The sequence below is a fragment of the Oncorhynchus tshawytscha genome, linkage group LG24, assembly GCF_018296145.1.
Source record: "Oncorhynchus tshawytscha isolate Ot180627B linkage group LG24, Otsh_v2.0, whole genome shotgun sequence".
Classification (NCBI taxonomy): Eukaryota; Metazoa; Chordata; class Actinopteri; order Salmoniformes; family Salmonidae; genus Oncorhynchus; species Oncorhynchus tshawytscha.
This window is the reverse complement of record NC_056452.1, coordinates 10,241,922-10,302,869: the sequence shown is the minus strand read 5'-3', so window position 1 is coordinate 10,302,869 and position 60,948 is coordinate 10,241,922. Positions and strand designations below refer to the sequence as shown.

At 41.4% G+C, this 60,948-nt stretch overlaps 1 protein-coding gene across 1 annotated transcript; it reads right to left on the bottom strand.

The window, feature by feature from the left end:
- Nucleotides 1-535: 535 nt before the first annotated feature.
- Nucleotides 536-56,255, bottom strand: LOC112256414 (G protein-coupled receptor 137Ba). Its single transcript, XM_024429668.2, is given in 8 exon segments — nucleotides 536-3,455; nucleotides 3,458-3,567; nucleotides 5,522-5,646; nucleotides 12,951-13,076; nucleotides 15,937-16,086; nucleotides 25,491-25,731; nucleotides 27,662-27,711; nucleotides 55,553-56,255. Coding segments are annotated over 8 exon segments (1,305 nt in total). The 5' UTR covers nucleotides 55,940-56,255; the 3' UTR covers nucleotides 536-3,339.
- Between the last annotated feature and the right edge of the window lie 4,693 nt (nucleotides 56,256-60,948).

Sequence of the window (60,948 nt, the reverse complement as noted above, 5' to 3'; positions counted from 1 at the left end):
CCTGGTGGTAAAAAGTATTTGTGGAGAGAATCATGACATTTGCTGCTGCAGGGCTTTTTAAATGTCAAAAACATATCTTAGATATATGTGAAGACAGCTCTCATTACACTGAATGCCATTCACTCAGATCCTCAATACATAGACCAATAACCGAGAAGACAAGGATCAAGTACTATGACCCCTTCACCTCTATCAAATCCTTTAACTGTTCGATTGGGGGTGGATTAACCAAGGTTGACCATCAAATCCTTTAACCGTTTGATTGGGGGTGGATTAACCAAGGTTGACCTTCACCTCTATCAAATCCTTTAACTGTTCGATTGGGGGTGGATTAACCAAGGTTGACCATCAAATCCTTTAACCGTTTGATTGGGGGTGGATTAACCAAGGTTGACCTTCACCTCTATAAAATCCTTTAACTGTTCGATTGGGGGTGGATTAACCAAGGTTGACCTTCACTTCTATCAAATCCTTTAACTGTTCGATTGGGGGTGGATTAACCAAGGTTGACCTGAACATACACATACACACATAGTTATTTTTTTTAAACAGTGCAGTAAAACTTTATTTTAACATGGTAGTGCTTGCATATACATCTTTAGTGATCTATGAAAGATGGGTAAACGAGTTATATTCATTGGCCACCAACAAATTATAATTATTATAAAAGGCTAAACATGCTCTTTGCGAGACAAGAACTGAGACGGCAATAGATTTCACAAACAAAATAAGATCAATAAAAATACAATACTTTCAACTCCAACATTTGAATGCAGTATCTCCCCAATTGTTGCTATTAAAGGATCATTTGCATTCATGCTGGATAAAATGCTTTATGCTCTTGGATATGAGGGTGAAAATAAACGTTTTCAGAGAACCTCTGTCAGTATTTTCCCATTGATTATAGCTGCCTGCTATCCTCTGCTTACTAACAGATTTGCTGCAACAATCACACACTGTATGCTACACATAAGCTAACAGCAACAATAAAATAACTTAGTTTGAGACTACAAAGCAGGTTAAGGGAAAGATTATTTATACCATGACCCTAAGGAATCCACCTCTAAAATTATTATTTATTTTAATTTAAAAAAAGAGCCTACTGGAATTGGCTTGTGGCCCTAGGAGAGTGAGAGAAAGCTCAACCTGAGGTTACACTTTCTCACTTTCAGTCCCACTGAACACTTCCTGTATGAACTCCACAGCACCAAAGGTCAAAGGTGACAGCCCCAAACACAGATGGGTGGGAAAATAAAATATAATGTACTGATATGATTGTATTCGCCCACTGATTGTGTTTGTCAGCTGATATTCATGGAAGGTAAGAAATCAAGAAAATAAAAGGCAAAACAAATATAAAAATCACATTTTTAGACTGCAATTCCTCTTTTCCCTCTCTGAACAAGTTCTTGCAAACAACACAAAACTCTGTTCAACAGTGAAAAACAACCAAGAGATGTCTTACCTCCTACCTATACCCTTAATGTGCATATAAGCAAGTTTAGCAAACACATACTCACACAGAGACGAACACACAAACTTGCCCTGTACACCTGGGCAGTACTAGTAGCCATGGAGTATAACAAAAACAAACATGGAATGCAGTTAAAATGGAAATAAGTAGGGTATAAAGCTTAATCACTTTCGTTATATATAGCATTTTGTGCTAGATGTTTTCCACAAGGAAAAAAATGAACAGTAACATTTAATGGCACATTTTCATGTGTCCCTGTATGATAGTGTAGCCTGGCCATAGATCTGTCTGTGCTGTCTCACTTATGGCCAATGGCTTGAATATGACCAGAGGATTTGGCAAGACAGCACAAATAGATCAGGGACTAATGATGGTGAGCTTGATGCCGTAAACTAGCACATGGATACAGCTACTGTATACTATTATAGTCAGGATAGAGAGGGTATATTTAAGCCTGTTTGTGCTGTCTAGTGACAATGGCAAGACAGCACAACAGATCTGGACTCTGGCTAGGGCTTCGCAAGGAGTACTGTACTATAAAACATCCCTCCGCCGATCCACACTTGGTCCATACATTCATTTTACTGGGTCCAGAGCAGAACATTCATTAAGAAACATATTGTTCCCCCAAAGTCTATGCTCCATCAGGGGCCCGTCGCCAAAATGGAGGCCCCCAGGAGCAGGTGTACCATCCTGGGATTGTCCCGCTAGGCAAGCTGGAGGCTCGAGACTCATTTTTAGGCCCAGCTCTCAATCTGTGCGCGCTTTGGCAAAAGTAGCCTTCCTCTTTCATACGGTCTTTGACAGCAGTGAAAGATTCAAATGCAGTGTTAACACTTCCCATGGTGTCCCAGTGCATGTTAGGTTTGAATACCGAGGGCATTGCACATGATTATAGCCTCGGTGTTGGTTTGGAAGGGCATCGTCATGGATGGCTCATTGCACAGGTATCAACTAGTGTTCTACAGGGAAGTGAGACAGGGTCTAGGGAACACACAGGAACACCCTGATAGTCAGATTTGATTAGGAGCCAAGTCTACATTCAAGCCAGGATCTTGTCCTCAGAATGTGATATTAGGGGATTTTTTAAAGTGCAAATGTCACCTCCCGACTCATGGAGGGGAGTCTATGTGCAAAGGTGTGGTGGGGAGAACTGCCCACTGGACTGAACCAAAATAGGCAAGGGATGAGGGGGACATACGTGCTGGTCCACGCACTTGTCTGGTCACTGACAGTGATAGAGGACTTACTAGTCTGATGTCCGACAAACATACAGTATGTGTGTGTGTGTGGAAAAGCTGAGATGCACAATCCTTTCCCATACAGACACTTCCTTATTTTCCTCTGCAGACTCTCCCCAGTTTTCAGGAATAGTAGAATGGTCCAGGACTATTGAACTAGAAACATTGGAAAACTTTTTAAATAACTGGAATATCACTGAGCAGACTACTCCCTAACCACCGCTGACCTCAAATGACCTCCCCTCTTCTGGTCCCGTCTGACCCTGGAAAACCCAACAAGCTGTGCAGGTAAGTAGCGTTGGTGGGGGAGGGGACAGGTCGATAGCTGGAATGAGGAAGTCACGCAGTGTCAGTCACAGGGTCACATCCTGTATGAACTCCACAGCACCAAAGGTCAAAGGTGAGCCCCAAACACAGATGGGTGGGAAAATAAAATAGAATGTATTTCAAATATGATTGCATTCACCCACTGATTGTGTTTGTCAGCTGATATTCATGAGGGGTAAGAAATCAAGAAAATAAAAGCTTTCCCAGGGTCATAGCCATGTAGCTGAAGGTCAGGACCGGCCCTTTCCTGAGTTAAATATTGTTTTCAGGGGTATCTACTGGGGCCGGTGGGGGTGGTTAGATCTGAGGAGTGCAGTAGTGATTTTGGGGTGTGAAATAGTAGTTCTGGGGGGTGGAGTAGTAGTTATGGTGTTGGTCGGGCTGGATGTTTCCATAGGCTAAGAGGAGGGGGCAGTGGAGGTTTGGGGGCCGTTGGGGAGTTGGGGGAACCCCGTCAGGCTGCCGTTCCTCTGGGTGGAGCCGTACCAGCTGGGGCCCAACTGGGGCGTCGTGGACAAGACACTACTGTGGGATGGAAGAGAAGGTTAACTCAGCATTGTATCACATCTGTATGGGAGATGTAGGATGTAACCGGTGTCTGTACAGGGGGGATATACTGCTGGAATGTAGAATGTTATGTTTGTGTATGTGGGATATAGGATGTTAGGTGACTGTATGGGGATATAGGATGTTACAGGTTACTGTACAGGCGATATAGAATGGTTTTAGGTGACTGTATGCAGACAATATAGGATGCAATATAAATGACTGCGTACAGGGGATATATACATAACAAAAATATGAACGCAAAATCAAGTTTGCAGACACAACACAACAGTAGTAGGACTGATTACCAACAATGACGAGACAGGCTACAAGGAGGAGGTGAGGACCCTGGCTGAGTTGTGCCAGGAAAATAACCTCTCCCTCAATGTCAACAAAACGAAGGAGCTGATCGTGGACTTCAGGAGACAGCAGACGGAGCCCGTCCCCCACCATCCACATCGATGGGCCGCAGTGGAGAAGGTGAAAAGCTTCAAGTTCCTCAGCGTACACATCACTGACAATCTGAAATGGTCCACTCACACGGACAATGTGGTGAAGAAAGCGCAACAGCGCCTCTTCAACCTCAGGGGGCCGAATAAATTTGTCTTGGCCCCTAAGACCCTCCAAAACTTTTACAGATGCACAATTGGGCACACGACCTGCCCTCCAGGACACCTACAGCACCCGATGTCACAGGAATGCCAAAAAGATCACAGAGACATGGCCTGGTTACCCTGCTATCATCCAGAAGGGTGAGGTCAGTACAGGTGCATCAAAGCTGTGACGAGACTGAAAAACTGCTTCTATCTCAAAGCCATCAAACTGTTAAATAGCCATCACTAGCCGGCTTCCACCCGGTTACTCAACACTGCACCTTAGAGGCTACTGTCCCATGTACATAGACATGGAACAGTAGTCAATTTAATACTGTTTCACTAATTTCATTATATATATATATATATACATATATATATATATTCTAGTCATTGCCACTCTGACATTGCTCGTCCTAATATTTATATATTTCTGAATTGTATTATTTTACTTTTAGATGTGTGTATTATGTGATACTACTGCACTGTCGGCGCTACGAACACAAGAATTTAGCTACACCCACAATAACATCTGTTAAATGTGTGTATGTGACCAATACAACTTTATTTGTAATGTGTTGGTGCCATGTTTCATGCGCTGGAATAAAAATTCCCTGAAATTTACAATATGCACAAAAATCTAATTTCTCTCACATTTTGTGCACAAATGTGTTTACATCCCTGTTAATGAGCATGATATCCTTTGTCAAGATAATCCATCCACCTGACAGGTGTGGCATATCAAGAAGCTGATTAAACAGCATGTTCATTACAGAGATGCACCTTGTGCTGGGGATAATACAAGACCACTCTAAAATGTGCAGTTTTGTCACACAACACAATGCCACAGATGTCTCAAGTTCAGGGCTCATGCAATAGGCATGCTGACCGCATGATTGTTCAACAGAGATTTAATTTTCAATTCTGTATCATAAGCCGTCTCTAACGTCATTTTAGAGAACTTGGCAGTACGTCAAACTGGCCTCACAACCGCAGACCACACAAGCCCAGGACCTCCACATCTGGCTTCTTCACCTGCGGGATCGTCTGAGACCAGCCACCCAGACAGCTGATGAAACTGAGGCGTATTTCTGTCTGTCATAAAACCCTTTTGTGGGGAAAAACAAATTCTGATTGGCTAGGCCTGGTTCCTCAGTGGGTGGGACAGGCCCGCCCATGGCTGCACCCCTGCCCAGTAATGTGAAATCCATAAATGGGTCTAATTTATATATTTAAATTGACTGATTTCCTTATATGAACTGTAACTCAACAAAATCTTTCAACATTATAATTTTGTTCAGTATAAGATGTTATAGGTGACTGAATTGAATGTTACCCACCTCGGTCGATCTGCTCTGGAGTTGATGCTCCTGGACAGGTCGTCATCGCTGTCGTACCTCCGGGGGTTGTCAAAGAAATAGGCCCTGGAACTGAAGCTGTGGCTGTTGATCATTCCTCCTGGTGCCTGGGGAAAAGGACACTCTCACAGTTTAATAGGTACTTTCAGACAAGAAAAACATGCCTTTATATGTACTTACACTGGAAATATCCTTGTAAGTACATCATATATGGGCCCAAATCGTTTCCTACTTCCACCGGTGATAAATTAATGTTTTCAAACTAGATGAGATAAGCTGATAACAACTTTAAAATAAAGGCCCCTTAAAAGCTCATGCTGTTTTAAGATACCCTGTACCGAGGTAGGCAAACATTTGACTAATGTGCATTCAAACGCATATATGATTCATGTCAGCTCCTTGATTGGCTAGTTTACACAAAGTAAATGGCCCTACTTCACTTTTACAACATAAACACCACGTTGCACTCTGGGATCAGTAGGGATGTAAATTTGAAACGTCTGCACCCGAGGTAAACCCAGGTGAAACGCAGGGTCCGGAACCGACACAACAGTATGTCCGAAGTAAACTGCTGTGTACCATACTGCCAGTGTTGTGTCGAAAAGCTCCCCCCTGCCAGAATCCCTCCTCTTTCGCGTGAACGCGCACACACTCAGTTCTTCATTGCTTTGCCTTGAAAGTAAGTATGAGAGTATAAGTAATGTCCAATTAACCTACTAAAAGTATACTGACGAAAAGGCAAAACAGAACTGTCGAATTATATTATAGCTGTGTTGTTGTATACTCGCGAATTAGAATCTTAAATGTAACAATTTTGTTGGGGAAAACTGAAATGCACATCAATTTTTTTTACCCAATTTGCTAAACGTGTGCAGGAGGAGTCAATTGTCTTTTCAAATACGGACAAAGATGTTAACATCATGTGAGAGGAAATAGCAGTCACTCTCCTCCAAAACACTGGTATGGTCAATTTCTTATTTAATATAATTGAAGATTTAAAAAAAAAAACATTTATATGATGACCTGAGCCTACTGTGCCACTTCTGTGGAGAGGTGGACAATAACGAGGAAGACACTAACTGGGTAATTGCTTGTTCACTTCTAAAAAGGCATATTTTTAAGAGTACGAATTTGAAAAACAGTAATATTTCTAGCGGTAGTATCATTCGCTTTGTCTGATAATGAAATAATTATAATTCAAGAAAAAGTATTTAATGTTTTAAATATATTAACATTTTTCCTCAAATTTCAGATTGGTTGTGACCGACGCCCACGATGGTTCCACCAGTCCTGTATGAAAACCATCCCATTATTGGAGGATTATGTCTGTCAGGACTAGGTTAGGCTTGAGTTCCAGGTGACAGTATCACCTGGAAAACTTTCCATAAAAAGTGGACAAAATGTTCAGTCGAGCTGTTGCAGCTTTCCAATATTTGTTTATGCTATGTCTTTTTATATTCGATTTATTGTCATTTTATATCTTATTACGCAAAGATCGAAAATTCTATTTGTTATTTAATGTTTGTTAACAAATTTAACTTCGTGATGTTTTTGTGTCATTTGTGTGATAATATTTGTGTATCATCATTATTTTCTTAAAACATTACAACATTTTATTAAAATAAATGTTTATGTTTCTTTATACTCTAATTTTGCATTCTCTGGCACAGACTACTGGTCAACATGAGCTACCAAAATTATTCTGAAGTGTGCCAGGCCTTGCAGTCCAAAGATAGATGGGGGGAAGAATTTCAGCCCCCCCCCCCCCTTCTAATTTCCTTAATTTTGTGGCTAGAGTCAAATACTTTCTGTGGCACACATCAGAGTCAAATAATTTCTATAGAACAAAAATTTATAATTAATGTATGTGTGTTATATTAAACATAGAGGAGGGAGTAAAATGTAGGCAAGCAATAAACATTTCAGAACAACTACTAGTCGAATAAGACATGGGAGAGATGACACATTTTGGCAAAGATATTTATTTATAGACTAATACACTGCAGACATTACTAGTGCATCCCCCGCGATCAAACCGGCATAAAAAATCAAATGAAAGGCAGCCTAACGTGGGGGGTTTCAGGGAGAATTGTGTCAGGGGGAGGCTTTTCAGCACAACACCTGCTAGACTCGACACAACGTTACATTTCACAGACTACCGACTGACCCAAAACAACAAGTAATCTGGAACGCTTTAATTCGGAATGACAGACAAAAAAGTAGTAACGTTAAGTAGACATCTGTAGCCTGTATTTTGAGCAGGGTGCCAGGTCCTACGACCAGAATACCCCAACAATATTTCCCTGGTCCAAAGAATGGCCTGACATAATAGAAACACCCAACCTAACCTATCCCAATGCACAAATGTCCCTGACTGAACACCAACTTGACCCATCGACTGTAAAAGACCTTCAGAAGAAAGCAGACAAAGAGGACGATCTGAGCTAGTTTAACTGCTTGCTAGCTAAGCTAGCTTGATGCATGTTGCTGTTATGTTAACTAGCTAGTTAACATATCTTGTGTTCCTAACCAGTTTGCTTAAGATGCTCCTTTTGCAGACAACAATATTATTAAAACACGTACCATGAAGCGGGTGTTTTTGCTTTATCCAACCCAGTACCTGAATGTGGATTGTGCCTGGCTTTATGATTGTGCTCTCTTACAACACACAGCTTAGCTAGATACAAATCAAACCTAAAAATGAAGAAAGCAGACACTGTTCAAAACCATATTTTCTTAATTTTTTCCACAAATGTTGAGTATTGACCAAGAACCGCGAGAGAATGATTAGGTAAATAGCTAGGTACTCTGAAAATAACAGGCTTACATTATGAATAACTAGGCTATTCTAGTCCATACGTTACAATATGGTGACTTACCCCACTTTAGAGTAGTTCATGAGTGAGGAGAGGCTGTCATAATAGTGCCGTAAAGAAAAACTGTTTAGGGCAGGGATGTGCAGCCCCCATTTTGAAGGCCCTCGGATCAGTCTAGGTCTCAACTTACTGTTTCAAGTAAGAAGAGTGCATAAGCCGTTTCTCTTGTTATATCAGTCATTGATAGTCAGTCAATGAACCCATGTCAGCTAACATGTTTTACAGTGTTAAGTTAGTTTAAATCTAAATCTAAATTTGTTATCATGGTTGAATTACTATCCGGGTGGCCCCCATTGACTTTGTTAGTCAGATATTATATTAAAAACTGCAAACATTTCTCTCCAGCCTATGGTCAAATTTGTAGAATTGCATGAAATGATCTGTAAAACAGCTAATATTCCTCTCCGCCCCAAGGCAAAATAAGAAAAACTGCAAAGACTTGACTTTAAAACTTTTTAAAAAATGTATCTCCGCTGTCAAGCAGGGGGCCACAAATGTTTTTCTACGCATTCATGAAGTCATGCTATCACACTTTTAAAAAAAACAGACTGGACAATGTGATGTGCAGGTCTCAGGTTTTATTCCAGTTTGGAGCAAGGATGAGAGTGTCTATTTCACATGCATTCATTCTTACCAAAGTCATTAAAAAGGGGAATAGGAAAAGCACCAAGCCTCGTAGGCCTAATAACTTACCTCTATAATAACACATTGTGGTGTAGGTCATTTGTGTGCACATGCATCTGTGTATATTATATTAATTGACCTAGTGTTATTGAGTCTGAGAGAAGCAAGAATAATATATCTCTGTCTCTTTCAGGCTCCTCCTGGGTCTTGTGACACCAAATTTTCTGCACCCCAGTGGGAAAAATGGGCATACCAAAGTTGGTAGAGTCGGTTGCCATTGCAAGGGTACGCAATCATGTCAAGAAGTTATTGGCGCAGGGTTAAGCTGTGGCATATACTTGGAAGGAAAGTCCCACTCACTTACTGGAAGCACATCAATAACATATTTCAACTGTGTGCTCTGCTAATACTATTCTGGCCTCCTCTTGTAGACTGAAGGTGTGGTGTGCATGATTTTACATCAATCAGTACTACGGTGTGTGGCATGTCTGGATATACCACTACCCAAGGTAGCTATAACCAAACACAATGATTTCACATCTCTACGGTCTCCCATACATAAAACAGAATCTTGTTAAACAATATTTTGCTGCAAACAGTTTAATTCATCATTGTTGTTGGAGAGACAGTAACCTGGTGGTGGATGAGGAGATCAAAACCTTCCTTAACCCGCAGGATCTCCCCGTCTTTCATAGGGCAGGTCACAAATGATACATGCGTTTATTCTGCTCAGAGATCTTTTAATGGGTTAACTGTTTTTAATCTGTACTGTGATATTTCTTGTGGAGATGTAACATTTGGATATTGACTGAAACATTCGTTACACTATATACATTTATAAATATATGAATTGTTATAGATAATATAATAAATAGTTTACAATACTTGTCTGGTTCTCATTTCATTTTGGACCAAGAGTGGACTTCCTAAGTACTTGGACAGTAAACTAATTCTAATCATCACTGCCGAATGCATTCAGGTTGGCATTTTGCCTAAAATTGTGCTCAATGTGGATGTTTAACAGTTTCTCTTTCAGTTTTTCCTCCAAAAGATGGGATAAAACATCACCCTGACCACTAGCAATCATCTACATTTGTGAACACTTCAAACTCACACCACCTTCTCTGGGTTACTGCTATCTGTATCTGTACTTGATAGTAGTAGGATGTGTAGAGTGGTTTTGTTTCATGCAAACAATGGTATCGACTTCATGCAGAGGAAATGACTGATTACTGCCATTGACCTGAACTGCCTGCACTGGGAACCAGTGATGCCAATTTAGCAATTTTGTTGCTAGATTTAGCAACTTCTTTTTTTTCCAAACAGCACCTAGCAACAAATTTAGTTACTTTTAAAAATGTATTTCGAACTTTTAGCAACTTTTGAAAAGTGACTCAAATGCTAAAATGCACGCATTTTCCCCTCTAAATGACACAAAACTTTTCTCTGTCATACACTGAGTCACAAAACACGTGCCTGGCTCCAAAAGTGCATAGTGAGTGACGTCAGCAGCAGGCGCTCAGCTCGTGCACAGGCAGCAGCAGGCCAGCAGCAATTTCAGCAAATTGTAAATCATTGTTGGCTGACTGCAGCAGTAGTACGGATTCGACGAGCCAAACCCAATGAATATAGTTGGTCACGAACATCAAATCAACATGTCTCAATCAAAATTGTACAGCCAGAAGTACAGAAAAGAGTGGGAGTCTGTACCTGAACAAAAGTCAAATCATATTTTTTTCCGAGATGGCCAGTCAATTTGAGTTATTGTACGTTATTATACGTTGTGTATTCTACGCAGTTTTACGTTATCACGCAATGACATCACAACGGAATTTAGCAACTTTTAGCAACAAATCAACCTGCCTCTAGCAACTTACCCAGAATATTTGTTGGCAACACTGCTGGGGACTCTGCAGGACTGGCTGCTAGATCAACAAACAAGCCGCATTCATAGTACACCCTTATTGCAGCTCCTTCCTCTTATTTCTGTCTAACATACTTCTCTACTGTCTCATGCTCCACTCCATACTTGATTGCTGGCACACTCTTTAACCGGGATGTCCTGATGTAAATGATGCTCCTGATTAACCCTTCTTAACTCTTCTCCTTTCCTGCACATCTCTTGGCTAAGCTTGTTGATATACTTCCTTTCTTGTTCTGAAACCAAAGCCTGTTTCTTGCCTGGCCAATGATGTCGTTTTGAATCTGATCCTTTTGAACCCCATTTTTTTTTTTTAAGGACACCACATGTCCATGGTACATAAAGGTATGACTTGCATGATCTACTACACAGCTCTACTGTGTCCCTAGCTAAATTCCCAACCTGCCCCAATTTCAAATCATGGCCACCTAATTATCCCTCACATCCCTAATTGGCAAATATCTCTCCACCTGATTGTTGATGTGTGGTGAGCATTCTGGCCCAAAATGGTTGCCATGCATTGCCCAGGTGGGTGGCACACATTGGTAGTGTCCCGTGAGAGCTCCTGATCGACATGTGTACATATGGTGCATCGAGTTGGTTGGTAATAAACAATGATTCATTTCAGATTTCCACGACAATCCCTTTAAATAAATTACATCTTAAACTTCACCAGGAAGCAATTTGATGGGACAGGGTGAGATAGTCTTACATAGAGTAGTCCGGTGTCATGGTGTTTTGTCTTAAAGATCCTCAAGGCCTCTCCTGTTTTGGTCATGTTAGGCCTTGGTCATTTACAGGCTTTGTACTGGCTGTACCCCACCAATGCCCTTTTCATGATCACTGTATGTCTTTCTCCTAAAATAATGGAAATTAAGAGGACATTCTGACAATATTTTTGTATGATTAGCCTATATGTAGTTTGCTGAGATTTGAGTCAGCCCAATCAATATAACCATATTTACTGTATAGGAAAATCACTGACACAGGTCAGGAGACTTACCTATTCTTACAAGTCTATGGCAGCAATGGCAGCTTGGGGGTGCTGTGTTGATGTCAGTGCTAATTGTATCCAGAAGACCAAACAGAAGTCTAGCCACATGATTGCATTTCTCACCTGGCCCAGCCACACAGGTACAGGGGGCCCTTGCCACTGGTCCTGTATTATGGATGACCAGTCCAGTTTGGTCGTTTTTTTTCTTTCTTTAAACGAGGCAAGGACTTTGCCCTGACATGAGCAGCATCCTGCACCTTGTTGAGTTCCACATCACTCACATGGCCTGAGCTAAATACATTGTACCCTTCTTGAGAGGCTTCTCCACCACAGGTAAAAACATTAACTCCTTCCCTCCCTGATTCCTATTGTTCTCTTTGTGAGGAAGTCCACTATTGAGCTGTAGGAGAATTCGTCTGGGATGTTCAACGTATTATCCCCCCCCCAATTCTCTGCCTTTGGAGGGGGTATACTGTCCTCACTCGGAAATACCAGATACAGAATACTTAGCTAGGTTATTTGCTATGGCTTGTGCTTAAGTGTATAACATTGGACCTGGGTATAACACAGAATTACATAATGTTCAATTTGCTAAATTGTGTTGGACAAAATGGTAGGTAGAGTGAGAAGATAACCGTTCATTGGTAATGTTAGCTGGCAACAGTGAACTCAGCTAGATAATGTTAGCTAGCTACGCTACCAGCATAATCAACAAGCTAACCTTGTTACTAAACGTTTATTAGACTTGCTTTTCGACAACAAAATCCCACTACATTGCAACGTATGAGACACTTGTCATCATTATCTTCTATAACTGCTGTTGAAAGGGTGGCTCCCTTCAAGTCTTTTTCTCAAAGTCAGCGCAGACATGTCAGCTACCTATTGAATTGCACTGTTCACCTTTTGAATTTGACGGAATTTACTCCCCTATCAATCCTAGAGTGCAATGCGTTGTTTACATTATGATGTAAAAGTGAAATAAGGCTATTGTCTTACTAGGTTCTGATTGGGCCTCTGTACCCTGAAGAAGACCACAACCAGACTGGTGGGCAGCAGCTCCCAGAAAAAGAGGATGATCCCAAAGATGATGTAGGCCTCTCCCCTGATCTTCTCGACGTCTGCCTGGAAGCACAACACACATCGATCAAGCATTCAGAGAAATGACACAGACAAACAGACACACCAGAAAGATTAAAGACACACAGGCAACACAACCCGAAAGAGGCAGATGTTGGGGGACAACAAGACAACAACACTGACAGAGATTGACAGCATGTGTACAGAGGGATTTCCATGATGACAGGAGATTTACACAGACAATGAGTAATTAGAGCATGGATAAAGACATGCAGACAAGTATGTTGACTGAGAACCAAATATACCTTAAGATTATCCCTCAGATAATCACAAATACACACATTTACGTAATGTTGTATACTACAGCCTACTACTTGTAATTATATGATAAATTCAATCGAACCAAGATGGATAGATTAGACAGACAGACACACAGACAGACCCCCCCCCCAGATGGCCTATGGGAAAAAGGGAAACCTCCAGTACAGGGCCGTCTATTTCAGGGGTTGAGCTCAGATCTAGGTCACTAGCACCAGGCAGCCCTTGGCTGTGCTCCCCCTCCTTGCCTTGCCTGACTGAGTTATTTATAGACAAACAAAGACCTTTCCCCCATAGAGCCCATATCCTCCCAAATCCCCTCAAATGGATTGTTGCTGCAGCAGCCACAGAGCTCTCAGCCACTCAGCAAACAAAACTGGATAGGATGGCTGTCATCAAAGCATCCTGGACTGAGTGTAATCAAGCCAAGTGTCAACTTAGAAGGGAGACTGGAGAACAGTTGTAAAAATGGGATATATATATATATATATATAGATTCACAGAGGGACCCATATACATACAGTGCCTTCAGAAAGTCTTCACACCTTGACTTGTTCCACACGTTGTTGTGTTACAGCCTGAATTTAGAATGGATTCAATTGAGATTGTGTCACTGCCTACACACAATACCGCATAATGTCCAAAAGTGGAATTATGTTTTTAGAAATGTTTACAAATGTATTAAAAATGAAAAGCTGAAATGTCTTGAGTCGATAAGTATTCAACCCCGTTGTTATGGCAAACCTAAAAAAAAAGTTCAGGAGTAAAAATGTGCTTAACAAGTCACATAATAAGTTGCATGGACTCACTCTGTGTGCAATAATAGTGCTTGATTTTTGAATTACTACCTCATCTCTGTACCGCACACATACAGAGTCGGTCCCTCAGTCGAGCAGGGAATTTCAAAAACAGATTCAACCACAAACACCAGAGAGGTTTTCCAATGCCTCGCAAAAAAGGGCACCTATTGGTAGATGAGTAAATGAAAGCTGAAAGTAAATATCCCTTTGAGCATGGTAAAGTTATTAATTACACTTCGGTTATTGCATCAATACACCAAGTCACTACAAAGATACAGGTGTCCTTCCTAACTCAGTTGCCGGAGACAAAGGAAACCACTCAGGGATTTCACCATGAGGCCAACGGTGACATTAAAATAGTTAAAATAGTTTAATGGCTGTGATAGGAGAAAACTGAGGATGGATCAACAACATGGTAGTTACTCCACAATACTAACCTAAATGACAGATTGAAAAGAAGGAAGCCTGTACAGCCTGTAAAAATATTCCAAAACATGCATCCTGTTTGCAATAAGGCACTAAAGTAAAACTGCAAAACATTTGGCAAAGAAATTAACTTTATGTTCTGAATACAAAGCGTTATGTTTGGTGCAAATAAAACACATCACTGAGTGCCACTCTTCATTTAATCAAGCATGGTGGTGGCTGCATCATGTTATGTGTATGCTTGTCATCGGCAAGGACTATTTTAGGATAAAAATAAATGGAATAGAGCCAAGCACAACAGCACATCAAAATCCTAGAAGAACGCTGGTTCAGTCTGCTTTCCAACAGACACTGAGCAGCAAATTCACCCTTCAGCAGGACAGGCCAAATATACACAGGAGTTGCTTGCCAAGATGACACCGAATGAAGTGGCTTTAGTTACAGTTTTGACTTAAATCAGCTTGAAGATCTATGGCAAGACTTGAAAATGGCTGTCTAGTCATGATCCACAACCAACTTGACAGAGCTTGACAAATTTAAAAAATAATAATGTGCAAATATAGTACAATCCAGGTGTTCAAAGTTCTTAGACACTTACCCAGAAAGAGTCACTGCTAAAGGTGCAAAGGTGTGAATACGTATTTAATTTTCAATAAATTGTGCAAAAATGTCTAAAAAAAACATGTTGTTTTCACTGTCATTATGGGGTATTCTGTGTAGATGGGTGAGAAATCTATTGAATCCAATTTGAATTCAGGCTTAAACCAAATGTGGAGAGGTATAAATACTTTGAGTCATAAGTGCTTACAGTGTTCAGACACAAAACACACACACGCAGACAAACACACACAGAGCCATGTAAAGCCAGACACATTATAAAAGCATGAACACACACAGACGAGCACACATATGCACATTGCACACACATGGACTCTTAAATTGGGCATACACGCGTGTACAATTGAGAAACAGCATGTGTGTTGACACATGGAGATGTATGTAAAAAAAAAAAAAATCAACCACGCAACTAATGAAGAATGGCTGTGACTGCCAGTTAGTTACATACATAGCCTAATCACACACACAGGGTGTTTGCAGACTAATCAGCAATATTATAGATGATTAATTATGTCAGACAGCAGTTGTATGTGTGTCTGTATGCGTGTGTTTGGCTGGCAGCACAGCACTGTGAGCTTTGAATATCTAGGACAGCAAGGTTCACTGACGGTTAAACAGTCCTGACACACACACACCCGCCCCTAGTCCTGTCACAGTGACTTAACTGGAACTATCTTCATCATCACCATTTATGTGTATGTGTGTCTGCGTGCATGCTTGTGAGGGTACGTGGGTTATCCTACCTGGTCAGAGACGTTGTACCAGCTGTAGTTGAAGGGGCTGGGCCGGTCCTCTGGAGAAAGAGCCACCACCACCAGGTTGTAGCAGGCCCTGGACATGTAGAGCAGGATGACTGCAGCCCCGATGGCTGTAGCCTGGCACACTGACGTACCCTACAGGGAGAGGTAGGAAGGAGGGAGAGGGGAGAAAGAGAGAGAAGTATAGTGAGTATTGTTCATGTACTGTATGTTACCCCTCTAGAGAAAAGTATGTACAGTTCCTTCAGAAAGTATTCCTACCCCTTGACTTATTCCAAATATTGTTGTGTTACAGTTGCAATTCAAAATGGATCACTTTTTTTGTATACCAATCTACATACAATAACCCATAATGACAAAGTGGAAAAAATGTTTTAGGAAATGTTTGCAAGTTTTTTTGCAAATTAAATACAGAAATATCTCATTTACATAAATATTTACACCCGAGTCAATACATTACAGCTGTGAGTCTTTCTGGGTGTCTCTAAGAGCTTTGCACACCTGGATTGTACAATATTTGCATATTATGCTTGAAAAAATTATTCAAGCTCTGTCAAGTTGGTTGTGGATCATTGCTAGACAGCCATTAAGTTTTGCCATAGAATCTCAAGCTGATTTAAGTCAAAACTGTAACTAGGCCACTCAGGAACAATCCATATTGTCTTGGTAAGCAACTCCAGTGTATATTCGGCTTTGTGTTTCAGGTTATTATCTAGCTGAAAGGTGAATGTCTACCAGGGTCTGTTGGAAAGCAATTCTGAACTAAGTTTTCCTCTAGGATTTTGCCTTTGCTTAGCTCTATTCCGTTTCTTTTTATCAAAACAACTCCCTAGTCCTTGCCGATGACAAGCATACCCATAACAGGATGCAGCCACCACCATGCTTGAACATATGAAGAGTGGTACTCAGTGATGTGTTGTGTTTGCCCCAAACATAATGCATTGATTAAAGACAAAGTTGATTTCTTTGCCACATTTTTTGAAGTTTTACTTTATTGCCTTAATGCAAACAGGATGCATATTTTGGAATATTTTTATTCTGTACATGCTTCCTTCTTTTCACTCTGTCATATAGGTTAGTATTGAGGTGTAACTACAATGTTGTTGTTGACCAAACATAATCGCAAGGTGTGCTTTCGCCGTAAAGTATTTTTTAAATCTGACACAGCGGTTGCATTGAACTCCGTATCTGTTTTAAAGTCACCATTCGCCACATGGTGAAATCTGGTGGTTTCTTTCCTCTCCGGCAACTGAGTTAGGAAGAACGCCTGTATCTTTGTAGTGACTCAGTGTATTGATAAACTATCCAAAGTGTAATTAATAACTTTACCATGATCAAAGGGATATTCAATGTCTGCTTTTAAATACCCTTCAACCAATAGGTGCCCTTTGTGAGGCATTGGAAAACCTCCATGGGCTTTGGGATTGAATCTGTGTTTGAAATGGACTGCTTGACTGAGAGACCTTACAGATAATTGTATGTGTGGGGTACTGAGATGAGGTAGTCATTCAAAATCATGTTAAACACTATTATTGCACACAGTGTGAGTCCATGCAACTTATTATGTGACCTGTTAAGCAAAATGTTTACTCCTGAATTTATTTAGGCTTGCCATAACAAAGGGGTTGAATACTTATCGACTCAAGACATTTCAGCTTTTCATTTTTAATACATTTCTAAAAACACAATAGCACTTTGACATTACGGGATATTGTGTGTAGACCAGTGACACAATCTCAATCTAATCCCTTTTAAAAGCAGGTTGTAACACAAACAAAATGTGGAAATAGTCAAGGGGTGTGAATACTTTCTGGGGAGAATGACTGTCCCCTTTACTTGAAGCATGGATAGGGTTCAAGGTTGATCGCGGGAATGCAGGCATTGTTAGCAGAAAATAGGATCCCCCATTATAGTGAATGGAAAAATGGAAAGCTTCATGTTTAATCTTTGTGTAAAAAATGTATTAACACAACCGTTCAAAAGTTTGAGGTCACTTAGAAATATCCTTGTTTTCCATGAAAACATACATGAAATTAGTTGAAAAATGAATAGGAAATAGTCAAGATGTTGACAAGGTTATAAATAATGATTTTTAATTTAAATACTAAATGTCCTTCAAACTTGCTTTCATTAAAGAATCCTCCATTTGCAGCAATTACAGCCTCACAGACCTTTGGCAATCAAGTTGTCAATTTGTTGAGGAAATCTGAAGAAATTTCACCCCATTCTTCCTGAAGCACCTCCCACAAGTTGGATTGGCTTGATGGGCACTTCTTACATAACATACGGTCAAGCTGCTCCCACAACAGCTCAACAGGGTTGAGATCCGGTGACTGTGCTGGCCACGCCATTATAGACAGAATACCAGCTGACTACTTCTTCCCTAAATACTTGTTGCATAGTTTGGAGCTGTGCTTTGGGTCATTGTCCTGTTGTAGGAGGAAATTGGCTCCAATTAAGCACTGTCCACAGGTTATGGCATGGCGTTGCAAAATGGAGTGACAGCCATCCTTCTTCAATATCACTTTTAACCTGTACAAATCTCCCACTTTACCACCACCAAAGCACCATCACATCACATTGCCTCCACCATCTTTTCATTTTTTGTCTCACGAATGTTGTTCTTTGTGATCCAAACACCTCAAACTTAGATTTGTCTGTCCATAACACTTTTTTTCCAATCTTCCTCTGTCCAGTGTCTGTGTTCTTTCGCCCATCTTAATCTATTATTTTTTGTGGCCAGTCTGAGATATGGCCTTTTCTTTACAACTCTGACTAGAAGGCCAGCATCCCGGAGTCGCCTCTTCACTGTCGACGTTGAGACTGGTGTTTTGCAGGTACTAAACTCAGCAAAAAAAGAAACATCCCTTATTCAGGACCCTGTCTTTCAAAAATAATTTGTAAAATCCAAATAACTTCACAGATCTTCATTGTAAAAGGTTTAAGCACTGTTTCCCATGCTTGTTCAATGAACCATACACAATTAATGAACATGCACCTGTGGAACGGTAGTTAATACACTAACAGCTTAAAGACGCTAAGCAATTAAGGTCACAGTTATGAAAACTTAGGACACTAAAGAGACCCTTCTACTGACTGAAAAATAACAAAAGAAAGATGCACAGGGTCCCTGCTCATCTGCGTGAACATGTCTGAGGAATGCTGTAAGGAGGCGTGAGGACTGCAGATGTGGCCAGTCCGTACTGTGAGACGCCTAAGACAGCGCTACAGCTGATCGTCCTCACAGGGGCAGACATGTGACAACACCTGCACAGGATCGGTACATCTGAACAGCACACCTGCGGGACAGGTACAGGATGGCAACAACAACTGCCCGAGCTACATTAGGAACGCACAATCCCCCTATCAGTGCTCAGACTGTCCGCAATAGGCTGAGAGAGGCTGGACAGAGCTTGTAGGCCTGTTGTAAAGGCAGGTCCTCAGCAGACATCACCGGCAACAACGTCGCCTATGGGCACAAACCCACCGTCGCTGGACCAGACAGGACTGGCAAAAAGTGCTCTTCACTGACAAGTCAAGGTTTTGTCTCACCTGGGGTGATGGTCGTATTGGCGTTTATCGTCGAAGGAATGAGCGTTACACCGAGACCTGTACTCTTGTGCGGGATCGATTTGGAGGTGGAGGGTCCGTCATGGTCTGGGGCAGTGTGTCACAGCATCATCGGACTGAGCTTGTTGTCATTGCAGGCAATGTCAACGCTGTGCGTTACAAGGAGTGTGGTACCCTTCCTGCAGGCTCATCCTGACATGACACTCCACCATGACAATGCCACCAGCCATACTGCTTGTTCTGTGTGTGACTTCCTGCAAGTGTGTGATTTCCTGCAAGTGTGTGATTTCCTGCAAGACAAGAATGTCAGTGTTCTGCCATGGCCAGCGAAGAGGTCGGATCTCAATCCCATTGAGCACGTCTAGGACCTGTTGGATCGGAGGGTGAGGGCTAGAGCCATTTCCCCCAGAAATGTCTGGGAACTTGCAGGTGCCTTGGTGGAAGAGTGGGGTAACATCTCACAGCAAGAACTGTCAAATCTGGTGCAGTCCATGAGGAGGAGATGAACAGCAGTACTTAATGCAGCGAGTGGCCACACCAGATACTGACTGTAATTTTTTATTTGGACCCCCCCCTTTTGTTCAGGGACAAAATATTACATTTCTGTTAGTCACATGTCTGTGGAACTTGTTCAGTTTATGACTCAGTTGATGAATCTTGTTGTGTTCATACAAATATTTACACATGTTAAGTTTGCTGAAAATAAACAGTTGACAGTGAGAGGACGTTTCTTTTTTTGCTGAGTTTATTTCGCTGCCAGTTGAGGACTTGTGAGGCGACTGTTTCTCAAACTAGACACTAATGTACTTGCCCCCTTGCTCAGTTGTGCACCGGGGCCTTCCACTCCACTTTCTGTTCTGGTTATAGCCCGTTTGCGCTGTTCTGTGATAGGAGTAGTACACAGCGTTGTACAAGATCTTCAGTTTTTTGGCAATTTCTCACATGAAATACCCTTCATTTCTCAGAACAAGAATAGACTGACGAGTTTCAGAAGAAAGGTGTTTGTTTCTGGCCATGTTGAGCCTGTAATCAAACCCACAAATGCTGATGCTCCAGATACTCAACTAGTCTAAAGAAGGCCAGTTTTATCTTTAATCGGAACAACAGTTTTCAGCTGTGCTAACATAATTGTAAAAGGGTTTTCTAATGATCAATTGGCCTTTTAAAATTATAAACTTAGATTAGCTTTTTTTTTTTTAATTCACCTTTATTTAACCAGGTAGGCCAGTTGAGAACAAATTCTCATTTACAACTGCGAACTGGCCAAGATAAAGCAAAGCAGTTCGACAAAAACAACAGTTACACATGGGATAAACAAACGTACAGTCAATAACACAATAGAAAAATCTGTATACAGTGTGTGCAAATGAAATAAGGAGGTAAGGCAATAAATAGGCCAATAGCGGTGAAGTTATTATAATTTAGCAATTTACATTAGAGTGATATGTGCAGTTGAGGATGTGCAAGCAGAAATACTGGTGTGCAAAAGAGTAGGAAAAACAAAAATAAATATGGGAATGAGGTAGGTAGTTGGTTGGATGGGCTATTTACAGATGGCTGTGTACAGCTGCAGCAATCAGTAAGCTGCTCTGACAGGTGACGCTTAAAGTTAGTGAGGGAGATATGAGTCTCCAACTTCAGTGATTTTTGCAATTCATTCCAGTCATTGGCAGCAGACAACTGGAAGGAAAGGCGGCCCAAGGGGGTGTTGGCTTTGGGGGTGACCAGTGAAATACATCTGCTGGAGCGCGTGCTACTGGTGGGTGTTGCTATGGTGACCAGTGAACTGAGATAAGGCAGAGCTTTACCTAGCAAAGACTTACAGATGACCTGGAGCCAGTGGGTTTGGCGACGAATATGTAGCGAGGACCAGCCAACGAGAAAATACAGGTCTCAGTGGTGGGTAGTATATGGGGCTTTGGTGACAAAACGGATGGCACTGTGATAGACTGCATCCAATTTGCTGAGTAGAGTGTTGGAGGATATTTTGTAGATGACATCGCCAAAGTCAAGGATCGGAAGGATAGTCAGTATGGGTATGAGGGTATGTTTGGCAGCATGAGTGAAGGAGGCTTTGTTGTGAAATAGGAAGCCGATTCTAGATTTAATTTGGGATTGGATATGCTTCATGTGAGTCTGGAAGGGAAGTTCAGTCTCTTTTACCAGACACATAGAATATGTGGACAACTACAAACACCGAAGTCAGAACCGTCCAGAGTAGTGATGCTAGACGGGTGGGCGGGTGCGGGCAGTGATCTGTTGAAGAACATGCATTTAGTTTTACTTGCATTTAAGAGCAGTCGGAGGCTAAGGAATGAGTGTTGAATGGCATTGAAGCTCGTCTGGAGGTAAGTTAACACAGTGTCCAAGGCAAAGTCTAGCTTTTTCAAACAGACATTTGCATCCTGTAGCACAAACGCCAAGAAGTTCTGGGACACTGTAAAGTCCATGGAGAATAAGAGCACCTCCTCCCAGCTGCCCACTGCACTGAGGCTAGGAAACACTGTCACCACCGATAAATATACGATCATCGAGAATTTCAATAAGCATTTTTCTACGGCTGGCCATGCAGGATGCAAATTTCTGTTTGAAAAAGCGAGACTTTGCTTTCCTAACTGCCTGTGTATATTGGTTTCCTAATTTCACTGAAAAGTTGCATATCGCAGGGGAAATTCAATGCTAATGTAGTACGCCACAGGATGTTTTTGGGCTGTTCGAGGGCAGTCAAGTCTGGAGTGAACCAAGGGCTATATCTGTTCTTAGTGCAAAATTTTTTGAATGGGGCATGCTTATTTAAGACGGTGAGGAACCCACTTTTAAAGAATAACCAGGCATCCTCAACTGACGGAATGAGGTCAATATCCTTCCAGGATAGCCGGGGCAGGTCAATTAGAAAGGCCTGCTCGCCTAAGTGGTTTAGGGAACGTTTGACAGTGATGAGGGGTGTTCGTTTGACCACGGACCCATTACAGACGCAGTCAATGAGGCAGTGACCGCTGAGATCCTGGTTGAAGACAGCAGAGGTGTATTTAGAGGGCATGTTGGTCAGGATGATTTCTATGAGGCTGCTCGCGTTCACGGATTTAGGGTTGTACCTGGTTCCTTGATAGTTTGTGTGAGATTGAGGGCATCTAGCTTAGATTGTAGGATGGCCGGGGTGTTAAGCATTTCCCAGTTTAGGTCACCTAACAGGGACTAGTCTCTCAGTCCCTGCCACTGAAAAAAATCCCCACAGCATGATCCTGCCAACACCCTGCTTCACCATAGGGACTGTGCCAGGTTTCCTCCAGATGTGACGCTTGGCATTCAGGCCAAAGAGTTCCATCTAGGTTTCATCAGACCAAAGAATCTTGTTTCTCATAGTCAGAGTCCTTTAGGTGCCTTTTGGCAAACTCCAAGCAGGCTGTCATGTGCTTTTTACTAAATACATTTTAGAATAAGGCTGTAACGTAACAAATTTAGAAAAAGTGAAGGGGTCTGAATACTTTCTGAATGCGCTGTATATATGGTCATTTTTAGATATACAGGGTAAAGTTGATAATTTTATAATGAAGACAGCAATCACTTTTGCGAGGCACACTGCTAGGACTAGGACTCTTGGAAGATTAGTCCAAATGGGGACTAAAAGAGATCCAAATCAAATCAAACACCGCATGGCCAAAGTGAGAGGAAAAGATAAGATCATTACATAAAAACTTCAACACCATTTGATTTTGAGATGGCGGTGAAATCCAAAAGTTGTGCTATACACACATAGGCTACGTCATAGCTAATTTGTAAACGGCAAGTATTGACACATTACTAGCTAAAACACAGAATCAAAGTCGGGAAACAAAAAAACATAGGCTACATTATCCCCCCTCTAATCTGATAGTGGTGAGTTACCCACCCACACACGCTCAGACAGATCCAGCTCAGAGGCGCAGCTTGAGCTCCATCAGCAGCAGTTTTTCATTTAGAATGGAAAATTGTGTTTATGCAACAAAATGTTAGAGCATCAATTCATTCTTTAATCAAACTGAATCACACAGAATAATTTCAAACTAAAAAGTATCATTCCTGAGGTTTGATTTGAGTAGGGCAATCTATAAGCACAGACAAATGATTTTGAGGATCTGAAAGGATTAGGTATCGAGGAATGGTCTAAGATCCCTACCAATGTGTTCTTCAACTCATAAAACATTTTCGAAAAAAGCTCAGGGTTTCAAAAATTTTGACCACTATCTTTTTTAAATGTTTGTTTTATATTACTTGTTAAACTAAATATATTTCTCTGAGCAATTGTATTAGTATAACCCCATTTGTTTTGCATAAAATATAGCTCATTATTTGAATTATTTATTTTATACAGTCATTTTTGCTCATCTTTATCAATGGTGTCAATCATTTCAGACCCCACTGCCTTCAGAAAGTATTCACACCCCTGGACTTTTTCCCATATTTTGTTGTGTTACAGCCTGAATTTAAAAAATAAAAAATAAAAAGATTTGTCACTGGCCTACACACCCCATAATATCAAAGTATAATTATGTTTTTCAACATTTTTACAAATTAATAGAAACATTTAAGCTGAAATGTCTTAAGTCAATAAGTATTCAACCCCTTTGTTATGGCAAGCCTAAATAAGTTCAGAAGTAAATATTTGCTTAATAAATCACATAAGTTGCATGACTCATTCCGTGTTCAATAATAGTGGTTAACATGATTTTTTAATAACTACCCCATCTCTGTACCCCACACACAATTATCTGTAAGGTCCCGCTATCGAGTAGTGAATTTCAAGCACAGATTCAAGCACAAAGACCAGGGAGGTTTTTCAAAGCCTCGCAAAGAAGGGCACGACTGGTAGATGTGTAAAACACGGATCCTGAATATCCCTTTGGGCATGGAAAAGTTACTAATTTAGGCTTTGGATGCACCCAGTCACTACAAAGATACAGGCATCCTTATTAACTCAGTTGCCAGAGAGAATAAATTAGCAAACACATCACTGAGTACCACTCTTCAAGTATGGTGGTGGCTGCCTCATGTTATGGGTTTGCTTGTCATCGGCTAAGACTAGGGATTTAAACCATTTTTTTTTTTTAATAAATGGAATACGCACAGGCAAAATCATAGAGGAAAACCTGATTCAGTCTGCTTTCCAACATACACTGGAGACAAATTCACATTTCAACAGGACAATAACCTAAAACACAAGGCCAAATATACACTGGAGTTGCTTACTAAGATGACATTGAATGTTCCTGAGTGGCCTAGTTACAGTTTTGAATTAAATCAGCTTGAAAATCTATGGCAAGTCTTGAAATTGGCTGACTAGCAATGATCAAGAAGCAACTTGACAGGGCTTGAATAATTTTTAAAACAATATTGGCCAAATATTGTACACTCTAGGTGTGCAAAGCTCTTAAAGACTTGCCCAAAATGACTCACAGCTGTAATCACCGCCAAAGGTGCTTCTGCAAAGTACTAACTTAGAAATACCTTTCTAATTGTGATATTTATGCATTTCATTTTCAATAAATTAGGAAACATTTCTAAAAATATTTTCACTTTGTCATTATGGGATATTGTGTGGAGATGGGTAAGAAAGAAATCTATTTAATCCATTTTGAATTGAGGCTGTAACACAATACGGAATAAATCCAGGGGTATTAATACTTTCTGAAAGCACTGTATGCATGTATGGGGTAACGGCATGAACAAACAGGACACGGTTCAATACCAATCAGATACTTATTGTCTATCTACCTGGCTACAAAATCAACAACTTTTACAGTTGCTAGTATTTAATCCCTGCTTGCAAACCCAATTTGATAAAGATTAAACATTTAATAATTAATTGATTGGTTAAGTGACTGATTTGTTAGTTGGTTGATTGGTTAAGTGGCTGATTGGTTGACTGATTAAATTATGTATTAGTTCATTTGTTGATGGGACTAAATGACTGATTGAGGACGGTCCAGTACCTTGGACTCGAGGTAGACGTTGGCAGAGGACATCTTGGCGATCTTGAAAATGCACACGGCCAGCGAGACGGCGCAGAGTACGAAGAGACTGTCATTGACCAGCACCCGGGCCAGCACCACCTGCCTCACCTCTGCCTCGCCCACGTCGCCCCCAATGCCACCCTGCACCAGCATGGCGCATGTTAGGTTCACCACGAGGAAGAAAAGGCTGGAAAAGATGAACGCCAAGCGAATGGGCACCCTGTGCAAAAAAACACACAATTATAGGTGGTACGACAAAATATTTAATTGTTGTACTGGTAAGACTTCCCTGTAGCATTGTTTCCTGATCGTAGATTCGTTAGTGTCACACCAAAGAGTTCAAAATATCTGACCCATATTACCGGGGAAATAGTTTTTTTTTTTCCATCCTGTCGTGGGTCATAAAACTACATGCAGGGCACATTTGTTTTACAACTTGTTTAGTCATGTTTGGTTTCCTGATTAGCAAGCTTGCTAACAACCTGGTAACTTCAGTATATCCAAACACTTGGAGGGACAGAAATAAAGGAAGGGATAACTTCCTCAGGAGAGATGTATTTTTTACTTTATTATTTACTTATTTTACGAGGTAAGTCCGTTAAGAACAAATTCTTATTTTCAACAATGGCCTAGGAACGGTGGGTTAAATGCCTTCTTCAGTCTTGCATGTCGTCATCACAAACATGGCGCTCTTATAGACAGTGTACATTTTTCAATGCCACACCACAATATAAAAATAGTGCTTTTAGTTAATGTAGAAACCTAATATTCCACAAATTATTTTAATTTCAACGACAGGTATTTATTTGTACCAACATTTTAGCTTTTTATAATAAGCTAATGTATTGACAGGGTTACACATGAGTTTCTAGGGCACAGCATGTGCTTTAGAAGTAGCTACAATTAATACAGGCTGTATTTCAATCGATTTTGGGAGCACCAGCGCTATCAATTAATGTTTTTTAATTAGAGCCCTTTACACACAACATTACAATAATTCTACACAACAATAAATTGACCATAAGCTTGAAATACCCCAAACCCATCCTACTGCACTGGCTCACTCAATCTTCACAGTTCCCCCTCTCTCTTTATCTCCTAACTCTTCTCCACTCTTCCTTTAGACCCTCCCCCCTTGCAGGATGTGTGTGTGTATTTGTGTATTAGTGTGGGTGTGTGTGCCGTTGTGTGTGTGAGTGAGTGAGTGAGTGAGTGAGTGAGTGAGTGAGTGAGTGAGTGAGTGAGTGAGTGAGTGAGTGAGTGAGTGAGTGAGTGAGTGAGTGAGTGAGTGAGTGAGTGAGTGAGTGAGTGAGTGAGTGAGTGAGTGAGTGAGTGAGTGAGTGAGTGAGTGAGTGAGTGAGTGAGTGAGTGAGTGAGTGAGGCGGGGGATTGCAGAGTACTGGGATGGAAAGGGGGGGAGGAGTTTGTGTGGTGGATTTGGGGATTTGAGCTCACAGCTTTTCACTCCGCATCAGACATTAAATCGGCTGATCAAAGTGCTTATTAGTCCAGAAATTTGGACCCCACCTTCCCTGTCCACATCAAAAAGCCCAGGGTGGAGACAGCTTAGACGATGCTCAGGGGGCATAATTAGATTTCATCAAGGTTATCGGGCACTCTGTTCCAATGTATCTACAATAATACCCTTCAGTCATACAGTAGAAGCCAGAGTCATAGATACTGTACACACAGAGCTTGGCCAACTTGGTTTTGTATCTAGGGCTTGGAGTATCTGAACAAGAGCCATGTTGGCACCAAAGGTTTGAAAGATCCCATTCTAGTAAGAATGTATTAGAATGTTATGTTAGTCCCATAGAGTGATTTGCAATTGGCAGAAACGGTAGCAACTGCAATGCATCTACCTTTTTTCAATATTAGTAACAGATTTTGGGAGGTTTCGAGGGGGTTTGACAAGGTCCCACATAAGACTTAACTGTGGTGTGTCGCTTCAAACGACCATTGCATTTCAACTCTAATTTCTTTTTCCCCAAAAAACATCCCTTCTATTACACCAGCTTTGATTTGAGTTATTGGAGATTTGATGCCCTCCTGCCCTACATCCTCTCCCATTCTTTGTCCCTCGACCCACCCCACCCATCAAAAACACAGTTAGACTAACCCAGATACTGACTCAGCAGAATTCCACTTACCTGTATTTGTTAAGCTCCGGAGAATATTTCGCATTGGCTTTAAACATTATCTGGGGAGACAGAATGGGAGGGGGGAGGGACACATTGTTATTGACTGGCCGATATGTGGTGGAAGCAGTCTGACTCAAAATGGCCACCAATGTGAATCACAAAGATGGATGCTGGGCTGGTGGGCTCAATGACTCTGTATATATGAATGGACAAAGCCATCGATCACGTGACACCATTTGTTCCTATGTGAATACCCAATAGTGCATTTGAAGGCCAGGAAGTTTCTTAAGATGGCCTGGGAGATTTATGTAGACATAACATGCTCAGTTTGAGCAAGCTCAGTGCTGCGCCCTTTCATTGAGTATCTCAAGGTGAAGGCCAAATGGGTACTGCAGGCTGCCATTAGCAACTAAATTACCCCAATAACTTTTTCTGTGTGCAATTTTTAAATATGTTCAAGGACATACAACTGGTGTAATATAAGTAATTATTGGTACCATGATTGTCTTCCAAATTTGTGGGATCCTGTTTTCTGCAAACAATCCCTGCAGTACTGCGGTCGGCCTTGAACTTCGTGGCTTCAATGAGAAGGGGCAGTCGTTGTCCCCTAAGTGGGGTGCACACTTTGGTTGTGTACGAAAGGGGGTAAAATATTAAGCGGTGTATACATGCAATCTGTATCAGGTCTTCAAAGGACTTTTCACACTACTGAGTCGAACAGAGCTGACTCCAACCAAGCTGTACTGAGCCGGAATGATTACGCATTCATCGTGGTTGCTGGTTGCTGACAATGTGAAAAGAAAATATCCGAACCAATTCAGTTTGGGATGGCACAATAGTGTGAAAAGGGTCTAATTCTGTGGACAAAGGAAACCAACTGTTCGGCAACATCTGCGGACCAACTGTCTGGATGTCGGGGGACGCTGGCACCGATGGGGTTAAGGTCTCTGCTGACAATGCCTTGGCGGTCTGCCACAGAGGCTTGATGAAAAATTACCAGTCAGCGTCTATAAGCAAGGTTGTGCCCAGATAGACCTCAAATCTGGGCTAAATCTTTGGGGCTGGCTGGTAGCCAGATGAAGAGTGGGGGGGGATCAGCAGGGGATACAGACTCTCCTCTTCCCCCCACCCCTGAACCGCTGTGTCCCTTCCCTTCTTTCTAATCCTTATTGATGAAGCAGTCCCTGAGCAAAAGGAGTGGAAGCACAGACAGAGCCATCATAGGGCCTACACACCATTATACACAGCAGTTTCCACACCATGAGGATAAGTTATCAGTAACACTAATAGAGAGACGCAGAGAGAGAGAGAAGCAGAGAGAGAGAGAAAGAGAGAGAGAGAGAAGCAGAGAGAGAGAGAAGCAGAGAGAGAGAGAAGCAGAGAGAGAGAGAGAGAGAAGCAGAGAGAGAGAGAAAGAGAGAGAGAGAGAAGCAGAGAGAAAGAGAGGCAGAGAGAAAGAGAGAGAGAAGCAGAGAGAAAGAGAGGCAGAGAGAAAGAGAGAGAGAAGCAGAGAGAAAGAGGCAGAGAGAAAGAGAGAGAGAAGCAGAGAGAAAGAGGCAGAGAGAAAGAGAGAGAGAAGCAGAGAGAAAGAGGCAGAGAGAAAGAGAGAGAGAGGCAGAGAGAGAAGCAGAGAGAAAGAGAGACTTACATGACAAGTAATTTTTCCAACAATTGTTTACAGACAGATTATTTCACTAATAATTCACTGCACAATTCCAGTGGGTCAGAAGTTTACATACACTAAATTGACTGTGCCTTTAAACAGCTTGGAAAATTCCAGAAAATGAAACCATGGCTTTAGAAGCTTCTGAAAGACTAATTGACATCATTTGAGTCAATTGGAGGTCTACCTGTGGATGTATTTCAAGGCCTACCTTCAAACTCAGTGCCTCTTTGCTTGACATCATGGGAAAATCAAAAGATCGTACTTTTTGGTCTGGTCTGATGAAACAAAAATACAACTGTTTGGCCATAATGACCAAATCAAATAAAAGTTTATTTGTCATGTGCGCCGAATACAACAGGTGTAGACCAGACCTTACAGTGAAATGCTTACTTACAGGCTCTAACCAATAGTGCAAAAAAAGTATAAGGTGAACAATAGGTAGGTAAAAAAATAAAACAGTAAAAAGACAGGCTACATACAGTAGCAAAAATTAGGAAAATTGTGTGGATATATTGAAGCAACAACTCAAGACATCAGTCAGGAAGTTAAAGCTTAGTTGCAAATGGGTCTTCCAAATGGACAATGACCCCAAGCATACTTCCAAAGTTGTGGCAAACTGGCTTAAGGACAACAAAGTCAACGTATTGGAGTGGCCATCACAAAGCCCTGACCTCAATCCTATAGAAAATGAGTGGGCAGAACTGAAAAAGCGTGTGCGAGCATGGAGGCCTTACAAACCTGACTCAGTTACACCAGCTCAGTCAGGAGGAATAGGCCAAAATTCACCAAAATTATTGTGGGAAGCTTGTGGAAGGCTACCCAAAACGTTTGACCCAAGTTAAACAATTTGAAGGCAATGCTACCAAATACTAATTGAGTGTATGTAAACTTCTGACCCACTGGGAATGTAATTAAATAAATAAAAGCTGAAATAAATCATTCTCTCTACTATTATTCTGACATTTCACATTCTTAAAATGAAGTGGTGATCCTAACAGACCTAAGGACAGGGAATGTTTTACTAGGATTACATTTTTTATTTCACCTTTATTTAACCAGGTAGGCTAGTTGAGAACAAGTTCTCATTTGCAACTGCGACCTGGCCAAGATAAAGCATAGCAGTGTGAACAGACAACAGAGTTGCACATGGAGTAAACAATTAACAAGTCAATAACACAGTAGGAAAAAAAGTCTATATACATTGTGTGCAAAAGGCATGAGGAGGTAGGCGAATAATTACAATTTTGCAGATTAACACTGGAGTGATAAATTATCAGATGGTCATGTACAGGTAGAGATATTGGTGTGCAAAAGAGCAGAAAAGTAAATAAATATAAACAGTATGGGGATGAGGTAGGTAAATTGGGTGGGCTATTTACCGATGGACTATGTACAGCTGCAGCAATCGGTTAGCTGCTCAGATAGCAGATGTTTGAAGTTGGTGAGGGAGATAAGTCTCCCAACTTCAGCAATTCGTCAAATGTCAGGAATTGAGAAAAACTGAGTTTAAATGTATTTGGCTAAGGTGTATGTAAATTTCCGACTTCAACTGTATGTGTCTGAGATGGTTAGTAATGATGTGGGGGCTGTGAATTGGCAAAGCGGGTGGGGTTATATCCTGCCTGGTTGGCCCTGTCCGGGGGTATCGTCGGACGGGGCCACAGTGTCTCCCGACCCCTCCCATCTCAGCCTCCAATATTTATGCTGCAACAGTTTGTGTGTCGGGGGCTAGGATCAGTCTGTTATATCTGGAGTATTTCTCCTGTCTTATCCGGTGTCCTATGTGAATTTAAGTATGCTCCCTCTAAGGCTCTCTCTTTCTCTCTTCTCTCGGAGGACCTGAGCCCTAGGACCATGCCTCAGGACTATCTGGCCCGATGACTCCTTGCTGTCCCCAGTCCACCTGGTTGTGCTGCTGCTCCAGTTTCTACTGTTCTGCCTGTGGCTATGGAACCCTGACCTGTTCACCGGACGTGCTACCTTGTCCCGGACCTGCTGTTTTCGACTCGCTCTACCACACTTGCTTCTACATCTGCATTGCTTGCTGTTTGGATTTTTAGGCTGGGCTTCTGTATAGCACTTTGTGACATCGGCTGATGTAAAAAGGGCTTTATTAACAAATGTGATTGATTGATAGATAACATGTGCCATGTGGGTCGTCCTTGTCATTGAGGCTGTGGACAGCTGAGTGAATGCCTTAATATATGTTTGACACATTGTGCTGGTCCCTTGAGTGAATCAACAGCCATCTCTCATCTAGAATCATAGCAGGCCACACACACAGGGCTTCAATATTCACACATACACACCACACAAATATATACACACACCACCTGCTCTGTGTGAGCTTCTGTATCCACCACACTGGAAGTGTAAAACAAACAAAAGGCACATACAGGCTCTCCCTTAACAACACTCCATTTGCATCTGATTGCTATTCCCCGCACTACTTGTTGACAGCTTCACAAGCACTCAGCTCTTGTTATTGTGTTTTCGTTTGTGTTTCTCTTGATAGTCAGCTCCATGCAAGGGACAATGATTTGAATTAGAATCTACAAATTGACTCTTAAAATGTGGGTTGGACCCACATTTATACACTGCTCAAAAAAATAAAAGGGAACAATACAATGTAACTCCAAGTCAATCACACTTCTGTGTTGCTTCCTAAGTGGACAGTTTGATTTCACAGATTGATAATAAATTTCACATGCTGTTGTGCAAATGGAATAGACAACAGGTGGAAATGATAGGCAACTATCAAGACACCCCCAATAAAGGAGTGGTTCTGCAGGTGGTGACCACAGACCACTTCTCAGTTACTATGCTTCCTGGCTGATGTTTTGGTCACTTTTGAATGCTGGCGGTGCTTTCACTCTAGTGGTAGCATGAGACGGAGTCTACAACCCACACAAGTGGCTCAGGTAGTGCAGCTCATCCAGGATGGCACATCAATGCGAGCTGTGGCAAAAAGGTTTGCTGTGTCTGTCAGCGTAGTGTCCAGAGCATGGAGGCGCTATCAGGAGACAGGCCAGTACATCAGGAGACGTGGAGGAGGAGGGCAACAACCCAGCAGCAGGACCGCTACCTCCGCCTTTGTGCAAGGAGGAGCACTGCCAGAGCCCTGCAAAATGACCTCCAGCAGGCCACAAATGTGCATGTGTCTGCTCAAACGGTCAGAAACAGACTCCATGAGGGCCCGACATCCAGGACGCAAAACACCATCCAGGACGTTTTTCATTTGCCAGAGAACACCAAGAGTGGCAAATTCGCCACTCGCGCCCTGTGCTCTTCACAGATGAAAGCAGGTTCACACTGAGCACATGTGACAGACGTGACAGTCTGGAGACGCCGTGGAGAACGTTCTGCTGCCTGCAACATCCTCCAGCATGACCGGTTTGGCGGTGGGTCAGTCATGGTGTGGGGTGGCATTTCTTTGGGGGGCCGCACAGCCCTCCATGTGCTCGCCAGAGGTAGCCTAACTGCCATTAGGTACCGGGATGAGATCCTCAGACCCCTTGTGAGACCATATGCTGGTGCAGTTGGCCCTGGGTTCCTCCTAATGCAAGACAATGCTAGACCTCATGTGGCTGGAGTGTGTCAGCAGTTCCTGCAAGAGGAAGGCATTGATGCTATGGACTGGCCCGCCCGTTCCCCAGACTTGAATCCAATTGAGCACATCTGGGACATCATGTCTCGCTCCATCCACCAACGCCACGTTGCACCACAGACTGTCCAGGAGTTGGCAGATGCTTTAGTCCAGGTCTGGGAGGAGATCCATCAGGAGACCATCCGCCACCGCATCAGGAGCATGCCCAGGCGTTGTAGCGAGGTCATACAGGCACGTGGAGGCCACACACACTACTGAGCCTCATTTTGACTTGTTAAGGACATTACATCAAAGTTGGATCAGCCTGTAGTGTGATTTTCCACTTTAATTTTGAGTGTGACTCCAAATCCAGACCTCCATGGGTTGATAAATTTGATTTCCATTGATCATTTTTGTGTGATTTTGTCGTCAGCACATTCAACTATATAAAGAAAAAAGTATTTAATAAGAATATTTAATTCATTCAGATCTAGGATGTGTTATTTTAGTGTTCCCTTTATTTTTTTGAGCAGTGTATTATAACACTTATAGGGGTGTCCAGTGTCCCCATTACTGTACTGATTTGTTATGGAAATGCCCAGCAACCCGAGAAGCTGAACTCCTCCAAAAGGAACCTCTATACTCTTTTTACACTACTAAGCCGAGCCAAACTATACTGCACTGATTTGCACACATCCACCATAGTTGCTGGAACCATGCAGGAAATGAGAATCTGAATCAAAAACATTGTGTTTTTTCACATTATTTGTAACTTATTTTGTACATAATGTTATTGCCACCGTGTCTTGTGACCGAAAAGAGCTTCTAGATATCAGGACAGCGATTACTCACCCCGTACCGGAGGAATACTTTTTCTTTAACGAGTCATTGTGTGCGGCACTAAGACCGCACACAATGAGCTGTTTTTGGGCAGAAGCAAACAGGAAAACGCTCATCCAGAGGCGGCGCTCCTAGTGGCCGGGGACTTAAATGCAGGGAAACTTAAACCAGTTTTACCAGCATATTAAATGTGCAACATGTGCACCAGTGCCTCAGTCACTAAGAAAGTGGTCAGATTAAGCAGATGCTAAGCTACAGGACTGTTTTGCTAGCACAGACTGGAATATGTTCCGAGATTCTCCCGATGGCATTGAGGAGTACACCACATCAGTCACTGGCTTCATCAGTAAGTGCATCGATGACATCATCCCCACAGTGACTGCACGTACAGTCAAGAACACTAATGTAACCTGCCTAAATGACTACCAACCCGTAGCACTCACGTCTGTAGCCATGAAGTGCTTTAAAAGGCTGGCCAGGGCGCACATCAACACCATTATCCTAGAAACCCTAGACCCAATCCAATTTGCATACCACCCCAACAGATCCACAGATGATGCTCTCTCTATTGCGTTCCACACTGCCCTTTCCCACCTGGACAAAAGGAACACCTATGTGAGAATGCTGTTAATTGACTACAACTCAGCGTTCAACACCATAGTGCCCTCACTAAGCTAAGGACCCTGGGACTAAACACCTCCCTCTGCAACTGGATCCTGGACTTCCTGACGGCCGCCCCCAAGTGGTAAGGGTCGGTAACAACACATCCGCCACGCTGATCCTCAACACAGGGGCCCCTCACGGGTGTGTGCTCTGTCCCCTCCTGTACTCCCTGTTCACTCATGACTGCATGGCCAGAAACGACTCCAACACCATCATCAACTTTGCTGATGACACAACATTGGTAGGCCTAATCACCGACAATGATGAGACAACCTATAGAGAGGTCAGAGACCTGCTCGTGTGGGGCCAGGACAACAACCTCTCCCTCAATGTGATCAAGACAAAGGAAATGATTGTGGACTACAGGAAAAGGAGGACCGAGCACGCCCCCATTCTCATTGACAGGGCTGTACAGAACTCTATACCAGGCCGTGTCGGAGGAAGGCCCTAAAACTAGTAAAAGACTCCAGCCACTCTAGTCAAAGACTGTTCTCTCTGCTATCGTACAGCAAGCAGTACCGGAACGGCAAGTCTAGGTCCAAAAGGCTTCTTAACGGCTTCTCACCCCCAAGCCATAAGACTCCTGAACAGCTAATCAAAGGGTTACTCAGATCCCTCTGCAGACACTTTAACTCTACTTACATATTACCTCAATTGCCTCGACTAACTGGTGACCCCGCACATTGACCGGTACTCACTGAATATAGCCTCACTATTGTTATTTTACTGCTGCTGTTGAAATATTTGTTACTTTGTTTTTATATTGTTTACTTAACATTTATTTTTTCTTAAAACGTCTTAAAGCATTGTTGGTTAAGGGCTTGTAAAGTAAGCATTTCACTGTAAGGACTACACCTGTTGTATTCTGCGCATGTCAAAATGGTACCACAAAGATGGTTTAAGGTACAGAAATCGGAGCATGTTGACATGAATGGGAATATCTGCTGTTTGAAACTATAGTCAATCCTCCACAGGAAACCTATTGAAATCATATAGTGTACATAAAGATAATAGAATAGACGTGACCATTTAAGTTGACATTCAACGTTTGGTGGACTGGCGGCCATCTTTGTGGTAGAAATCAATTTTCAAATGAAATAGTTTCAAAACCCTCACATTATGTAAAATAGAGTCTAAACTACAACATAATGCAAATAATGTTCATGCATTTTTAGATCGTCGTTCAAGGTGGGAAAAAATACAATGTATTAAACATTTTTTCAAGAAATTATGAAGTAGTTTGATATCAAACTAAACTTTTTATATATTTTCCTGTGATGAAGACATGGATGTCTCATGGTATGCAAACGTATTCAACTTTAATGTTTTGGCATTCAGGTCCAAAAATAACTTCTACAATGGGCAAATATGTAGGGAATGTTTCGTTCAAATCAAAAGGGGTGCTGACAAAAAGTGATTGAATTCAAATGGATTTACCCGGCACTGAAATCTAAACATCACCTGATGCTGACAGTTGTTTACTGGAGGGCATAGTTAGATGTTTATGCGACTGAGTCTAAATGTGGTCTGATAGACATACTTTGGAAACGACCAGGTTCAGAGTTTAATGAGCATGCAGTGTGTGTGTGTGTGTGTGTGTGTGTGTGTGTGTGTTTCTGCAACGTTGAATGGTTCAGAGAATATGTACCAGTTTATGTGTGTCTATGCGTGCATCTGAACGTTCCTCTTAGTGTGTGTATGTCAGTTAGTGTCAATGTGTTGAGGGGGTTGGGGGAAGGATTAACACCCGTGTAGTGGAATGAATGTCAGAAAATCTCTTGGTTTCCCAGCCTCTCCAGCCAGCCAGAGCCAACCATGCAGAAAGCCTAGTTGCTAATCTGATTGCAGACTAAGACTGGACTGTGCCAGACAGAGAGAGGGCTAAAGTAGAGGAGGCAGGCCAGGCGACAGAGCTGAGACAGGAGGATTAATAATTATTGCTTTTCTCATGTTTATATAAGCCTGGATGCCAGCTAGGTCAGAATCCTCACTGAAAATGGTTAATTATTCAATTTTGAGAGTGAAACAATTGCAAAAACAGAGCATTAATTTGTTTGTATTTTAGGGAAGAGCCAGACTGATACTAAATTCTAAGACTCCTAGGCTAGGACTACTCATCTACACAACTGGGTATTGGTTTGTTGCAGTAGACATTGTCTGTCTAACACTACATTCATTGAGGTGTCAATACATTCAGCAGTAACCTGATTTCTAGCATAGGTGGTCGGCTTTTTTACAATCAGAACTGAAACATGCTGCAAATAGATCATCGCTAAGCTACTAGAATGGTAGTGAGAAATATAACTTAAATGGGGTCATAAATGGACTGGGTGGGCATTGCGGTCAGGACTAGCAATCCCATGACGAGCTCACTCTTGAAAAATATATGTTTTATCTCAACTGGGCTAACTCAGATAAACAGAGAAAAAACTATATTAAACAGAGGTCAGGGAGAGAGACGTTAGAGAGATGTCAGGATTCAGGAATGTGTTCCAGTGCTAGAGGACCAGTGGACTGCCCACCTCACTGGATCAAGGTTGACATGTTTATGAACTTCCCTGGAAGCTAGACTATGGGGACTGACAGTCTAAAAATAGATAGTGGAAGATACTGTGTGTGTGTGTGTGTGTGTGTGTCATGCTGCAACCATAGAGATCCTATTCAATAATTCTAATTCCTAATTCTATACCTGCAACTAAGCAGTACCCGAACAACAACAGTTCAGTAGAGAGCCCAGTTATCTAGGTCTAGCTGTTGATATCACTCTGACTGGATCCAATCTGACAGCAGTGAAACACACAGCCCCTCTCCTGGGAAATGAAGAATTAATGTGGAGGAAGACAGACCACAATAAACAGTGAAACTGAGCTCTTGTTTGGCTGGAGGGTGGGTGTGTGAGCGTGTGTGTGCGTGCGTGCAAGTGTAATAATATATTGAAAAACAATCTGAAGATGTGTACCAGTTTGTGCATTTGTGTGTGTACATGTATGTGTTCCATGCTGCCCCTGCCTCCAGCTATCTATCCCCTGTACAGGACACACTGAGAACTCAAAGCGGACTACTCAACCTACCCCCACTATCCTGTAGCCTAAACACCCCTATGGAAACAGGACAGATTTCTCTTACATCTCAATTCTGAACTTGACTCTCCCATGTAAAATCAGACAGGTCATTGACCCATGAGCATGGATAGAGTCTCACACACACACTGCTTTTGTGCTAGTACCGAGAGAATAGAGAGTGTGGCCAAAAGCATTAACCTGTTACCTACATTTGAAAAGAGAAAATAAACAAGCTGCAGCCTGTTTGTGTGTGTGTGTGTATATATCTGGGGAGTGACAGACAGGAGTGTGTTTGTGCACACAAAATGTAAACACATGACTCCCATAAGCAGGTCAGTGAAACACACAACACTGTGTGTGTGTGTGTGTGTGTGTGTGTGTGTGTGAGTGAGTGAGTGAGTGAGTGAGTGAGAGGAGGGTGTGTGTGTTTGTTGTTTACTAGATCTGAATGTCAGCAGTGAATATAATGAAGCTTAAGCAATGTCCATACAGACATTTTCACTGTTAGGTGTCAAGCAAAGCACTTGAGAACTCACCACAAGCATACCAACGTTTTGGATGCCCCTCTCTCCTCATATATTTTTCTCTTAAGTTATTCTTAAAAGGGAAAATTCCCCACCATACACTATTTGGGGTGTTTTTTCCACTTTATGATTATGCACAATACCATTTTTTATTTGTATGATGTCAACGGTTGAATGAGCCTGCTGTCTGAAATATAAATTAATGGAGTCGTGTTTTGTTGTAATTATTGTGGTCTTTGTGTTTCGCTGACTGCATGATGACGCTAGCAGAGATTAGATATGGTTGTCTTTGTTCAACTGAGCCATTCAATCTGCCAGGATATTGCATGATATCTAGGTTGACTCATTTTCCATGGCTTTGTGAAGACTACAGCCTTACAGGAGCCCTACTTCCTTGTCCAATTGTCGATTTCTCAATAATTACAATGGTCGCTTCTGCTGATTACTTTTTCCAAGAAAAGCTGGAAAGAGGAATCTTTTACGTAGACATACACTCACAGGACAGTTTATAAGGTACACCTATCTAGTACCAGACTGGACCCCCATTTGCCTCCTGAAAAGCCTGAATTCTTCAGGGCATTCTACAAGGTGTCAGACACGTTCATTGCTCAATTGGTATCAAGGGACCACCGCCAATAGCCCGCCTGTCTGCTTACACAATTATTGCAATCTCCTTCGACCTCTCTAATCAACGAGCTGTTTTCGCCCACAGGACTACCGCTGACTGGATGTTTTTTTGCTTGTCACACCATTCTCAGTAAACACTAGACACTGTCATGTGTGAAAAGCCCAGGAGGTCAGGCCTCCTGAGTGGCGCAGTGGTCTAAGGCACTGGATTGCAGTGTTGCGGCGTCACTAAGCCTAGGGTTTGATCCCAAGCTGTGTTACAACTGTCTGTGACTGGTAGTCCCATTGGGCGACTTACAATTGGCCGAGCATCGTCCAGGTTAGGGGAGGGTTTGGCCAGGGGGCTTTACTTGGCTCATTGCAATCTAGCAACTTTTTGTGGTGGGCTGGGTGCCTGCAGGCTTGACTTCGGTTGTCAGTTGAACGGTGTTTCCTCCGACACATTGGTGCAGCTGGCTTCCAGGTTAAGCAGGTAGTTGTTAAGCGAGGTTTGGCGGTCATGTTTCAGAGGACGCATGACTTGACCTGTGCCTCTCCCGAGCTCATTGGGGAGTTGCAGTGATGAGACAAGATCACAATTGGATATCACAAAATTGGGGAGAAAAAGGGGGTAAAATCACAATACAAAATAATTAAAAAGCCCAGGAGGGCGACCGATTCTGAGATACTGGATACAGCTTGCCTGGCACTGACGATCATACCACGTTCAAAGTCGCTTAGGTCAATCATATTTCCCAATTCTAAATTTCAATAGAACAGTGTCTGCCTGCTTTATATAGCAAGCCACGGCCACGTGATTCACTGTCTGTAGGAGCGATCCATTTTCGTGAAGGAGGGGGTGTACCAAATGAATTGGCCGGTGAGTGTGGTGTGGTTTTCATACAAGCCCTTGCACACCGTTTTTAGTTTTTATCTGTATTGTTGTCCATCACTTGTTTTATTTGGTGCAAATAAATCAAATTACATTGAAGAGGAATTGAGACAGTGAGAACAAGAATTGCGAGACCAGCAAGCAGCGGCTCCTGATCCTGGAGAGCCAGTCAGACACTGACTGGTGGTGTCTATGCGGGTGCTGTCTAGCCATGCCAACAGAAGAGGAATGTCTGTGCTGCGACACATTTGATCGGGGACAGTTCTTACTGAGGGTCACTGCAGACCCCATGGTTCATGTGTGACAGACCATCGAAGTTCCGATGCACATATGGATAGAGGGGTACTGGAGACTTCTTCAGAACCTCCAAGATCAACTGGCGGCAGCAGCCTAGAACCAGCTGGACCAGGAGGACAAATGACAAACGAGTCCATTTTTTTTTGCTGTCGGTAGACATCTAGCAATATAAGTACTATTTTTTTACATGAGGCAGTATTGTTCAGTACAGTACAATTTCATGATCGATCCAGCCATAACGGGGCTTGCTAGTACAACTACAAGACAAGCTAGCCAGCTTTGTTTGCTATACCTAAAATGTATTGTAGCCTAACGTCATGGCTAGCTAGCCTCAGTGCATCTCATTAGGAGCAAAACTGGATACATTTTTGAAGGTGATGACAAATAGTGAAGGAATGACTTTGGCTTTATGACTCATATTAGCCTGAGTAACTATACCTGTGTGTTGTAGCCAGCTAGCTAACGTATGTCTGTGAGACGTCTCATTCTGCATCGTGCTGCTACAATAGGAATTCAGACAGCATTCTCTCAAACATTCTCCGCTTGGCGGCCTACAGATTCTTCTTGGGAGTTTGTTCTACTTGGGGAAAAGCTAGGCAGAGGACACCAAATCTCATTGCCTGCATTGTTGGGGCCATTTGAGCAATGAAAGGTCCCATAACAAATCGCCACTTGTATAAAAGTGATTCCAAACACCTCCCTACACCCCTCAAACACACCATATGCAAATTTGCTTTGTAAAACTGTCATATTTATTATAGGCGTTAGAAGTATATTTTTCTTCTACCTATATACAGTGCCTTCAGAAAGAATTTATACCCCTTGACTTATTCCACATTTTGTTATGTTACAGCACAGGTGTCAAACTCACGGAGGGCCGACTGTCCATGGGGTTTTCGCTTCTTCTTGTACTCCACTGTGTTACAGCCTGAATTCAAAATTGATTCAACATTTTTTTTTCTTACCCATCTCCTTCCTGAGCAGTATGATGGCTGCGTGGTCCCATGGTGTTTATTCTTGCGTACTATTGTTTGTACAGATGAATGTGGTACCTTCAAGCGTTTGGAAATGGCTCCCAAGGATGAACCAGACTTGGAGGTCTACAATTTTTTTCCTGAGGTCTTGGCTGATTTCTTTTGATTTTCCCATGATGTCAAGCAAAATTTGAAGGTAGGCCTTGAAATACATCCACAGGAACATCTCCAATTGACTCAAATTATGTCAATTAGCCTATCAGAAGCTACTAAAGCCATGGCATTTTCTGGAATTTTCCAAGCTGTTTAAAGGCACAGTCAACTTAGTGTATGTAAACTTCTGACCCATTGGAATTGTGACATGGTGAATAAGTGAAATAATCTATCTGTAAACAATTATAGGAAAAATGACTTGTGTCATGCACGAAGTAGATGTCCTAACCGACTTGCCAAAACTATAGTTTGTTCACAAGAAATTTGTGGAGTGGTTGAGAATGCTGTTCATGGACTACAGCTCAGCATTCAAAACCCTAGTACTCTCCAAGCTCATCCCTAAGCTAAGGACCCTGGGACTGAAAACCTCCCTATGCAACTGGATCCAGAACTTTCTGACGGGCCGCCCCCAGGTGATGAAGGTAGGCAACAACAAATCCGCCACACTGACCCTTAACACGGAGGCCTCCTCAGGGGTGGTGTTTAGTCATCTCCTGATCTCCCTGTTCACCCATGATTGCGTGGCCGGATGACTCCCAACACCAGGTTTGCAGATGGCACAATGTTGGTATGCCAGATTACCAATGACAATGAGACAGCATATAGGGAGGTCAGAGACCTGGCAGTGTGGTGCCAGGAGAACAACCTCTCCCTCAACGTAAGCAAGACAAAGGAGCTGATCATTGACTACAGGAAACAAAGGGCCGAGCACGCCTCCATTCACATCAACGCGGCTGTAGGAGAGCAAGTCAAGAGCTTCAAATTCCTCAATCATGGTCCACACACCAACACAGTCGTGAAGAGGGCACGACAATGCCTCTTCCCACTCAGGAGACCGAAGGGATTTGGCCCTCAGATCCTCCAGAGGTTTTACAGCTGTACTATTGAGATGATTGGCTGCATTACCGCTTGTTATGGCACCTGCTTGGCATTCAACCTCAAGGCGTTACAGAGTATAGTGCATACGGCCCAGTACATCACTGGGGCCGAGCTCACTGCCACCCAGAATATCCAAACCAGGCGGTGTCAGAGGAAGGCCCTAAATAAAAGTGTCAAAGACTCCAGCCATTCAAGTCATGGACTGTTCTCTCTGCTACTGCACGGCAAGCGGTACCGATGCACCAAGTCTGGAACCAAAAGTCATAAGAATGTCTTAATGTTAATATAGCTACCCAGACTATCTGTGTTGACCCTTTTTGCACTAAGTTTTTTGACTCAACACTGCTACTGTTTATTATCTGTCGCTCTTTTTTTAATCTTATTCCTAGGTACAGTATATGTACAGTGCATTCAGAGTATTCAGACCCCTTGACCCCACATTTTGTTGTTACAGCCCTATTCTAAAATTGATTAAATTGTGTTTTGTTCTGCATCAATCTACACACAATACCCCATAATGAAAAAGCAAAAACTGGTTTTTAAACATTTTTGCAAATGTATAAAAAAAAAACTGAGACATCAAATAAGAACATTTACTCAGTCGACTTGTTGAAGCACCTTTGGCAGCGATTACTGCCCCGAGCCTTATTGCATGTGACAATACAAGCTTGGCACATCTGTATTTGGGGAGTTTCTCCCATTCTTCTCTGCAGATCCTCTCAAGCTCTGTACAGAGTATCTCTCTGTACTTTGCTCCGTTCATCTTTTCCTCGGTCCTTAGTCTCCCAGTCCCTGTTGCTGAAAAACATACCCACAGCATGATGCTGCCACCACCATGTTTCACCGTAGGGATGGTGCCAGGGTTGTCAAGATAATCTTGTTTCTCAAGGTCTGAGAGTCCTTCAGGTGACTTTTGGCAAACTCCAAGCGGGCTGTCATGTGGCTTTTACTGAGGAGAGTCATCTGTCTGGCCACTCTACCATTAAGGCTTGATTGGTGGTGTGCTGCAGAGATTGTTGTCCTTCTGGAAGGTTCTCCCATCTCCACAGAGGATCTCTGGAGCTCTGTCAGAGTGACCATAGGGTTCTAGGTCACCTCCCTGACCAAGGCCTTTCTGCCCCGATAGCTCAGTCTGGCAGGCCGGCCAGCTCTAGGAAGAGTCTTGGTGGTTGTAAACTTCTTCCATTTAAGAATGATTAATGCCACAGAGTTCCTGGGGACCTTCAATGCAGCAGAAATTGTTGATACCTTTCCCCAGATCTGTGCCTCGACACAATCCTGTCTCAGAGCTCTACAGACAATTCCTTCGACCTAATGGCTTGGTTTTTGCTCAGGTGTGTGCCTTTCCAAGTCAAGTTCAGCCAATTGAATTTACCACAGGTGGACTCCAATCAAGTTGTAGAAACATATCCAGGATGATGAATGGAAACAGGATGCACCTGAGTCTCATAGCAAAGGGTCTGAATACTTATGTAAATAAGGTATGTTTTTTTTATTTAATATCAATTTGCAAAAATCTCTAAAACCCTGTTTTCGCTGTGTCATTAGGGGTATTGTGTGTAGATTGAGGATTTTTTTTAAATTAAGTCAATTTTAAAATAAGGCTGTAACATAACAAAATGTGGAAAAAGGAGTCTGAATACTTTCCGAATGCACTGTACATATCAACCTCAATTACCTCGTACCCCTACACATTATTATTACATGCTTTACTTTTTTATTATTTCTCTATTTTTTTTCTCTCTGCATTGTTGGAAAGGGCTCGTAAGTAGCATTTCACCTGTTGTTTACAAAGCATGTGACATAACATTTCATTGATGACCACATCCAGCAATTCCAGGAGGAGAAACAAACAACATTCTTGAATCCTTGTGTTCTGAATGAAACAAACAATATTGGTGTATCAGAGCTCTGTTGGACTGGCCTGGCTACCCACTTCCTCTGTGTATGTGAAGTTGCCCCAAGACACTCATCTTAGGTCAGTTTTGTGTTTTCCCCAGTTAAGGTTAAGGTTGGGGAAGCTGATCATTGATCCTAGACCTAGGGGAACCTTCACCCCAGAGCATATCCCACAGCCACGTCTGTAGAAGTCAGAGGGCTATGGCTGCTAATACTGTGCCATGGTGCCAACTCTGGCCTAGTTGGTTACACATTATTTCACAAAACCACTTTCAACACCAATCCAGAGTAAACAACAGTGGTGAAACAAAATCTTCATGACACCACTGGTTTGTTTTGGAGTTTGGGTATTCTCCTTGAATCTTGAAGTTCTTCAATCTTCTGCTCTCAGATCATCAATATGGTCAGGAATTGCATGCCGAATCTGCCTGAGCAGACAGAGTCAACATATTACATCTCAGTCTTTCCTGAAATCCCAAAATCTCAGATCTTGGATATCCACAGTCGGAACTCATTATCTTGCAAGGAGACATCAGCTAACTTGTTGACACTTGTTTATTCTCAGGTGTTTGAAGAAGAGTGAATCCCCTGAGAGTTGTAAGGCTGCTTTTTAGCATCTGAATCAATATTTCATCGTTCGGGTTGAGAATGACATGCATTTTGATGACAACGAGTCTGTCGTCAAGCAGGCGCAATTTAGCTCTCTCTCTCCCCCTCTCTTTCTTTATCTGCCCTTTTATAACATTGAAAGAGAGGGAGAGAGAGAAATGTAGCTTTCTCTCCCTCTTTCTCTATGCTCCTCTTCACCGTTTCGTAAGCCACGTGTCAGCTGAACTGTAATAGCACAAAGCTGCCAACAGGGCTCCGGTAATGCTTGCATCAGGCCTGACGACAACTTGCACAGATCACATGCATTGTGGAATGGCTGTTAAATGCAAACAGTTGGTATTTAACCTGTAGTGACACCCCATCCCGTGAACGGGACCGTTATCATCTGACACTAATTAGCATAACGCAACAGACAAATCTTCCTAGAAAATATTCCTATTCATGAAAATCACAAGTGAAATATATTGGAACACAGCTTAGATTTTTGTTAATCACCCTGTCATCTCAGATTTTCAAAATATGCTTTACAGCCAACGCTAGACAAGCATTTGTGTAAATGTATCATAGCCTAGCATAGCATTATGCCTTGCTAGCAGTCAACCTTGTCACGGAAATCAGAAAAGCAATCAAATTAAATCGTTTACCTTTGATGAACTTCGGATGTTTTCACTCACGAGACTCCCAGGTAAACAGCCAAAGTTAATTTTTTCCCAAAATATTATTTTTGTAGGTGAAATAGCTCCGTTTGTTCTTCACGTTTGGCTGAGAAATCGCCCGGAAATTGCGGTCACCACAACGCCGAAAAATATTCCAAATTAGCTCCATAATATCGACAGAAACATGGCAAACGTTGTTTAGAATCCATCCTCGAGGTGTTAAAAAAAAGCGTAAGCTCATTGAGATTTCATACTTCTTGTTGTAGGCACAAGGGGATTAGCTCAAAAAAGCATAAGCTCGTTGATGGTACATTCACAGCTGAATAAGGAGTCATTGGAACGCAGCGCTTTCAAAACCTGGGGCACTTCCGGATTGGATTTTTCTCAGGCTTTCGCCTGCAACTTCGGTTCTGTTATACTCACAGGCAATATCTTTACAGTTTTGGAAACGTTAGAGTGTTTTCTATCCAAAGCTGTCAATTATATGCATATTCTAGCATCTTCTCCTGACAAAATATCCCATTCAAAACGGCAACATTTAAGGCACAGTGAGCGATAATGCATTTCCGCCACACAGCCATGAGAGCTGCTGAAAATGTCATTTGAAAAATATATTGGTCATCACTTTGCCCCCTATCTCCTGGGATTAGGTAGGGGTGGAGGAGGAGAGAGGGAGGTAGAGACTTTTACAAGGGGAACATAAAAGCACATGACACCTCATGCATGGCTGTGTTGTTAGAAAAGAGGACAGGTAGGCCTTGACACCTGACTTTCTGTGGAAGTGTGGGGGCTGTGCACGTACACGCACGAGTATGAACGCAATGCACACACACACACCTTATGGAAGGGACTCCAGCCCTAGTTTGCTATTGATAGAATGTAATGTTATAAAAAATAACAGAAATTAGCCAATCATCACCTGGGCTGGATTACCACAATTATTATGTATATTATCATGTTACAAATATTTCAATTTCGAAGAACTGTCATCATATGGACAAACACAAATCATCGACTAAGTTGGGCATGTGTGACCTGCAAAGTGCAACAACAGGTACCAACTCACAATGAACATCCTTTGAACAGATCATGAATAATTGGCGCACCCCTCTATGAGGTCATTGCCAATTGCAACGCAAAGCTTCCAAGTGAGAACTAACGCCTCCCTCACACAACAACCACCCAATCCACTATGAACATCCTTATCCATCTTTACAAGAAAGGCTCTGTATTTTGCCAATACATTTGAGAAACTTCAGATGATTCACGCTATATATGTGAGGCAGAGGGCGAGAGCGCTTTACTTCTCTCTTATACTGCAATCCCCTTTGGTTGTGCCTGGAATAGGCCTAGTAAAGGACTGAGAAAGGGTGATGTAATGCTCCTGCAGCTCCGTCTGATTGGCTACCGCGTTTAAATGTCACCTCGGCACAGCCCTGGCAGTATCAGTGTGCAAGTTCCACTTCGCTTTGCTGAGACTCACACACCCCTCTCTTTGCTCCTCTCCAAGCGAAACAAATAAACACTGACAAAGTCAGCCCGGACAGGACAGCTGCAATGGACTTTGGCCTATGCCACACAGAGGCTGCCAGTACTGCCAGCTCTGGGACACAGTAGGGATTGTCCTAATGTTTTGAGGGATGCTGTTGTTGCTGTGCGCAGTGAGCTAGTGCACAGTGGAACAAAGACGAGCGAGAGGGAGTGAGAGAGGGACTGCTGTGGCCTACATTGAGAAGAAAATTTAATGGGAACCGAGCATCAAAGTATTTTCAGTTGTGAGAGAGTCGCTTTAGACAACCTAGGTTTTGGCTGTGGGAACCAGGGGAATAGTCTCGTGATTGTGAGGAGATTTTTGTGATTGCAGAATCTAAAGCCAACCCTGTATTCTACTATTTTCAATGGGATTTGCCTATACATAATTATAGACTATACACTGAGTATACAAAACATTAAGAACACCTACTCTTTCCATGACGTAGACTGACCAGGGCAATCCAGGTCCTTATTGATGTCACTTGTTGAATCCACTTCAATCATTGTAGATGAAGGGGAGGAGACTGGTTAAAGAATAAATGTCAAGCCTTGAGACAATTGAGACATGTATTGTGTATGTGTGTCATTCAGAGGGTGAATAGACAAGACAAAGATTTAAGTGCCTTTGAACGGGCTATGGTAGTATGTGCCAGGCGCACCGGTTTGTGTCAAGAACTGCAAAGCTGCTGGGTTTTTCCACGCTCAACATTTTCCCGTGTGTATCAAGAATGGTCCACCACCCAATGGACATCCAGCCAACTTTTCAACTGTGGGAAGCATTGGGGTCAACATGGGCCAGTATCCTTGTGGAACGCTTTCGACACCCTGTAGAGTCCATGCCAAATTTATTGAGGCTGTTCTGAGGGCAAAAGAGGTGGTGCAACTGAATATTAGGATTGTGTTCTTAATGCTTTGTCCACTCAGTGTACATTACATGATTTTAGCTTCTCTACACTGGCTACTAGTCACCTTTAGAATAGATGTTATATTTGTATTAATCATGTTTAAGGCTAGGCTCAGTTTAGCCCCTTCCTATATCTCAGATCTTTTTAAAAAGGACGCAGCCTGCGATCCTTTGTCAGGGCACTGATGACCAGAGGAGAGCAGGCTTGCAGATTCAGTCCCTCTTTTTATATCCTTGTTTAAGACAGACTTTTATATTATGATGCTGTTAAGGTACATTTTTTAGGTTTAATTTAATATTCTTTTTTTTCTATTGTTTTTTTCTGTTAGTACCAGGGTTTTTTCTAATGAAAAAAAGGGCTTAGGTGGTGGGTGTGGCTGGGGGAGTGGCAATAAGCACTAACGGTGAGCCAAATTGGAGGCGGTGTAAAGAAATGTTAGCATTTTTAAGCCAATTTCATACAATTCTAAAAAGCTGAGACATTTTTTGCCATTTTAAAGCAAATGTGACCCGTTTCAGGAAACTAGGAGTATGTTGAGGGTCGCTACTTCACAGGAGAGCCATTTGAAAGTAAACTTTTTTTCATCAAAATGTGTTTTTTGGCAGAAATGCCTTTTCAAACATGGGAATTGTCATGTGCCTTAATAACAAACTTGTATGCCATCTGTAAATTGTTAAATTACGAGCCTAGTTGGTTTAGCCACAGAAAAAGTCAGCAACCTTCCCGCCAGCCAGGATTGGCTGAGATAATGGATGGGCTGGACATGCCGAGAGATGAGTTTGGATTGGTCTGCCATACAGCACGCTTCTGTCTATTTAAGATGGTCAGTCTGTCTAGGTAATCCTGTCTAACGCGGCTTTTAAAAAATGTATTCTGTAGTAAAACTGCATAAGCCTAATGTCAAGATAAAGTGTACTGTTAGCTAGCTAACATTAGCTGGATGGCTCGCTAGCTAACGTTACGTGTATGCTCTCCACTTCCTGGAGGACCGAGTTTTGAAATCAGTGGAATTCGAGTATGATAGCTAAGGAGATGGAGAAAACACCTGTCTACAGATAACATCTTCAAGCTAAGGGCAACCATGGATCCGACAGGAGGCGCGTCCATCCATGATGTATACGGGTAAGATAGTCTAGCTAGACTTTCAGATATTAGACATTTCTCATTTTAACAGAAAGTGGTTTTATTTCAAGTGTAAAGTTAGCTAACTGACTCGCTAGCTAACGTTACGTGTATGATCGTATTATTCATTTCTCAGAGCCATTTGCTTGACTAGTTATAGCCTAATGTTAGCTAGCTAACATTTAACCTGGTTGGTTAGCTACCTGCAGATTCATGCAGGGTAGTAACGTGATTAGTTGGGATTATGGTTCATTGTTAAGCTAGCTACATGTCTTAACAAAAGACTCCACTATGCAAGTATCCATTTCAATAGAATGTCACTGCAACAACTGTTGATAGACGTACTAGCTGGTAAATTCACTCTGGCTATGTACTCCGATTTCAGACCACGGGTAAGATAGTCTAGCTAGATACATTTTCAGACATTACACGTTTCTAATGTTGACATCGTATTTTCATTTTCATTTAAAGTGTACTGTTAGCTAGCTAGCTACCGGTCTTAACAAAAGACACTCGTCTGAGTGTGCCAGAGCGCAGAATAACTGATTAATTTATGAATGCTCAACACACAATACTTATTATGTGTCTGGAAGTAGCTTGCAAGCTAGCCAAAGTTAGCCAGTTAGCTTGGGTGCTTGACTGCAGTTGTGAGGTCAGAACGTTCGGATCAACCCTATTCCTCGGCCAGAGCATCCAGTGTGCTCTCTGAATGCTCTGAGAGCGAAATGCTCTGAATTTACGAACAGCACAGTTGCAGTCACCAAAGCTCTGGATAACATAACAGCTTAACCAGCTCTGCTAGGGTGAGTAATGTTCAGTGAGCTGTTCTCTCAATTGTGTCTGGAAGTAGCTAGAAAGTTAGCTTGGGTGCTTGACTGTATTTTTTTATTTTGTATTATTATGAACAAAAATTAAAAAAGGGAAATATACAAACAAGAGTACATAAACCTAACAGTGGGGGTATTTCATAGAGATTACTTTTTGACAAATAGAAAAAGTATGGAAAGCATTGTTTTTTTTGTTTTTACACTTACTGATAGAATTGAAATATGATTTTGAAATGACCCTAAACAATGCGAATAGGAGTTTGTTCTCCGCCCACTTCATTTTATGGATAAAGAATCTGCCATTAAAAATAAACAAATTAACAATGAAAGTTAAATCAGTGTCCATAAAATTTGGATCAAAATAAAACATAATATCTGTCATTCAAATTAATATTAATTGTAGTTTATTTTAAAATAAAATCTTCTAATTCACTCAAATCTTCTGACATAAGAACAGTCCCAAAATAAATGGTCAAGAGTCTCTGGGTCACAACCATAAAAGACACATATGTTATCTATAGCTATTTTGAATCTGTGTATAATAAAGGTCTTTACAGGGGTGCTTGACTGCTTTTAGTACAGAACGCTTGGATCAACCCTTAAAGAGATGGGTGGGGCTAAAGCTTAAGAGTGTGTGAACGATACTGAATGGGTGTAGAGGGGCTCTCCAGTAGTAGTACCAAAACATTCAAAGTGCATTTTCTCTTACATGTTTATCAACTTTCAAAGCAAAATTACTTTCCCATTGTTCCTCAACTGTAGAGTATGATATACCATTGTGGCTCTACTTTTATCCAATGTAAAAATAAAAAAATACAATTTCAAATTTTGCTACATAAGACCGATTTGAGCCAAATTTTGTAAAATTCAAGAACATTTTGACATATTTAAAGTTAGTTTCTACAATTCTATGCATTTTACTGTAGCTAATGCTATGTTTTTTTACAAAACATAACAAAATGAATACTGCTAAATTCATTGTTTTCAATTCTCCAGGTCTAGCTTTAATTTTGGTATTACACATTTTTATTCATTATCGTTTCTACATAACTTAAATGACTAAAACACAATATAAAGTATCACAAAGCATTTTAGCAGCCCCAAAAATGTATTGACAAAAATAAATAATATTTTACACTGATTGGACAGTAGTACTTTTATGATGTGAAGAACTTTGTTACTTGTATTGAAAAGTACTATTCAATTATTTATTTTTTATTATTATGATTAGAGTGCAACACCCTGGCCGTGCTGGAATATCCATATTTTCGTTCTAAATAGTAGGCCGTTTGAGAATAAAAAAAAAAATGTTTATTAGTCTGCGACATTTAGAAAATTGGGTATCCTTTAGATGCCATACTAATTTCAGCTTTGACAGCAGCTGGTCAATTAGATATGGGGATGCGCTACCGAAATCAATGAATAGCGGGAAACAACGCAATTGCGCATGAAGCATTCTCAGCATGTGTAAATAGAATGTTTAATAGTATGCGATATTTCAGAAATCTAGTATGGTTTAAATGGCAGGATGTTATACTTATTTTGGCTCTTGATCTAGTAGAATTCGATGCACACTTTTACACAATGCATTGGAAGAGGTGGGCTGCGAGTGATAGGCCCTGGTTCTCCTCAAGTAGCCAACAACAGAACTAGGCTACTTAATTGGGAAGATGCCCGAAGCTTTTGCGGTGGTATTCTATTGTAGGCTAAGTAGTTTTTGTTCTCCTTAAAAACATTCACAAGTATTGCATCGCAGACTACATCTTTGAAAAAATAAGTAAAATGCTGTATTTATTTTTACCCAAAGTGGATTTCTGTTCTCACTGAAAAGTGTTTATTTTTCTCTTGGTCTTCATCAGAGCTTTTAAACAAAATACTAAACCACCTTTTGATTTCTGAATGTGTCGCACCAGGGACTCCGGATGTGGCTGGGTTACTGATGTCATGTTAATCAGTCATTTTAATTTGAACATATGGATTTTTTTAGTTTTGTAGGCTAGACTACCTACTTAATTATTGAACTTATGGATCAAGCCTTAGCATTCTGATCTCGTTCACAATGATCAGTGCTTTATTTTATTATGTTGCTGTCCAGCGGTTCTAAATTTGCGATGCACCTGACCGTCCATGTTTTTCTGTGCACTAGCCTTTTGATTTGAACATTTGAAAAGTTTTGGTCTGTGTACTAGGCTATTAGATAGATTAAATCGATCTAACAGCACTTTGCTTTCACTAATACATATGATGAAACGGAACCAAATTATCTGTTTATGTCTTCAGTCTTATTTAAATAGGATAGATGGGCTTTACACAACAGGTGGTTCTAATCCTGAATGTTGATTGATTAAAACTGCATTCCAGCCAGTGTCTATTCCACAAGTTACCACCGGCTAAATCTATGATGTTAAAATTCCTATTTACTCTGTTCCATCTGACTGCGCAATCTACTGTCTCATCAGCCCAGCCAGGCAATTTATAAACTTGATCTCCACTATCAAAAGCATCTAGATATTATCACACATTTCTTTTAGACTAACATTTAGTTTTCAACAGTGGAGATTTGTATAAACCTGGCTGTCTGTCTCTCCGACATTTGCAACATTGTTTCAATATTCAAATTCGATCTCCAGCTGTCCAATAGTAATGAACGTGTCAGGACGTGACAGACAGGCAGGCAAAGTTTCTCAGCCAGTAGAAATCATGAATCACCTGGCATAATTTTATGGATATATACAAATAAATGCCAATTGAAAAAAGGTCAAACTAAACAAATTGCAGCTAGTTTGCAGTCTTTCCAGCTTCAGTTTGAAGTGATTGTGTTAGCTGTGTTGTTGGCTAGCTCCTCTGAACAACCATGTCCTGACAAGAGAACACATTTTCTATGCCAGGTGAAATCGCGCATCATTAGCTCATTGTTATGGATGTATCCAAATGATTGTGACTAGAAAACAGCTTGAACAAATGTAAATGCAACTACTGTTGTTATTCTAGCTGCACTGTTTGACGTGACTGAAAGTTAGACGTAGTTGACTAACTAGCACGCAAGGGATAAGAACGTTGCCAGCCAGTATGGCAATGGAACATTGAGAACGAAAGACTGGGTCGCGTCCAAAGATGGAGAACAAAAAAACTGAACGACTGGGTCACGTCTCTGGCAATCGAACCGATAGAACGACCAGCCGGATTGGGTAGCAACCCTAGATTTGTGTCGGAACCATATCTTGTGGAAGGATGAAATAGTGTGAATAAATTAATCTAAATAATGTTTTTAATTAAAATATGCAAATCATTATTTTAATATGTTGGTAACCAGTTGTATAAAAGTGACAACGCCCTCGAAGCCGGTGTATGGAAGATATATTGGTACGGTTTGTCAGCCATTGTGCATAACAAGACCTATGCTAATATATCGACTAAAACTGGCATCTCAGGCATTATCACGTAAATATGGTCTACTACGGTATAGTTCAAATGTGATAGGCTGGTTATAGGCAGCTTTTAACTTCTCTAGGGTAGGGGGCTGCATTTGGAATTTTGAATGAAAAGCATGCCCAAATTAAACTGCCTTCTACTCAGGCCCAGAAGATAGGATATGCATATAATTATGCACAATTAAGTATATTTGGATAGAAAACACTCTAAAGTTCCTAAAACTATTAAAATAATGTCTGTGAATATAACAGAACTGATTTGGCAGGTGAAAACCTGAGACAAACCCATTCAGGAAGTAGGATTTTCATTTATTTATTTCTTCTATTCATTGCCATTACAGTATCCATTGACTTAGGACTCAAATTGCAGTTCCTATGCCTTCCACTAGATGTTAACAACAGTCTTTAGACATTGTTTCAGGCTTGTGTTCTGAAAAATGAAGGAGTAAGAGCAGTCTGAATGAGTGGACCCTGCCGTGTCACAGAGCTTTTCATGCGCGCGACCGAAAGAGTGCCTTTCTTGTTTACCTTTTATATTGACAACGTTATTGTCCGGTTGAAATATTATCAATTATTTAGGCTAAAAACAACCTGAGGATTGAATATAAACATTGTTTGACATGTTTCTATGAACTTTACGGATACAATTTGGATTTTTCTTTGTCTGCCTGATGTGACTGCGTTTGAGCCTGTGGATTACTGAAGAAACGCGTGAACAAAACTGAGGTTTTCGGATGTAAAGAGAGACTTTATCGAACAAAAGGAACATTTATTGAACGTCTTGAGTGCAAACATATGAAGATCATCAAAGGTAAGTGATTAATTTGATCTCTATTTCTGACTTGTGTAACGCTTCTACTTGGCTGGTTACTGTTTGTAATGATTTGTCTGCTGGGCTATGTTCTCAAATAATCGTAAGGTATGCTTTCGCGGTAAAGCATTTTTTAAATCTGACACCGTGGTTGGATTCACAAGAAGTTCATCTTTAAACCTATGTAAGTTGCATCTTTTCTGAATTTTTATAATGAGTATTTCTGTATTTGAATTTGGCGCCCTGCAATCTCACTAAATGTTGTCCAGGTAGCGTCCCACATACCCTAGAGGTTAAAGGCAGCCTGAGTCGGCCTACATCTCTATTCATATTCTATTCAGTTTAGAGAAATTCATCATATTGGAAATGAGCTATTATCAGGCTGGTTAATGCAATGCATGTCTGTTGAATTTCGAAAAGTCCACCTGCACTCGGCCCCGCCCCACATACTCAGCTACTGCGTTGCGACCGTGGCATACCTTTTACGAAACAGTACCTTCTAATCAGTATGCGACGATGAGTAACTAGTATGTAGTTTAAGTATGTAGTATGCATAATACATACTCAGTCCGGCTTTAAACTTACTCTTGAAAGTTCTAATAGTAGAATGCACAAGTGCAATTTTGAAATTGGGAAGTACATCATCAGTTGCTCTTGTGATGTTAGTCATTGCATACCTTAGAGAGCTATTGAAAACTTTTCAGAAATGTCCAGATTAACTAGCCCATGTCAGCTAATGTTTTTTTATTTAGGTTTTTTAGCCCATAGATATTGTTTCAATTTTTTTGTCACTGAAATATCACATGAATATACACTAGACATTGCAAAATGTATAGCACCACAAGAAAGTTTGCTTTAAAACTGCTACATTTTCTTTGCACCCATGAAAGAAATTATAGAATTGCTGGAAATAAGCATTAAACCTGCAAAATTACAGTTAACAGCAAACAGTTTGCTTCATGAACAGTGCTTGTGCTCATAGAAATAGACTCGCAAAGGGGGGCCCCGAATGAAAACATTTGGGAAAACCCTGGGCTAGCCTACCTGGTCTAGATTTGAAATCTGATGAAGACTTAATTTGGATAAAGCAAACATCTACCAGATTAACACACACTTTTCACTTAAGACTCACGTGACATTGTGAAATCTCTAAATTATTACAGGGGGCCATACTATGTATGAAATCTGGTGTTTTTATTACCAAATGCACAATTCCTTCCAAATCTGCCTCACTATATAAAATGTGTTTCTGATTCTGGCAAGTGTCCCAGAGAAGGTGAAGAAGTGTGAGGCAATAATGTACCTAATGGGGTCCCAGGAGAGCTAATCAGGTTGTGAGAGGCTGAGAGAACAGTGGGTCTTGGGGGTGCTAGTGACTGTCACCCCCAGCTGTGAACTTCTGTTCTTGCCCCAGAAACATACATGACCATCTCAAGAGAAGATCAGATACTGGGCATTTGCTGTTGTCAACAACAGCACTGACTGGGCTGGAAGATATTGTTGTTCACTTTTGCAGAAATATAAGAAAGCAGCCAGGACGGGATTCGTGATAAAGTGACATTATCAGGACAATAGAAGGAGTTGTTTGTCAAAGCTATTAATCTGAGCATTTCTAGATCACTGAATCAATATAGGTCTCTTTAAGAGTTAAGGCACAACAAGACATGTCTGCACCATCCAAGGCTAATGGATTAATTGCCATTATATGCATACTGTCAACAGACATCATCTTCACTCATAAATAAAGCATGAAACGTCATGTCCAAAAAAAATGATAATCACGTTTAGTTGATTTACTTTTGATTACTTTTGACAGACGTGTCATTGTGTGACAGGCAACATGAAAATCATGTCTTCGCAACATCTGAAATCACATGTATCAATATAGAACATGCACTTACTTACCTGTGCAAAATAAAGATTGAGCAGACACAGAGTGAAAAATTGGAGGCATACTGGAAAACAGTACAAAAGCCAGTAAGGGAAATGCTGCAACTGGTTCGCTTGGACAACGTTCTTGAAGTAGAATGAAAATAATGTAGTCCTTAGCGCTGACCACAGCAAACAGAGAAAAAGAAAGACACTCTGGTAGCTGAAGCGCTTGTGTCCATAACGCAAAATGAGCCAAAGTTGCAAGTAAACAAACACAAAAAGCAGGGAATATAGGATGGTATACACAATGGTGAGTCCGAGCTCCACAGACGGAGGAACCGCAGCTCGAATCGGTTCATCACTTGAGTCCGTTACAGACGTGAAATCACTGAGGCTGACCTGGTTATCTGTCAACAACATAGCGAACGGATAAATCTAACATCGACGACTTAAATAAGCATATCTAATGTTTAATTCTAAAATAATAAAAAGGTCAAACTTTTGATGTAAAAAAAACACAAAAAAACATAAACGTCCACTGAAAAACAATAGCTCGAGCGCATAAAATCAACTGCCCTAACTAAAACGAATGGTTAGCGATAGCATGTGTGTGACTTTCTACCATGGATGACTTTACAACTAGGTATAAAACAGAAGACAAACAAGAAAACACTCCAGGGGACACCCCCAATCTCCGCACAGCAGCTCCCCCGTGCAAAAAAAAACTAAGTAAGAGGGGAAAAAAGGGGGCGTGATGCAGGGAGCGAGCAGCTGAGAGAGTAGCGGTTGTCACTAGTTACCCCACCCACAAAGTCAAAATTGGCAATATCGTTAAAAATTCATTAAAACAAAACTGACAAGGTTAGGTTTAGGCATAGTGTTAGCAATGTCGTTAAGGTTATGTTTAGGGCGAGGTTTAAAATACAATTTTAGGAAGATAAATTATATAAATGGGCGGGGTTTAAGACTTGGTGGCTGGGGTAACTAGTGACGACCAAGCGACGTTGCAATTTAGGGGCCGCCACTTGACCAATAACCGTGCACTGGCTCCCTCCCAACGCCATCTTGGCTCCCTTTTGATCACATTCTGCGTTGAAATGCTTCACCTAAAACCAAAATGGTGTCCAATTTCAGCCGAGAACCCCTTCTATAATTCTCTCTCCACCCACTACTTCATCATTGGTCAGTGTGGTGCCCAGCCTCCAGAATCTTTCTTTTTTAATTGGTTTATAATGATGTCAGTTCTAAAGGTGCAGCCCTCTTATTTTTCAATTTCAAAATCCATCACTCTGATTGAATAGTTAATTGGGACTCATGAAGATAAACAGCAACACAAAAATTGCATCCCTCTCTCATGTGGGTAGTTTATCTACATAATCACCAAAAGCAATTAAAAATACAGCTCGTTACCAGGTAGTGTAAATTGTCGAATAGCTAGTTATATTTCATCTTTCTGCAATTTACTAGAGTGCCCTTATCAAGACATTGCATTTAAATGTCCCTTGCCTGGTTAGTTAGTAATGTTAGCAATAACAAATTACTTTGAATTATGTCAAAAATATTCAAGTTATTGCTACTAGATTGTGTCAGTTGCTTGAGCTATATGTTAGGCTCAGGACCGTGGCTGCGTTTCAAACAATTAGCCAAGCAAGGGAAGTTGGCAACGTAATACCCTGACTGCAAAATACATTTAGAAATCTCTGTTATTCAATTATTGCACACGCCTGCGTTGTCAAAGGATAAAATGGAAGTCCTTTCTATTTCTGAAGCAGATTGTGCTGCAAGTCCTGCCTCTCCCATCTCCTCATTGGTTTATTGAAGCAGGTACCCACGTGCCATCTCCTCATTGGTTATACCCACATGGGTGATTGAAAAACGGACTGTGTTGCTGGTCATTGTGTTAATACTATGAAAGTGTAGATGCCAATCACCATATAAGTTCAAAGATGAAAAAGCTTGGAAAGAGGAGAGATGACTAGAAACAATTCGGTTGACAGTTTTATGTGTGGATTAATTGTCGTAGAGTAGAGGACCTTGTGCATTTCAGGTAAAATAACACCTCAATGTTTATATCCCAGGACAAATTAGCTAGCAACTGCAAGCTAGCTAAATAGGACAAATTCGCTATTTAATGCTTTTCAACCTGTCCCCAAATTAATGTCATTGGTTCAGAGTTTGTTTTGATATTTTAACCTGCATGGCGGGACTGCGTTTGGTGTAGGGGGACAAAATAAATGTATGCACGATGGCGCATGCACGCAGCCGGTTTGGGTTCTGTGTAAGCCCCTCCGGCCTAATTATTTTATCAATTCTCATTTGTGTACAATTCTGTTCACTCCGGGGCCTGAAACATCCCATTATTCAATACACTTGCAGAGAAAAGTCAGTGAAAACTTAAAACCAACATCAATATGGAGACGTCAACATGTAAGTGGGGTGGCAGGGTAGCCTAGTGGTTAGAGCGTTGGGCTAGTAACCGAAAGGTTGCAAGTTTGAGTCCCCGAGCTGACAAGGTACAAATCTGTCGTTCTGCCCCTGAACAAGGCAGTTAACCCACTGTTCCTAGGTTGTCATTGAAAATAATAATTTGTTCTTAACTGACTTGCCTAGTTAAATAAAGAAAAAAAGTGTAAGTAAAGACTAATGTCAATAATTTAGAAATTGTGCTAATGCACATGATGGCACAAACATGTAACGTAAAAGTAATTATGTTTTTGTTTGGTTAGCTTTTGGAAGCGTTAGCTAACATATAACTTTCCACTTACATATTGTAATTTTCTATTTACACTGTGATATTGTCGGATGGCTAGTATTCGATGTCTGCCCATGTGTTGTCTTCTAGCCAAGATGTGAAATGCATTCATAATTGACTCTAGTGCATTTAATGCACACACAACAACTACCGGTGGTTCCATGATGACTGGAAACACAACCATAGGATGAACGAGTGATGAATTTCCAGGCAAGGTCAGTTAAAATGTATTCATTCTTCCCTCGCCCCTTGCCCTGCAAGTGTCAATTCATCATATGTCATCAAAAGTGTCCACTTAATTTGAGGGCTGGGGGAGTGTTTGTCTTACGTGTTTGGAATGCAGCTTATGTCTGTTTCCACAGCCCTATGTTGCCTTGGACCTATGCTGCCTGGGACCTATATTCCCTCAACCTATGTTCCCTCAGCCCTATGTTCCCTTAGTTTTTGAAATAGGTATTTCAATTACTTTAGAGTATTTTGTCATTTGTATTTCACTGGCCTGAACTACCATGCAATGTATTTTGTAATAAGTTACACATTTTCAAAATACAAAATACTTGTCTATACCATTTTTTTTAAATAGCAGCTCACAATTTTGTGGCCTCCTATCAGGATTGGGTAGGTTACTTCCTAAACATAATCCATTGCAGTTACTAGTTACCTGTAATCAGTAATGTAACTTTTGGATTACCCAAACTCAGTAATGTAATCTGATTACTTTCAGTTACTTTTAGATTATTTCCCCCCTAAGAGGCATCAAAAGAAGACAGGATAAATAGTTTTTTTACATAGCTGGCCATAAATGAATATTGCATTTTACTTTATGGGTTATAGGCTTCTTCATACCCATACCTTTTCCTTTAATACAGATAATACTATTAGGCTGTATCTTTACATTAAAAACAAAAGTACGTCAGATTTCCAGCCATTCCAATTCATTTAGTACCCCTTGATCTTCAAGAATAGGACTTGGAAATAAAATAATAAATAAAATAATTAGGTGGGTGCTTATATTTGTCTAATGTACAAGTGCGTATTAATTGAGACACCCTTGGAGAGTGGGATCACGACCATGGTCTGCCATTATCAATGGCAACCATGGAGAAATTAAGTGCTCCCAAGTGGCACAGCGGTCTAAGGCACTGCATCTCAGTGCTAGAGGCGTCACTACAGACCCTGGTTTGATCCTGGGCTGTATCACAACCGGCCGTGATTGGGAGCCCCATAGGGCGGCATTCAATTGGCCCAGCGTCGTTAGGGTTTGGCCGGGGTAGGCAGTCACTGTAAATAAGAATTTGTTCTTAACTGCCTTGTCTAGTTTAAATAAAAAACAAAATCGTGCCTTTCTCAAGGGCACAATATTATTCTTGGGTATTCAAGCTAGCGACCTTTTTGTTACTGGCCCAACTCTCCAACTGCTAGGCTACCTGCCACTATCTGGGAATATAGATTAGCCATATTGTTTTACTTGAGCATAACCCAAAAACGAAAGACTTATTGGTATACTCTGTTTATGATTTTGTTGTCATGGAGGACTGATTGAGCTCATTGCTTCGAGTTGAAAAATAAATGCTGCTCTCATGGAATGCCTTTGAGCCCTACCGAAAAGTACTATTTTTAGGGGGAAAATGAATGCCATATGCTGAATTTGCTATAGGCCTACTATTGTTTACATTTTTGTTGATGACACTTAATTTGCAGCTGTTTAAGTCTATCAAACATGTGCAAGTTTGAGCATGTGTCCATTAGGCCTATGAACATATTTTTTTAATCAGCACGAATAGACCTATACATTTGTGAACATCCATCCACAACAACCACAATCTGTAACGCCAAACGAGCGAGCAGCAGTGTGAATCACATCATTGCGCTACGTAGATATTCACAATAAATTCAATTCTTATCGGCTACACCACTGCTGTCATTCTTACTTCTAAGCGTTTATTCAAGTTGAATGTATAATCTTTGGATGCTGACAGCTGTTGCACCATTGGAAGACATAGCTTGGGCTGTAGCCTACAAAAGCCTATTCCTGCTTTTTTCCCCGCGATCCATCAAATGCATTTTGTGTGTCATAGTGGTCTCTGACTTGTGGTCAGACTCGCTCAGGCAGAACAAACTTAAACATGGGCTTTTTTCCAATGCTGATTTTAATGTTGTTGAGAGAACCTCCTTTCTGACATTAAAAGTAATCCTATAATTCATTATCTAGTTTTCAAAAGTGTCTTTAATCTGATTACAATATGTTTGCTGGTAACAATAGATGGCAGTTAATTTTTTTGTAATCAGTTACATGTAGCAAATGACATCTAATCTGTTACTCTCCAACCCTGCATCCCTATTTACTACATTGGAATCAGAAGTGTGATGGCACTAGGGTGTGATAAAAGCATCTGCTAAATGAACAATGTAATGTAAAAAATAATTTACAAAGCACATTGGGTATTATTCTAATGATCTTCATCCCCAAACAAGGCCAAATTTGATTAAAATACAAATGATTTGGACAATAAGCATTTGTGCCAATTTTGATTGAAACCGGTTCAGTGGGTACTGAGGGGACATAGGGCCCAGGCGACATATGGTGGGCCACTCATCCACCATGGCATGGTTCATGTGTCTTTATATGTTTGCTGTGCACAAAAAGTTGAGCAATGCACCACTTCAGAAATAGACA